General features: G+C 45.1%; 5 protein-coding genes and 2 long non-coding RNA genes across 8 annotated transcripts in view; 2 read left to right on the plus strand and 5 right to left on the minus strand.

The window, feature by feature from the left end:
• Positions 1-9,947: 9,947 nt before the first annotated feature.
• LOC140992197 (cyclin-dependent kinase 5 activator 1-like) lies at positions 9,948-14,555 on the minus strand. Its single transcript, XM_073462479.1, has 3 exons — positions 13,259-14,555; positions 12,440-12,577; positions 9,948-11,537 (listed from the first exon to the last, which is right to left on the minus strand). The coding sequence occupies exons 1-3, from the start codon at positions 13,685-13,687 to the stop codon at positions 11,076-11,078; spliced, it is 1,029 nt and encodes a 342-aa protein (XP_073318580.1). The 5' UTR covers positions 13,688-14,555; the 3' UTR covers positions 9,948-11,075.
• Positions 14,556-17,165: 2,610 nt separating this feature from the next.
• On the plus strand, positions 17,166-41,820 carry fmnl2b (formin-like 2b). Its single transcript, XM_073462708.1, has 28 exons — positions 17,166-17,282; positions 20,119-20,202; positions 20,767-20,847; positions 21,028-21,104; positions 23,929-24,012; positions 24,934-25,077; positions 25,154-25,280; positions 25,414-25,490; positions 27,043-27,136; positions 27,347-27,421; positions 27,637-27,747; positions 27,985-28,134; positions 28,263-28,364; positions 28,484-28,704; positions 29,438-29,541; positions 29,791-29,979; positions 32,764-32,784; positions 33,383-33,507; positions 33,918-34,120; positions 35,614-35,848; positions 36,131-36,199; positions 36,746-36,826; positions 36,951-37,080; positions 37,170-37,330; positions 39,923-40,024; positions 40,164-40,259; positions 40,441-40,564; positions 41,732-41,820. The coding sequence occupies exons 1-28, from the start codon at positions 17,166-17,168 to the stop codon at positions 41,818-41,820; spliced, it is 3,273 nt and encodes a 1,090-aa protein (XP_073318809.1).
• LOC140992398 (uncharacterized) lies at positions 23,078-28,678 on the minus strand. The gene is made up of 3 exons (XR_012178039.1): positions 28,519-28,678; positions 27,927-28,349; positions 23,078-27,134 (listed from the first exon to the last, which is right to left on the minus strand). It is a non-coding gene; the product is annotated as an uncharacterized lncRNA (long non-coding RNA).
• On the minus strand, positions 36,354-42,766 carry LOC140992399 (uncharacterized). 2 transcript variants are annotated; one of them, XR_012178040.1, is made up of 2 exons: positions 41,649-42,766; positions 36,354-40,105 (listed from the first exon to the last, which is right to left on the minus strand). It is a non-coding gene; the product is annotated as an uncharacterized lncRNA (long non-coding RNA). The 2 variants fall into 2 exon arrangements; XR_012178041.1 differs by having other exon boundaries at positions 41,645-42,766.
• A 2,201-nt stretch (positions 42,767-44,967) lies between these two features.
• rgn (regucalcin) lies at positions 44,968-49,241 on the minus strand. Its single transcript, XM_073462707.1, has 8 exons — positions 49,179-49,241; positions 47,435-47,616; positions 47,158-47,340; positions 46,974-47,074; positions 46,368-46,482; positions 46,126-46,257; positions 45,286-45,440; positions 44,968-45,184 (listed from the first exon to the last, which is right to left on the minus strand). Exons 2-8 carry the CDS (start codon positions 47,601-47,603, stop codon positions 45,134-45,136), a joined length of 906 nt encoding a protein of 301 aa, XP_073318808.1. The 5' UTR covers positions 47,604-47,616; positions 49,179-49,241; the 3' UTR covers positions 44,968-45,133.
• A 741-nt stretch (positions 49,242-49,982) lies between these two features.
• vps16 (VPS16 core subunit of CORVET and HOPS complexes) lies at positions 49,983-60,449 on the minus strand. Its single transcript, XM_073462319.1, has 24 exons — positions 60,207-60,449; positions 59,331-59,419; positions 58,764-58,855; positions 58,335-58,463; positions 57,579-57,723; positions 57,378-57,493; positions 57,166-57,288; positions 57,021-57,076; positions 56,716-56,805; positions 56,229-56,400; positions 55,976-56,107; positions 55,766-55,893; positions 55,538-55,573; positions 55,187-55,295; positions 54,971-55,105; positions 54,702-54,810; positions 54,530-54,627; positions 53,652-53,756; positions 53,457-53,534; positions 51,784-51,870; positions 51,507-51,589; positions 50,826-50,922; positions 50,632-50,735; positions 49,983-50,549 (listed from the first exon to the last, which is right to left on the minus strand). Exons 1-24 carry the CDS (start codon positions 60,254-60,256, stop codon positions 50,408-50,410), a joined length of 2,505 nt encoding a protein of 834 aa, XP_073318420.1. The 5' UTR covers positions 60,257-60,449; the 3' UTR covers positions 49,983-50,407.
• A 2,940-nt stretch (positions 60,450-63,389) lies between these two features.
• Positions 63,390-64,409, plus strand: part of cavin2b (caveolae associated protein 2b) — a 7,709-nt gene continuing 6,689 nt past the window's right edge. Inside the window, exon 1 of the mRNA XM_073462162.1 lies at positions 63,390-63,706. Coding sequence (XP_073318263.1) covers positions 63,470-63,706 — 237 coding nt within the window. The 5' untranslated portion in view covers positions 63,390-63,469. The remainder of the gene's footprint in view (positions 63,707-64,409) is intronic.

A 64,409-nucleotide genomic window follows, 5' to 3' on the forward strand; every position in this document is an offset into this window, starting at 1 on the left:
CCTACCAGCTCATTCCAGCAGGGGTCCTTCTTTCACCATTTGAGTCATCCTTCCTTACCTTAATACTGCTCTCCTCAGGCCTCACAGGCAAATCTGCAGGCAACCTAAAAACAACAACAAAAAAACAACACAAAAAAACAATACCCAATTGATCAAATACCTACCTGTCCTGAACACCAGGGCTGCAGTCAGGAGGCACCTACCAGCTAAATCCAGCAGGGGTCCTCCTTTCACCATTCTGGCTATTTTTCACCTTGATCCTGCTCTCCTCAGGCTTCACAGGCCAGTCTGCAGGCTCTCCTAAAAAACAAAAAAACAGAAAAAACAAATTGCACACTTCATGTGGTGGGACAACTGTTACTCATGTATATACTTACCTTTTTGTGTTTCACAGGCATTAAAGTACACATCTGCACTTATGCACAAACCGATGGTACCCTGACTTCCTAACCCCAAAACCCCGCTCTCACCTCTCACCACACATACACACACACACACACAAACACACACACACACACTACACAGATGTGGACAACAGCTGGTTCTTCCTTGTTGCCCGTGCACCCAAACCTCTTCAAGTAACTAAAACACAATCATCTCCTCCCCTAACCCTAACCCCTTATTAGATTCAAGTACCCCTACTGAAGTGCGTTTATCCCTATGCCCTCACCCCCCTAACCCTCTTTTCATAGGTATGTATAGACTCCAAATGACTTGAAACGTGCTCCTAAGCATGTTCTGGAGAACATTTTTTACAAAACACTTTGTCACATTTTCACTCGCTCCCATTAACTTGAATGGGAAAACTTCAAACGCTCATAACTCCGGAACCCAAGGTCAGAGACACTTGCAACCTTGATCCGTCGGATGGTTTGTGAGGGCGCTGAACACACCAGTCTTGGTACCGAGTCTCTACGACCTTCGTTCCCAAGATATCCAAACACCGCACCGGAAGTGAGGTAGCTCCGGAATGGAAGCTCGTACACACTCGGGGACCGTGTCAGCGCATTCGTTTGTTTGAGTGAAGACATACAACGACGTTCCGGTTAATTATTTATTTAGAATTGTATCATTAAGCAAGCATGATCATGGATCTTTCTCTGTTAAACAAATCACAGTCAGCGGATTGCTGTTACTCTGTAACCCGTCGCCCAGAAAAAGGATGCATATATTCACATTACAATAACAGTTATATTTTGCTGTTGAGGTGTTATAACTTCTCATTGGTCAAAAAGGTGAGGAGGCCGTGGTTTAGACTTGGCTCTCCTTTCGTTGGTGCACAGGCTGGTCCCAGCCTCTTGGCATCACGATTTCTCCAATCCGTGAAGACATCGCCCTGTGGAAAAACCCTGCCTCTTCCTGTTCTCTTCCTGTCTCATCCTGCACTGCTCTGCACTACTTTTGAATTTCTCTAAGTCACACTTGCTATCGGTCCACAGACAGATACCGCTCACCACAAGGTCATCATGTGTGGGGAACATTATTACAGAGACAAAGGCAGCTGTGTTCTCTCTCTCTCATCCTGGCTTGTTTCTCCAATGTCTTAACCCTTCATAACATGGGGTCAATGCTTGTATCACTCTCATTAATCAACAGGATAAGTACAGCTCTATGTGCAGCTCAAAAAAGGACATCATTAAGTAAAAAATTATTGTATCTCAACAACGGCACAGTTGGAACGCCCATGCACAACTATGGGGGGGTAGGACTTGGTTTCAACTCTCTACAACATTCCTATAAACACTTATTCAAAAAAGTATGATCCTCAAAAGTATAATCGTGGCTATTACCCCTTAACCTACAGAGAATGACACAGACTTTGTCGACCTTAATAAAGCCAGCAGTGCCCATTGATAGCACAATGACACTAATTGAAGCTAATGCTAAGAAGTTGGCTTGCACCACTATTGTAGGAGCCGTGTTTTATTTATAAACACCTATACCACCAAGGAAAGGACTAGTCACTACAACTATGTTCATCTTCAGACATGATTACACTGACATGATTGACAAAGAAATTCAGACCCTGATTGGCCTACCAAACCCTGACTGGAATCAGCCCTTTGAGATAGCCAAAAGCTGGGCCAGACGTAATCTAGGCAGACGACTGCTATCTGACACAGTGGACCGTGCGGAGGCCGTCCTCGTTGCCAGAATGACACACAGGGATCAATTTGACGCCCCTGAACCAACAGATGTTGAGACAGTGCCCCCACCCACTGACCAAGCACCTGACTCAGACGAGATTAACACGCTCGTGACTCAGACTCGCACCACAACACGGGGGAGGGAGACACTGACTCCTTTGACTACAGTTGCAGCGGCAACCCCACAAGTAAACAGACAGACTGTCATCACGGCTGAGATTCACCCACCACCACCCACGACAGAGTTGCGACAACAAACAACGATCTCCAAACCAACAACCAGAAGACCAGCACCTTCGCTCGTCTCCAGGAAAGCTGCATCCACAATGACTGACATCAGAGGAGGTTGGTGACTGGACCTACAGGTGGAGCAGGAGGGCATCTCACCCACCCCTCCTCCGCGTCCACATATTGACAGAGACATCCAGCAGACCGCATCGAAGGAGCAGAGGATGAAACGCACCCCGAGCTTCAGAGCTAGCAACCAGGAGAGACCCAACTCTCTCCAACCTGCTCCGCCGCCCCCCACCACATCAACGCCAGGAGGGTCGGTTACAATTGTGGACCTCAGGGAAACTGAGCTTTCCACTCTGCGGAGCAGCCCCCAGACTGCAGGCCGCAGTGCTCCAGGAGGGAAAGGCGATCTATCAGCAACAAGGATGGTCACCACCAAAATTCATGGTACAGAACAAAGACAGATTGATTTCACTACATCCACCACATCCACAACACCACTCAGACCAACACGCAGACCTATCAAACACATTAACACAACCAACAAGATGAAGGACTGGAACCTCAGCATCAGACAAAAATGACTCATTGTTGGTGACTCGAATGTGGCCAGATTCCCACCTTTTCAAATACACGACCTACAGATAGACAGTTTTCCTGGTGCCACCTTTAGACACGCAGAGGCAATATTAAGTAAGAACACTGTGGACACCTCTGTTGAGATTGTTGTACTGTCTTTCGGCCTGAATAACAGGGGCCAGAAAACCCGCCAGACTACTGTCAAACAAATGCAGGCGGCCATGAGAGTGGCGAAACAGAAATTCACACAGGCCATGATTTGGGTCCCACTAATTAACTTCTCCAGGTCCCTCCCACACCAGGAGCAGACTAACCTGCACGATCTCAACATGTACATCATAAATAACTATGACTTTATTCCAGAACTTCCCAGGACCCAGTTCTCCACGGAGAGGGACACCATACACTGGACCCACAACACGGCCTCCCGCATGCTGCAACATTGGGCCCAGCATCTAAAATGGAGGTGCCCGTGAACCTGCCCACACAGGAGGGCAGAACAAAGTTAACAAAACACAAGTTAACTCAGGAGGAATTCACTCTATTAAACAGAGGTTTGAATTTTATTCCTACTAAGGGTAGTAATAAAAATATCAATGAACAAACGGGATATGACTTACAACAATATCATAGGAAACTAAAACTAGCGGCGTATTTTGAACATAAAAAGGACTCTGATCCTCCACCATTTACTCCAAGATCAGAGTGGTCTCCCCCAGATGCACAGCTGCCACCTGAAATTCTCAAAATCATCAAAACTAACATCCACTACTTTCATCAGAAATTCAAAATTTGCAGAGTATAACCAAATCTGAATAAAAACAAAGTGGAAGCTCTCCAATCACTACGACAAAATAGGAATATTATTATAAAACCTGCGGATAAGGGCAGTGCAGCTGTCATCATGGACAGAGATGAATATTTGTGGGAAGGATACAGACAGTTGAGTCACCCAAATAATTATACTAAATTGGACAAACCTATTTACTTGCAAACCATCCCCCTGGTGGCAAAAATTGTGGGCAAATTACATGAAAAAAAGTTTATTAAATTTAAACAGAAGACCCACTTAATGGGCAAACAAGAACCTAGGCCAAGATTATTAGGGCCCGAGCAGGGAACCTGCGAGGTCCCTATTGTAATTGTAGTGATTATTAGGGCCCGAGCAGGGAACCTGCGAGGACCCTATTGTTTTTGTAGTGATTATTATTATTTTTTGTTATTTTTCTTCTTCCCAAATGATCGCATTTTTCACTGCCTGAACATACCCCAAAACTCATCAAACTTGGAATATATGTCACACCTGGTGAAAAATTTTATAATCTGTTGTCGTTGTGAATTTTCATCACTAGGTGGCGCTATAATCAAGGAAAGTGTGTTTTGGTTAATAACTCCCACATACTTTGTCGCACATTCAAAAACCTTATATCCACGCATTCAGTGAATTGTGCTGAATCTCCTGATATAGGCCACGCCCATTTCCGCCTACCGTTTTTTTTCGCTAGCTCGCGAAATGTTGAAAACCTACTTTTTCGAACTCCTCCCAGGCAATTTCACCAATTTGCACCAAACTTTGCCCACAGCATCTGGGGATGCTCCTGGCAAAAAGTTATTAAAAGAATTTTGATATGCCAAAGAATACTCAAGTTATTAAATAACAACTTCCTGCAGATTTCGTTCCAAACAGGAAGTGTTGCATATCTCCACATTGGTGTGTCCGAATGACGTGAAACTCAGGATACTACTTCCCCATGAACCCCTAAGGCTCTGTGCAAAATCTTGGCCCATGACAACTAGGTGGCGCTATTTAAATTGAAGTATTTTATATCTCGACAGTGGTTGGTCGGATTAACACACAACTTGGTACACTCATTGCCACTGGCCACCTGAGGAGAACTGATGAAGGTGTTACCGATCTGACACTAGATGGCGCTCTGGTGGCAGTTTCATTTTATAATTGGCACTGTGCCCACACCATAACACTTATGGATATGAAACTGATTGGGGTGGTATAGACTGGCCCCTGTAACTCACACACCAAAAATCACCAGCAGGTGGCGCTATTATCAAGAAAAAACATTTTCTGCTAATTACTCCCACATAATATGGTGCACATTGTTAAACATTGTATCTACATGTTCCCTGAATACAGCCGAACAGTGTGATGTAGGCCACGCCCACGTTCGCACTGAATTTCCATTTGCAAATTCGCCAAATGTCGCAAACCTACTTTTTCGAACTCCTCCCAGGCAATTTTTCCAATTTGCACCAAACTTTGCACGCAGCATCTCTGGACCCTCTTGACAAAAAGTTATTAAAAGAAATGTGCTAGTCCACAGAACGGCCAAAATATAAAACAACAATTTCCTGCGCATTGTGGTCAAACAGACATTCTTGTGTATCTTGATGAAATACAGTCCGATGAACACAAAACTTTTGCCAATTGTGTTTCATGGCACGATGAGCATTTCTACAAAATTTCGTGCAAATCGACCAATAGGTGGTGCTTTTATTGCTAAATGACGAAATTACAGCTTCACTGCCTTCACTTTCATTTCCTCAATGGAAGTTGTTGCAAGTACAAGCCCCGACAGCAGCATGTCACGACAGCAGCATGTCACGACGGCAGCATGTCACGACGGCAGCATGCCGCGACAGCAGCACGCCCCGACCCGCGTGGACTGCGAGGGCCCGTTCATCGCTGCTTGCAGCTTTAATTATTATTATTTTTTTTTTTTTTTTTCTTCTGACGAAATGATCGCATTTTTCACTGCCTGAACATACCCCAAAACTCATCAAACTTGGAATATAGATCAGACCTGGCGAAAAATTTTATAATCTGTTGTCATTGTGAATTTCCACCACTAGGTGGCGCTATAATCAAGGAAAGTGTGTTTTGGCTAATAACTCCCGCATACTTTGTCGCACATTCAAAAACCTTATATCCACGCGTTCAGTGATTTGTGCTGAATCTCCTGATATAGGCCACGCCCATTTCCGCCTACCGTTTTTTTTCGCTAGCTGGCGAAATGTCGAAAACCTACTTTTTCGAACTCCTCCCAGGCAATTTCACCGATTTGCACGAAACTTTGCACACAGCATCTGTGGACCCTTCTGACAAAAAGTTATTAAAAGAATTTTGATACACCAAAGAATATTCAAGTTATTAAATAACAACTTCCTGTGGAATCGGGTCACAACAGGAAGTGCTGCATATCTCCACATTGGTGCGTCCAAATGACGTGAAACTCAGGATACTACTTCCCCATGAGCCCCTAAGGCTCTGTGCAAAATCTTGGCCCATGACCAATAGGTGGCGCTATTTAAATTGAAGTATTTTATATCTCGACATCGGTTGGTCGGATTAACACAAAACTTGGTACACTGATTGCCAATGTCCTCCTGAGGTTAACTGATGAAGGTGTTACCGATCTGACACTAGGTGGCGCTCTGGTGGCAGTTTCATTTTATAATTGGCACTGTGCCCACACCATAACACTTATGGATATGAAACTGATTGGGGTGGTATAGACTGGCCCCTGTAACTCACACACCAAAAATGACCAGCAGGTGGCGCTATTATCAAGAAAAAACGTTTTTTGCTAATTACTCCCACATAATATGGTGCACATTGTTAAACATTATGTCTATATGTTCCCTGAATACAGCGGAACAGTGTGAGTAGGCCACGCCCACGTTCGCACTGAATTTCCATTTGCAAATTCGCCAAATGTCGCAAACCTACTTTTTCGAACTCCTCCCAGGAAATTTTTCCAATTTGCACCAAACTTTGCACGCAGCATCTCTGGACCCTCCTGACAAAAAGTTATTAAAAGAAATGTGCTAGTCCACAGAACGCCCAAAATATACAACAACAATTTCCTGCGCATTGTGGTCAAACAGACATTCTTGTGTATCTTGATGAAATACAGTCCGATGAACACAAAACTTTTGGCAATTGTGTTCCATGGCACGATGAGCATTTCTACAAAATTTCGTGCAAATCGACCAATAGGTGGCGCTTTTATTGCTAAATGACGAAATGACAGCTTCACTGCCTTCACTTTCATTTCCTCAATGGAAGTTGTTGCAAGTACAAGCCCCGACAGCAGCATGTCACGACGGCAGCATGTAACGACGGCAGCATGCCGCGACGGCAGCACGCCCCGACCCGCGTGGACTGCGAGGGCCCGTTCATCGCTGCTTGCAGCTTTAATTTTATATGCTTCCTAAAATTCATAAAGATCCTGACAAATGGAGCAAACCATATGAAATCCCACCGGGAAGGCTGATCGTCTCTGAATGCAGCAGCGAGACACATCATACGGCTGAGTACTTTGATTATTATTTAAATCCATTATCTATTAAACATGAAAGCTATATTAAGGACACCTATGACTTTGTGGAGAAAGTTAAAAAACTGCACGTACCTCTAAATTATTTCCTATTTACGGTGGATATTGATAGCTTGTATACTAATATTGATATTGCAGAGGGTATTCAGACAATAAAAAACATTTTTCTCAAAAATCCTGACTCTAAAAGGCCAGAAAAAAAGCTCTTAAAATTCTTAGATATCAATCTGACTCACAATGATTTCGAATTCAATGGAGAATATTTTCTCCAGATTAAAGGCACTGCGATGGGAAAGACATTTGCCCCCGCATATGCGAATATTTTTATGGCTGAGTGGGAACACTCAGCCTTACAAACCTGTTCCAAAAAACCCCTTTATTATTTCAGATTTCTTGATGACATCTGGGGAGTCTGGCCCCACAGCAGAACAGATTTTGATACCTTTTTGCATACACTTAATAATCATAATCCATCAATCAAATTCTAAGCTACGATTGACTCTAATTCAGTTGACTTTTGGGACACCTCCACTTATAAAAGTACAGACTTTGATAAAACATATCAATTGGACATCAACATTTTCTTTAAGGAGACAGACACACATGCCCTGCTCTTTAAAACGAGCTATCACCCAAAGCATACATATGCTGGTTTAGTGAAATCACAATTATTGAGATTCCATAGAGTGTGTACCAGAAAAGAGGATTTCAAACAAGCTACAAAAATATTTTCTCCACTTTGGTCACTAGGGGGTACTCTCGCTCCTTTCTTAGGAAATCCTTTAAGACTTTCCAGCAGGTGAAGCCCATTGAGGTCTCCTCTTTGCTCCCAGTAATAACAACATACTCTCCATCTAAACTAATTAGAGAGATTAAAAGCAACTTTTTGGATAATTTAAAAGGTACTCAGCTAATACAAGATCATAAAATCATTGCTGCATACAGGAAAAATAGGAATCTAAAGGAACATTTAGTTCACGCAAAAATAAAACCATTAGGAAACCCTCAGATCCAGACGACACGGGGAATTTTTTCAGCACTGCATCTGGGTGCGCAATCCACACAACCTAAATGTTTTTAAAACACAAACGGATGGACATGTCAGGTCCAAAAACTGTGTCTATCTATTTTTTTGCCAGGAGTGCGGTGTTCAATATGTTGGTGAAACAAAAAACACAATACTAACAAGGTTCACTCAACATAGATATAATATCTTAAGACAACGAGAGACACATACTCTTGTTGTACAACATTTTATCCAAGATAACTGGTCGAATCTCAGAGCCACACTCTTAGAATCCAATCCATGGTGGTCAACAGCACAGAGGAAGAGATGTGAAAGAATGTGGATAAGTTAGGAACATCCTTCAGGTCTGAATGAAAAATGTTATTATGAAAAATAACTGTGTCATATCAGAGATGATGGCCTGTGCATTAAATTTCACCGCCTTTGGCGGTGAAATTCAAGTTTTTGTCTCACCTAACCCTAACCCTAGCCCTCTGAGCAGTCGGAAAACATATCTTTTTTTCTCGCTCACACCCCGGGAACACTAAAGACCGGGCACCTCTGGGGTGGCACTCATCCCTATACCCCGTCTGTAAAAAGGAGAATTAGCTCTGGTTGAGTTCTGTGAGATGCTAATATACAGGTGCAGCTCTACAATGTTTAAGTTAAGTCACTAACGACACTGTTGACTGTGTCGTCTTTATAATGATGCACTTTCACAGTCTAATATTTCATTAGTTTGCTGACAAACTGAGACTTTGTCACAATGAAAATGTATCCTTTATAATCAAAGATGCAAAACAAAATACACCAAATCAATATATTCTGCTGGGATACATCTTTTCCTCTTTATATTGTCAATCCACATCATGTAAATGTATCCTCCTGTCAGAAACGTACCTGGGTGGACAGAATAGCTCTGAACATTGGCCACCAGATGGAGCCAAATGGATGCCGTCTACTGTAATGGCTGCATTCGTCGATTTCTTTAACAGTCTCCTCCAGGGTTACTCATTCTTTCTCTTTTACAATTTATTCTGATTTAGTTTTAATAATCTAAAAATTTTTCCCGTCTAGTTTGTACACTTCAACAAAAATCTTCTGTATTTGGTAAATTGTCTTTCTGAGCGAACCTGCAGTTTATCTTCAGTTGTTTTTTCTATGACATGATTAAAATTCACAGCCATGTTGGATGAAAAGTGGAAGAATCTTTTTCATTTGAAGGAAATGAAAGAGACAAACATTTGTTCATGACTGCTGTAAATAAAGTCAACACTTTCACCTGATTATCAGTCTCATGTTACAACAAAGTGGACAACATGAAATATCTGAATGCTTCCTCGCAGTAAACATGTTAAACTTTCCACCGTCTCAGCTTCACTTTTCAACACTTCAGACATAATTCATGACGTTGTTGAGTTTGTTCTGCACTGTGAAGACTCTCCTTTAAATACAGCTGCAGTGAGGACTTCCTGTTTGGTTTAAAAATCTAACACAGTAGAGGAAAGTAAAAGACAACAGAAGAAGGCAGAAGACCGTAGAGGACAGTAGAAAGCATCAGGCGAAAGTGACATTACAGGAAATAAGAGGCGACAGGCTCTCAGGTGACTCTCAGGTGTGGTTTATGTCGGCGGTTAGTCTGATAGAAAACAGTCGGTAGCTTCAGTTCAGACAGGATTTTACATTCAGAGCCTTCAGACAAGAAAACATCACAGTCACATCAGCTGATCAGGTCACATGACCTCCTGTTTTCATCATGGCTGCTCTGATCAATCTTTAAATCTGTCATGAGCTTGCAGCTGCTGCACTACATTCCCCACAATGCACCCTAACCATTACAGCCCACAGAAGGCTGCACACCTTTTCTTTTAGTGCCACCTGTTTCACATCACAAGTTCACGCTGTATGACATCACACCTTCACGAAGTATGACATCACACCTTCAGCTGTGGTCTCATCATGACATTAAAAGAACATGTGTGCAATCTGAACGCAGCCAATCAGCCGTCATCTCTCAGCAGCTCAGTCATGTGACAGATCTTCTGCTGTGCAAAGGATTGTGGGTCCGAAGAGCCAGAGAAACATGCTGGCATCATACTGACAAGTAGACCCCCATGTGTTTTGGCATCGGAAGTAAGTACTGGGATGTAGTACAGATACTGCGACCACGTCTACTGAAGTACTGCAGTTAGTACTGGGATGTAGTACAGATACTGCAACCACATCTACTGCAGTACTGCAGTTAGTACTGGGATGTAGTACAGATACTGCGACCACATCTACTGAAGTACTGCAGTAAGTACTAGGACATAATACAGACACTACGAACACTTCTACTGAAGTACTGCAGTTAGTACTGGGACGTAGTACAGATACTGCGACCATGTCTACTGAAGTACTGCAGTAAGTACTGGGACGTAGTACAGATACTGCGACCATGTCTACTGAAGTACTGCAGTAAGTACTGGGACGTAGTACAGACACTACTTTCAGCTCTCTTCAGCAATTAAACAAACTAAGGCGGGGATTGGATGTAAGGTTACCAAGGTAACGATGGTACAATCAAAAAGACTGTTGGTTTGATTGACAGCATGCAGGTGAAGTGAGTGCGTGTCCATGTTTCAGTCTGTGTTCAGCAGGAGGTCAGAGGTCGCTGTTTACATTCAGACCTCAGAGGGTCGGCGGCTGCTGGGTGAGTCTCATTAACAAACATTGTGTTCTCCTCTCTCTCTCTTTTCTTGGTTTCAGTCTCACTTAACGATCCAGGTCCTCCATGCGGTTTCCTCCATTGTTCTCTTTCTCCTCATCTTTCTTCTCATCTTTCTTCTCCTTCGGTTTCTGTCTCTCCTCCTCCTCTGTCTCCCTCTCTTTCTCCCTCTCTCTCTCCTCCCTCTCCCTCTCCCTGGCTCCGCCTTCGTTCTTCAGGTCCTGAAACACCTCGGTGAAGAAGTGAGGGTCAGCGTTGATCCGCAGCATGTCGCCGCTCAGACGCTCGATCAGCTCCAGTGCTCGTTCCCAGAATGCATCACGGCTGGACTCCACCAGGAAGGGTTTGAGGGGGTACGAGATCTCGTTGCCCAGGTAAGAGTAGCCCAGGTAGAGACAGGTGAGGAAGGTGGCGTGGAGCTCCTGCTCTGAGGACGTGTCTTCGTCCACGGCGTCCCGACACAGCAGGTACACAAAGACCAGACTGGCTGGACTGATGAAGCACTGGTCCTGCAAAGACACAGGACACAGAGTATTAGTACTACAGAGAGAAGAGTATTAACCTACAGAGAGAAGAGTATAAATACTACAGAAAGAAGAGTATTAGTACTCCAGAGAGAAGAGTATTAACCTACAGAGAGACGAGTATTAACACTACAGAAAGAAGAGTATTAACACTACAGAGAGAAGAGTATTAACACTACAGAAAGAAGAGTATTAGTACTCCAGAGAGAAGAGTATTAACCTACAGAGAGACGAGTATTAACACTACAGAGAGAAGAGTATTAACACTACAGAAAGAAGAGTATTAGTACTACAGAGAGACCAGTATTTACACTACAGAGAGAAGAGTATTAGTACACCAGAGAGATGAGTATTAACACTACAGAGAGAAGAGTATTAGTACACCAGATAGACCAGTATTTACACTACAGAGAGACGAGTATTAACACTACAGAAAGAAGAGTATTAACCTACAGAGAGAAGAGTATTAACCTACAGAGAGAAGAGTATTAACACTACAGAGAGAAGAGTATTAGTACTCCAGAGAGACCAGTATTTACACTACAGAGAGAAGAGTATTAGTACACCAGAGAGATGAGTATTAACACTACAGAGAGAAGAGTATTAGTACACCAGATAGACCAGTATTTACACTACAGAGAGACGAGTATTAACACTACAGAGATGAGTTTTAACACTACAGAGAGACGAGTATTAATACTCCAGAGAGAAAAGTATAAATACTCCAGAGAGACGAGTATTAGTACTACAGAGAGATGAGTAATAGTACTCCAGAGAGAAGAGTATTAGTACTACAAATACACAAAAGACCAAGCTGGCTGGATTGATGAAGCACTGGTCCTGCAGACAGGACATCCACACACACACACACACACACACACACTGACCTGCCAGCCCTGAACCAGAAGCGCTCTGTCGACATTTCTGAACCACAAGATGATCTGATTGGACGACAGCTCCTTCAGTTTGACACAACGACGAATCAGGAAGTCTGAAAGACAACGCAGAAGCTCACCTGTGGATGCCTAGAGGAGAGGGGACAAGGAGGGAGGAGACAAGGAGACAAGAAGGCAGGGGAAAGGGAGGGAGGACACAACACAGTCATCACAATAACATACATCAATATGAAACAACTGACACTACTGTAGCCCATAATAGTTGTTGTTTTTGTTGTTGTTGTTGTTGTCATAACCCAGCTGAACGTATGAGTCACTGCCTGCATCAACAATGTGACAAAGTTGAAAATGTCGATGTTGTTTTGTGTTACTTTGTGTTTAAAGTTATGAATGAACTCAAACATCACGTGTGAATTCTCTCTCTGATATTTGTGTTTGTGTCAGAAACATCAGAATGAACTGTGACATCATGTTTGTCATTAAAGGAGCAGTCTGTAGTTTTATAATGTCAAGAGAAAGATCTTCAAACAAACTCAATAATCAAACTGTGTTTGTTTTCATGACTGACCTTAAAGGACAACACAATTTATACGGTTTTACTTTGTTTATATGTGGCGGACCCTGCCAGCTTTCTACCTTCAGTGTTCCTGTGAGAACTGTTCAAAGTTGCTTTGTTAGCTCATTAATATTGTAAATGTGACACAGCCTCTTTAAACTAGCTGAGTTTAAAACTGTTTTTATTTTTTAAGTTCAATGATTTATGACTCTTCAAACATCTCACAGCTGATGTCTCCATCAAACCACACCGACCTGCACCACCACCCTCCGTGGTGAGATGATCAGGTCCGGCCTTCCCCGGTTCTCATTCTGGTTCTGGTTCTGGTCCGGCACGGTGGGGACGGGTACCGGGATGGGTCCGTGTCTGTGTCCGCCCTTCAGCGCTCTGTGGCGGCTGTCGGTAACCGCCTGCTCCCGCTGCACCTGCCCGGCCTCGGACACCGCTGGCTTCACCTTCTTCCCGCCCTTCCTCTTGGCTCGCGCGGCCACGAGGCGTTTCTTCCAGCTGAGCGCGTGCAGCAGCACCGGGTGCCTCTTCTTCTTCTTCTTCTTCTTCTCGTCCTTCTCCTCTTCCTCCTCACGAGCCTCCAGCGGCTTCTGCACCGCGAGCTCCCCGAGCTTCTCCGGCCCGCGAGCCGCAGCCTTCCGCGAGCCCGGAGACAGAGACAGCACCGTTCCCATGACGACAAGCGGACGGACCGGCGCGAGCCTCTCTGCAGCAGCGAAGGAGGAGCTGTCTGTCTGTCAGTCTGTCTGTCCCTAACCTGTCTGTCTGTCCGGTCCGACCGTTTACACGTTAGAAATAAAAACGTGCTTGCAGCTCCATCACTGCTGCAGCCTCCGTCCTCCAACCTGTCTGTAGTCCTGATGGATCAGTGTGTCCCCCTCTCTGTCTCCACCTGTCTCTGTCTCCACCTGTCTGTCTGTCTCTGTGACGCAGTCTGGGGGGCGGGGCTCCTGCAGAGACTCTGTCCATGGTACTGAAACGTTTAAAGCTGCAGTGGAGAAGATTAAAGGCTCATTATTATTATTATTATTATTATTATTATTATTATTATTGTTGTTGTTGTTGCTGTTGTTGTTGTTGCTGTTGTTGCTGCTGCTGCTGTTGTTGCTAGGGTTAGGTGTGACTCATTCATCTGTTCACACCTACAACATACAAAACACTTTTTAGTCCAACACCCCTTTTAAACACTGCCACCTACATTACCCACAGTGCACCCCCCCGTCTGACAGATTTATGCTGCCTACATTACCCACAGTGCACCTCTCCCTCTGTGGTATGTTATGCTAACAGCTCCCTTCTTTCTGATTCCACAGTCATCTTCAACTCCAACTTCAACTCTGACTCGAGTGACATCACTTGTGTCAGCTGATCCCACTTCAGACAGGACAGGATTTATAAACATGTAGAACTCAAGAACACCTGGGAACACCTGGGAACACCTGGAAACACCTGGGAAGACCTGGAAACACCTGGAAACACTTGGAAATAGCCACAGATTAACAGTCCAATTTTCTTTCTTTCATTTAATTTTTGACACTTTTAAGTGAGAAAAGACAGCCAATCAGTCACATGTGTCAGATAATTAATGATTAATAAATAATAATAATCATAAAACTAAACTGTGAAACCAAACAGACAGCTCGGCTTCAGACAGAAGAAGAGCCCCTATTATTATTATTATTATTATTATTATAATTATTATTATTATTATTAATATTATTGTATAATGTGACTCTCTACCTGTCTCTCTCTCTCTACCTGTCTCTCGCTCTCTACCTGTCTCTCGCTCTCTCTCTACCTGTCTCTCTCTCTACCTGTCTCTCTCTCTCTACCTGTCTCTCTCCCTCTACCTGTCTCTCTCTCTACCTGTCTCTCCCTCTACCTGTCTCTCTCTCTCTACCTGTCTCTCGCTCTCTACCTGTCTCTCGCTCTCTCTCTACCTGTCTCTCGCTCTCTCTCTACCTGTCTCTCTCTCTCTACCTGTCTCTCTCCCTCTACCTGTCTCTCTCTCTCTACCTGTCTCTCGCTCTCTACCTGTCTCTCGCTCTCTCTCTACCTGTCTCTCGCTCTCTCTCTACCTGTCTCTCTCTCTCTACCTGTCTCTCTCTCTCTACCTGTCTCTCGCTCTCTACCTGTCTCTCGCTCTCCCTCTACCTGTCTCTCTCTCTACCCGTCTCTCTCCCTCTACCTGTCTCTCTCTCATATGACAGTCTTGTAACTGTGCTGCTGTCCTGTCCTCTGTATTCTTTTAAATGGCTCGTTAATATCAACTATATTAATCAGGTCTTCTACAATGAGCAGCTTGGTGAATACATATAAGAGCTGTTTGCATGTTAGCATGTTAGCATGTGAACAGGTCGCTGTGTTTTCATTAAAAGTGACTCTTTAATCTAATAATATTTTTTATTATACCATGTCTGAACTCTGTGTGTTGATTTCACTCTCCATTCTCTGCTCATTATCGCTAAAGGTGCATTTTTATTTGTTATTTGATCAACCAATCACAGCTTTTTTTAAATGAGTCACACCTAGCAACATGGTCGACCCGCCTCCTGACTGAGATCAAAGGTTCTGTCTCTTCCTGCTCACACTTCAAATAAAACATCACACCTGAGCTACGACACCCTGCTGCCAGGTTAGAGTCCCAGTGAGGAGGCTCCTGGTCAGTGCTGGATCCAGACTGGTGTGAGGTGCTGGTTGGTACTGGTCCAGACTGGTGTGAGGTGCTGGTTGGTACTGGTCCAGACTGGTATGAGGTGCTTGTCTGTACTGGGTCCTGACTGGTAATGAGGTGCTCCCTAGGTTGGACAAGGAAAAGCGAGAAGAACCTTGGACGGGGTGGAGCATGGGTACCAGTTTAAGGCCTCAGATGGTTTTGGAGAGTGATTTCTTGCTGGGCCTCATGTCTGGTTCTGGTGGCTGGGGGGCTGAATAGACCAGTGTCTCTGGGCAGGGGGATTCAGCAGGACTATCAATACTGTGACACTGAGCCTTTGTTAATCTTGCTACATTACTTGCTATTTGTAATCAGATTACTGCTGATTGATGGATCTCTGATATTGTTGGCTGTTAATGATTGTCAAATAGAAATCTGCTTTTTTTTAATCAAGTCTGGAGCTACATGTCTGTTCAGTACCAACATGATGATGACATCCTGTATGTTTATCTATGAATTTAAATCTGTACTGATAAATGATCGTGTTAGGGTTACTTTGTCAGTCTGTTTTGTTTATGAGGAAAATAAAATATAACATATTGAATATCATGTTGGAAATGTTACAACTAAAAGTGGTTAAAATACTGTTGATAATAATAATATAATAATGATTATTATTATGATTATTATTATCATTGAATTACACGACTGAGGGCTGCGTGTGTTTTACAGCAGCTGATCCAGACTCAGATTATACTCACCTCTGTGTGTGTGTGTGTGTGTGTATGTGTGTGTGTGTGTGTGTGTGTGTGTGTGTGTGTGTGTGTGTGTGTGTGTGGGCGGAGCCTGTGGCAGCAGAAGGCTCATTGTCTGAGGAGGCAGAGGAAGAGAGAGGGAGGAGGGAGGGTCGAGCGAGGTAGACAAAGACTGCAGCTGTGAGAGAGCGAGAGAGAGAGAGAGACAAAGAGGAGGGAGGCTGACTCTCTCTTTCTTTCTTCATGTGGGGGAGGAGAGGGGGAGGATTAACCGGCTGATCTGCGACACGCGCTCACATACAACACACACACATTTCATATCAACACACACACGACACGGCATCAGAGCTTCATCTGGATCAGCATCATCATCATCATCAGCAGCAGCAGCAGCAGCATCAGCAGCATCAGCAGCGAGGACGAGAGACAAAGAGACACAGACAGAGAGAGAGACGGGAGGTGGAGCGAGACGATCTGCACTGTCTGACAAGACACAGACAGGAGGAGAGACAGACAGACAGGAGGGGAGAGAGAGACAGGAAGAGAGAAAGAGACAGACAGGCCTTGAGCAGCTCCACCGCCTGTCTGTGTTCAGTGTGTGATGGCCGACCACATGTTCCTGCTGCTGTGTGTCTGCTCAGTGTGTGTGTTGTTGTAGGTGGGTGTGTTCAGTGTGTGCGTGTTCACTGTGTGTGTTCAGTGTGTGTGTGTGTGTGTGTGTGTGTTCAGTGTGTGTGTAAGATGGGGAACGCAGAGAGCATGGAGAGCCAACTGGCAGTGATCCGGTCCAGAGCCGCCCCAGTTCGACTCCCGATGCCCGACCCAGCTGAGCTGGAGGAGAGGTTTTCCATCGCACTGGTAAATACACACACACACACACACACACACACACACACACACACACACACACGCACACATTAAGACAGAAGACATGTTGGAGTGTTACACAGTGTGATTTACAGGTTGATGGTGGTTAGCCTGTTAGCATGCTAACAGAGAGTCCAGCTCAGGCTGATGTGATGTCATCAGTTCTGCAGGTTTTTGGTCATAAACCAAAGTATTTGACAGATTAACATCATTATAATTATTATAGTTCATCCTGAGGGGAACATGAAGGCCTGAACCACGTGTATCACAATAAGTCACAGAGGTGTTGAGATGTTTCAGTTGGACGAATGATTAAAACTGTTCCAGATCTTCAGCCTCTGATTCCTCAGATTCAGTCAGCACGCTGTGTCTACACAGACCTTCATCAAATGAGTTTGTTTCTCATCTCTGAGGGTTAGGGGTTGGATCCAGCATGGTTGGGTTAGGGTTGGATCCAGCATGGTTGGGTCAGGGGCTGGATCCAGCATGGTTGGGGTTAGGAGTTGGATCCAGCATGGTTGGGTTAGGAGTTGGATCCAGCATGGTTGGGTTAGGGGCTGGATCCAGCATGGTTGGGTTAGGAGTTGGATCCAGCATGGTTGGGTTAGGGGCTGGATCCAGCATGGTTGGGTTAGGGGCTGGATCCAGCATGGTTGGGTTAGGGGTTGGATCCAGCATGGTTGGGGTTAGGAGTTGGATCCAGCATGGTTGGGTCAGGGGCTGGATCCAGCATGGTTGGGTTAGGGGTTGGATCCAGCATGGTTGGGTCAGGGGCTGGATCCAGCATGGTTGGGGTTAGGAGTTGGATCCAGCATGGTTGGGTCAGGGGCTGGATCCAGCATGGTTGGGTTAGGGGTTGGATCTATTGTGGTTGGGGTTTCATTTTAATTTCAATTTGTTCTGATCCAGAATGTGTTGGACATGCTTTCTTCCTGTGGTTTGGTTTGGTTTGGTGTTTGTTATCTTTAGTTCTGGTTCGGTTCTTAAACCTCAGAAAAGTCACATAAAGTTACACAGACTGACAGCTAAATGCTGATTTATGGTTGCACATAGGCTCTATGCAGAGTGAGCATTTATGCATGTAAGCCGGAGCACGATGCAACAATTCACCCAAATTCAGCACAGAGCAAACAGAAAGTCAGAAACCAAAACAACAACATAATATCTGGTTAATTTTCAAAATAAAAAACTCTGTGTTGACGCAGCACAAAAATCTAAAAAAATAGACAAATACAATCAATTCTTCTAATCCTTCGGTTGGGAACACTTTGTGTTGTTGTGTTTATAACACATAGCTATAACTGCGGTCGCACATGATTATGTACTTATCGTGGGAACTCCTCAGTCTCACAACACCAGCTATCCGGCAGTGCTGCACCATGCCGGACTCAGATCGCAGCCGGTGGGGGTTGCTGGACGACGGATAACAGAGCAAAACCATACGACAACCAACAGACATGCATCCAGTGGAATCTTAGAGTTAAGAGTTTGGACATCTGGCCTGTCCACTAGTTTTAGCCCTGAGACACTCTGGCAGTGAAAAGCTTTGAAGCAGGAGAAAAACCCTAACCCAAGAAGAACAGCAACAGCTGAAGTGGTAGATGTGTTTACTGGGAAACTACAGGTTACAATGCTGCAGCGTTGTGCACATTGCAATGGCACATTGCGTTAGCTAATCCAAGTTTGAAACGCGTAAGTCTGTTGTTGTTCTGACAAATGAAGATGGTGTGTAATACTCCCTTCAAACAACAGCTCAAACTGACTCTCACCAGAGTAGAAAGATAAGTGGGAGCAAGAGGACGAGTAGATCAGAGTCTAGTCTGAGAAACAAGTCCCTCACAGGTCCTCACGTCTCAGGTGAAGAGGCAGCTCCAGGATGCACAAATAAAAGGAAAAGATTCAGATGGACAACAGAACACAGACACTGGACAGACGAAGAATGGAAACAAGTGTTCTGGACAGACAAGTCTGAGTTTGGATCGCAGAGAAGAACATTTGTGAGACATATAACAAGTGATGGCTCCACCTGTCAGCCTGGTGGAGCAAATGTGATGGTCTGGCCTGTTTTGGTAAAGGTGGAGATGTGCTCAGGGCTGAAGGGATCTGGAATCAGGAAGGTTACCACTTCATTTTACAACACCGTGTCATAAACTGTGGACGGAGATCGACTGGAGCAAACTTTATCCTCCAACAAGAAAATGAGCCAAAGCTCCAAACCATGAAGAACTATTTACAGAAGGAGCAGTCAGCTGGTTTTGTGTCCAGCAGACAATCAAATCTGAACCTTTTAGAGCTGCTGTGAAGCACATTGACTGTATGATATGTAAGAAGTGCCCATCAAGCCAATCCAACCTGTGGGAGGAGCTACAGGAAGCATGGAGGGACATTTCCTCAGATCATCTCCACAAACTGACAGCCAGGATGGCAAAGTTCTGAGAGGCTGCAACCGCTGTAGATGACACAAACATACATTATTACAACATACATTATTATTCCAAGTAAAACCCATTATTTCTCACCTCAGTGTATTTTATTTTCATCTGAAAACTCATCTGATGGATTAAAGTGCGTTTTCATGGAAGACAGGATTTTGGGGGGGGGTTGTTTCATAGGGTTAGGTTCTTTATGCAAACAGGGTTAGGGTTCGGTTCTTTATGCAAACAGGGTTAGGGTTAGGTTCTTTAGGGGTTAGTGTAGGGTTCTTTACGGTTAGGGTTAGGTTCTTTATGAAAACAGACGTATATCCAACTGTTCCAGCGACACCACTGCACATTAAGGGTCATGAAGACTTTTCAAAGTGCTTAAAACTCACTAACCCGTCTTCCAGAATTCGATGAACCTGCCTCCTGACAAGGTGCGTCTGCTGCGTTCCTATGACAACGAGAAGAAGTGGGAGCTGATTTGTGATCAGGTGGGTGGTGTTAATAAGTTAATGAGTTTGAATCTGTTCCTACCTGAAGAACCAGGACGTCAACCAATTGAGACTCTGCAGGACAGATCAGAGACTTCAGGCTTTATTTTACTGTATTGTACTTACATATACAGTATATGCTTCTAATACTACAGGTACACTTTACTTTATATTCTGTCCTTTAAATATACTATGTACTGTATATATACTGTACCTCAGTATGTGTACTGTACCTCAGTATATGTGCTGTACCTCAGTATATGTACTGTACGTTACTTCAGTATATATATATAATTGAGTACATAAACTGTAGTATACCTCAGTCCAGGCTGAACAACCAGCCAGGCCACAAAAACCCAGGTTATCAGTCTGAGCCACTGTGTGGTAATCTGATTACTTCTAAATGTATTTGGTAATATGTAATATTTAAATCTGTTTGATTTAATGAGTGAATCATATTGTGACTAAACTGAACAGGAAGTTAATTTTACCAACAATGATTAAAACTGATCATCCAATCAAACTGTGTGTGTGTGTGTGTGTGTGTGTGTATGTGTGGTGCAGGAGAGGTTTCAGGTGAAGAACCCTCCACACACTTACATCCAGAAACTGAGAGGCTTCCTCGATCCAGCCGTCACTCGTAAGGTGAGCTATGATGTCACACTGAATTGATGACATCACACTGTTAGGGTTTGTTTTTCTAATGATTTAAACAGTGCAAGAAAACCTGCCTGACTCTCTACCTGTCTGTCTCCCTCTATGTGTCTGTCTCTCTACCTGTCTGTCTCCCTCTATGTGTCTGTCTCTCTACCTGTCTTTCTACAGAAGTTCAGAAGAAGAGTTCAGGAGTCGACTCAGATGCTCAGAGAGCTCGAGATTTCTCTTCGCACAAACCACATCGGGTATTTCTTCATCATCACCTTCATCATCATTATCACCATCATCTCCATCATTATCATCATCACCATCATTACATCATCAACATCATCATCATCTTCATCATTATCACCATCACCAACATTTTTATTATCATTATCTGTATGATTACCTGTCTCTCTCTCTCTCTCTCTGACCTGTCTGTCTCTCTCTCTCTCAAATTCAAATTCAAATTGTGTGTGTGTGTGTGTGTGTGTGTGTGTGTGTGTGTGTGTGTGTGTGTGTGTCTCAGGTGTGCATGGTGACACATATTGGGCAGCAGGTATGCCCTGTCTCCTTCTCCCAGGAGTATTTTAATGTTGAGAGGTGGTTCAGCTCTTTGAACTCTGAGATTACAGAGTTGAACTTGTTAAAATAAATGTTCCTGCTTTCGTTGAATGCTTTACATTGTAGGAGAAAGTGCATCTCTGTCTCAGCCTCACCTGTCCAGCAGTGACCACATGTTGTGTTGTCTTTTGGTTGCCGTGATTGTTTGTGTCTTCCTGTTTGGATGGTCAGTTTGTGGTCACTGAGCCTGTACTTGGTGAGCATCTGTCTCTGCTTCCTATCTCTGACAGTAGAGAGATGTTCTGCTCTTCATCGTCTCTTTTTAGGGCGAGATAACGTTCTGATCCACTTTGGCTTTTAGTTTCTTCTTTCCAATGTTCCCGGCAGGTTTCTTTACATTGTGTTATAATGTGCTTTCCTCTGATTGGTGTTTGGAGAGCAGTGTTGTTGTGAGGCTGGTCAGACTGTCTGAGAGGGGGCAGTCAGCCTCAGTACCAGCTGACATAGGGGCTCTTTTCTGGGCTCAGCTCTTGAGTTTGGAGGCTTTGGAGTGGAGGGCGTCTCTGGCTGATTTCAGCTGGTTAAAAGTTGAGCGTTCTCTGTTGAATGTTAATTATCAGTGGGTATCTGCCTCATTCTGCTCTACATGCATTTGTTGGTGTGTTTCTGTGTGTGTGTAAAATGTGTCTGCTGAACTCTGCATGTAAAGACTCTGCTGGATGTTTGTCCCAGCGGGTTCAGCTCTGATGACTGAGTGGACCCAGACTTCACTAGCGTACAGCGCAGTGGGCTGGATGACACTATCAAATATGTGAAGCCAGATTTTGACTGGAATTTGGAAATGATAAAATGTTCTCTTAATTGCATGTAGGGCTCTTCCAGCTGTTTCTTTTAGTGCGTTCACTGCCATGTTGAAACTCCTGATGCTGTAATGGTTTTACCAAGGTAGCTATAACTCATGCTGCGTTCAATGATGTGATTATTTATGGTAAATTGGTGTTTGTTCTCCTGACATCTGGGGTGTTTTTGAAAGATCATGACATTAGTTTTCTTCATATTTACTGCCAGGGCCCAGTTCTGACAGTACTTTCCTACTGTGTCCAGCTGCTGCTGTAGTCCTTGTTCAGTAGGAGACAGTAGAACAAGGTCATCAGCATAAAACAGAGACTTCACCTCTCTGTCCAGGAGGGAGAGGCCAGGAGCAGCACATGGATCCAGCTCACCAGCAAGTTCATTTATATACACGTTAAATAAAGTCGGACTTATATTGCAGCCCTGGCGTCTCCTCTTCTCTGGGTGAAGAGTTCAGTCTGTTTGTCTCCAGTTTTAACAGCTCACATATTTTACAAATACATTGATTTAACCAGATCGTACATTTTGCCCCCTATACCACAGTGTAGAGTGTGTATAGTACAGTGTACTCTCTGACCTGTCTGTCTCTCTCTGACCCATCTGTCTCTCTCTCTGACCTGTCTGTGTGTCTCTCTCTGACCTGTCTGTCTCTCGCTGACCCGTCTGTCTCTGTCTCTGACCTGTCTGTCTCTCTCTCTGACCTGTCTGTCTCTCTCTCTCTCTCTGACCTGTCTGTCTCGCTCTCTCTGATGTGTCTGTCTCTCTCTCTCTGACATGTCTGTCTCTCTCTCTCTGACCTGTCTGTCTCAATTCAATTCAATTCAATTCAAATTCGCTTTATTGGCATGAATGTTACAAGAACTATGTTGCCAAAGCATCAAGAATCAATGAACAAAACAAATACAAATCACAGAATCAAATATATACAAATAAAAGAAAAAAGAAAAAAAAAAGAAGAAAAAGTATATATACATTTATATAGTATACCCTGTGTGTGTGTGCGTTCGTGTGTTTCCCCAGTCTCATGGCAGAGTGTTACATATTGTGCAGCTAACTTGATAAATTGTGGATCTTCTCCCACACAGACTTTTAACAGTTCATCACATGTTTTTCCCTGATACGATGGATCTGCTGCAGTGATCTGCTGTAGGAAACCTCTCTCTCAGTTTGGTACAGGGGGCAGGAGAGGAGAAAATGGGCCTTAGTCTCTGTTTCTCCTGAAGAGCCGTGTAGTGTTTACAGACTTTTAATTCTCTGGGCTTCCACTCTTTCTTATGCCGACCTGTTTCAACCTGTAGTTGATGGTCTGATGATATCTGTTGATAGTCTCTCTCTCTCTGACCTGTCTGTCTCTCGCTGACCCGTCTGTCTCTGTCTCTGACCTGTCTGTCTCTCTCTCTCTCTCTCTGACCTGTCTGTCTCTCTCTCTGACATGTCTGTCTCTCTCTCTCTGACCTGTCTGTCTCTCTCTCTCTCTGACCTGTCTGTCTCTCTCTCTCTCTGACCTGTCTGTCTCTCTCTCTGACATGTCTGTCTCTCTCTCTCTGACCTGTCTGTCTCTCTCTCTCTCTGACCTGTCTGTCTCTCTCTCTGACCTGTCTGTCTCTCTCTCTCTCTCTGACCTGTCTGTCTCTCTCTCTCTCTCTGACCTGTCTGTCTCTCTTGGTGTAGGTGGGTCAGAGAGTTTTTGAACGAGGAGAATCGAGGTCTGGATGTTCTGGTCGAGTATTTGTCCTTCGCTCAGTACGCCGTCACGTAAGTCTGAATGATACAATAATAATAATATTAGAATATATGAGACATTAAATATGAACTAATATGTAATATGTTACTTTAAGTTCTCTCAGTTTGATGTGGGTTAGGGGTTAGGAAAGGGGGGGGACACAGGTGCGGACCCAGAGGTGTCTCAAAGTTATCCCAGAGGGATAACCACAAAATCGCAGTAGCGATAGATTGGAAAGGGGAGAAAAAACAACAAAACTGTATAGAGCCACTACAGGCTTCCTTAATGAAACAAAGCACTAAAATGATTAACCAGACCACCGCTGCCAAGCAGCTGACTCAAATCCAAAATTGTCCAGGAGACCCAGAAAACACGAAACGAAAGGCAAAGGCTGCCCGGGAGACCTTTGATAACCCAAAAGGCTGGAGTCACAACAAACTCTCCAGCACCCCAAGTTATACACTGGGAAACAGGCAATTGACATCAAATACACACAAAGTTCTGAGTAGGTGTTTATAGATACACCGACAACTTGAGAAGCCACAGGGAGAACCTCTCACTACCTCTGAAGGTGAGATAATGAGCCAGCACAGGGCACTGGAGACTCAGGGTATATGAAAACTCCCCACACCTGGGCTTAATCAAAGCCAATCAGTGCCACACACACCTGATTGCAGTGAGTTGATTCTCTCACCACTCTCACAGGGCCAAAGATTGAGTGCCCTCACAACATGTATGTTCACGTTGTGAGCTCATATAGTCTCACAGAACAGGGTCTCTCATCGTCAGCATGGATTGTGGTTGTGAAGACGGTCCTGAGACTTTCCCGCGTGGTTTCAGAAGTCTGTTGGTTGTTTTCTTCATGTTTATACTCTGAACAGTTTAAACTGATCCTGGATCTTTGTAAAGCTCAGAACTACAAACATTTAAAAACGCTGCGTGTGTGTGTTCAGGTTTGATGGCGAGCAGTCGGAGGCCGGGGGTGAGGTCTCGTCCATAGACTCTCCTTGGAGTCGGTCCATAGAGGATCTCCATGGCGACTGCAGCCTCCCCTCCCCATCGTCGTCTGTTCCCCGAGCAGCTCGACACTCCATCAGGTAACAAATGTGCAACAGGTGAAGTCGGCAGGTAGCGTCCGTCCGCTCGTCTGATTTTGTTTCTGTGTGTTTGTAGTTCGACTCTGGTGACTCGATCCAACACTCTGCCGAGTCGTCGCACTCTGAAGAATTCACGACTGGTCTGTAAGAAAGACGACGTTCACGTTTGTGTCATGTGTCTGAGAGCCATCATGAACTACCAGGTAACATCTGACACATACAGAAGGTTTAATATAGAGATGATGATGAAGATTCATTAACGCTCAGTCTGAGCCCATTCACACAGACCATGACGAAGGTGTGAGTGATCTTCATCTGTGTCCTCCTCTTCCTCAGTACGGATTCAACATGGTGATGTCACATCCTCACGCTGTCAATGAGATCGCCCTGAGTCTCAACAACAGGAACCCCAGGTCAGTACTGCACACATGTACTAATACTACTAATGAGTACTACAACAGGAACCCCAGGTCAGTACTGCACACATGTACTAATACTACTAATGAGTACTACAACAGGAATTCAGGTCAGTACTGCACACACGTACTAATACTATTAATGAGTACTACAACAGGAACCCCAGGTCAGTACTGCACACATGTACTAATACTACTAATGAGTACTACAACAGGAATTCAGGTCAGTACTGCACACATGTACTAATACTACTAATGAGTACTACAACAGGAACCCCAGGTCAGTACTGCACACATGTACTAATACTACTGATGAGAAATACAACAGGAACCCCAGGTCAGTACTGCACACATGTACTAATACTACTAATGAGTACTACAACAGGAACCCCAGGTCAGTACTGCACACATGTACTAATACTACTAATGAGTACTACAACAGGAATTCAGGTCAGTACTGCACACATGTACTAATACTACTAATGAGAACTACAACAGGAACCCCAGGTCAGTACTGCACACATGTACTAATACTACTAATGAGTACTACAACAGGAACCCCAGGTCAGTACTGCACACATGTACTAATACTACTGATGAGAAATACAACAGGAACCCCAGGTCAGTACTGCACACATGTACTAATACTACTAATGAGTACTACAACAGGAACCCCAGGTCAGTACTGCACACATGTACTAATACTACTGATGAGAAATACAACAGGAACCCCAGGTCAGTACTGCACACATGTACTAATCTGACCTGTCTCCCTCTCTGTCTCTGAACTGTCTCTCTCTCTGACCTGTCTCCCTCTCTGTCTCTGACCTGTCTCTCTCTCTGTCTCTGACCTGTCTCTCTCTCTCTGACCTGTCTCCCTCTCTCTCTCTGACCTGTCTCTCTCTCTGACCTGTCTCCCTCTCTCTCTCTGACCTGTCTCTCTCTCTGACCTGTCTCTCTCTCTGTCTCTGAACTGTCTATCTCTCTCTGACCTGTCTCTCTCTCTGTCTCTGAACTGTCTATCTCTCTCTGACTTGTCTCTCTCTCTGACCTGTCTCCCTCTCTGTCTCTGACCTGTCTCTCTCTCTGACCTGTCTCCCTCTCTGTCTCTGACCTGTCTCTATCTCTGACCTGTCTCCCTCTCTATCTCTGACCTGTCTCTCTCTGTATCTCTGACCTGTCTGTCTCTCTGACCTGTCTCCCTCTCTATCTCTGACCTGTCTCTCTCTGTGTCTCTGACCTGTCTGTCTCTCTGACCTGTCTCCCTCTCTGTCTCTGAACTGTCTTTTTTTTTCAATTTAAAAAGCTTTATTGGCATGACAAGGCAGTGCTTGTATTGCCAAAGCATATAACAATAAAATAATATAAAAAAAAAAAAAAAAAAAAACACCCAAAAGAAAATCATTTTGATCACAACATATTTACAGGAACAGAGTTTTGGAGCGGGGTTTGCTCCTATGTGGTGTTTCCGTGGTCGTCCCTCAGTCTGTGGCAGGAGGACACTTACTCAACTGTCTCTCTCTGTGTCTCTGACCTGTCTGTCTCTCAGGACGAAGGCTCTGGTGTTGGAGTTGTTGGCGGCTGTTTGTTTGGTCAGAGGAGGACATGAGATCATCCTGTCGGCCTTTGACAACTTCAAAACTGTAAACACACACACACACACACACACAATGATCCTATATTGATGACTATTGATCGAATATGAAAAGAGCTGCAGTTCATGAGGTTTCTACAACAGACAGTTAATAGGAACATTTTCTACCATTGTAGAGCTGATGAACATACATGAATGTATAGATTTATGTATCGTGTGCATTGATTGATTGATTGACTTATTGATTGATCTGTTGCAGGTGTGTTCAGAGTCGATGCGTTTTGAGAAGTTGATGGAACATTTTAAGAACGAAGATGACAACATCGACTTTTTGGTACGACGACTGAACTTGAATCAATATTTAGGCTTTTGATTAAAATATTAAAGTGTTCTTTCACATCACAGTCGTCAGTTACAGTCACTATATTTAACAGATATAACATGGACCTTTAATGAGGGTGACATCATCAGCAGGTTGATGACTCTGTGTGTGTGTGTGTGTGTGTGTGTGTGTGTGTGTGTGTGTGTGTGTGTGTGTGTGTGTGTCAGGTGGCATGTATGCAGTTCATTAACATCGTGGTTCACTCTGTGGAGGACATGAACTTCAGAGTCCATCTGCAGTACGACTTCACCAAACTCAACCTGGACGAACATCTTGAGGTAACACGGTCACATGGGCCACTCTCAGCCAATCACACGAGAGCAACAATCATTCTCTTACTCTGTACTGTACTGACAATCATCATCACATGACCCGCTCTCAGCCAATCACATGAGAGCTCATCATTAACAACAAGTATGTGGACAAAATACACAAATGATAAACTCCACCTGTCTACCTGCGTGTCTCCCGGCTTGTCTCTCGGTTAACTTGGATCTGTGCCTGTCTCACTGCAGAGGCTGAAGCACACAGAGAGCGACAGACTGCAGGTTCAGATTCAGGCGTACCTCGACAACGTGTTCGACGTCGGGACGCTGCTGGAGGACGCCGAGACCAAAACTGCTGCTCTGGAACGAGTGGAGGAGCTGGAGGAGAGCCTGAGCACGGTGAGACAGACAGACGTAGAGGCAGACAGGTGTACTAACACCTGCTGGATGATCAGTCAGACAGATTAGAAGAACACACAGACAGGTGTCATACTGACCTGTACCTGTCTGTCTCTCTCTGCCCATAGATGTCTGAACGCCTGCTGGACGTGGAGAACGAAGCGATGCTGAAGATCGTCGAACTGGAGAAACAACTGATGCAAACCAACAAGGAGCTGGACCACGTCCGGGTCAGAAACCACACCAACATTCAGTCATCATGGAGACAGAAAATGTTGTATTGTCTGTTTAACTCCTGTTCTCTGTACCGTCACATGTTCTGCTTCTAACACACCTGTCACCTTGGCAGGAGGTGTATGCGAGCGCTAACACTCAGGTACACACCTTGCGACGGATGGTTCGGGAGAAGGACCAAACGATCCGGCGTCAGAGTCGTCTGGAGCGTCAGGCTCAGGAGGCCCAGCAGGTTGGAGGACCTGGAGCTCCGCAACCCCAGAGAGGAGAAGGGGACGGGGGGGTGGCTGACTCCGCCTCCCCCTCACCTCCACCCTGTCCTAACCTGTCGCCCAGGTGAGAGACATGACTGTACACCTCTGCTGGGGAAGCCAACAGCAAACAGACACAGTTAAAGATGAGCTGGTGAGACAGATAAAGAGAGAGACAGGTGACACAAACACGACTGCAGGTGAATCATCACGTTGATCAACTAAAACATCTACACAACTGCATCATTAAAACCTGGAATGATAGTGGTGAACCATCATCTTCTAGGAAGAAATGTGGTCGGAAAGAAATCTTGAATGATCGCGATTGGAGATCACTTAAATGTTTGGTGAAATCAGATGGTGAAAAATGTGGTCTGATGAGTCCAGATTGACCCTGTTCAGAGTGATGTGCCCATCAGGGTAAGAACAGAGGCAGATGAAGTGATGCACTCATCATGCCTAGTGCCTACTGTACAAGCCTGTGGGGGCAGTGTTATGAGCTGAGGTTGAATTAGTTGGTCAGGTCAGCTGACTACCCGAATATACTGAATGACCAGGTTTTTCCATCGATGGATTTTTTCTTCCCCGATGGCACGGACATATTAATGTGCTAACAAATTACCTTCATATTAGTAAATAAACTAAAGAACCAATGACAGAGCCCTGATGTTAGCCACGACATCGTTATAAGATGACACTGTCAGCTGTCGTGTTTAAAGACAAGCCCTGCTGCCTGTTTCTGTCTGTTGGTGACAAAATTACCTCAAATCAACAAACAGCCAATGAGGGTCGATTGATTGCCTGATTTATTTCCACAGTCCTGAGACGGTAGCCTATCACACCATGGGACCAGGGATAGGCGAAGGTCCAGGGATGCCAGCCCCACCCCCTCCCCCTCCTCCCCCACCAATGCCAGGCACAGGTGAGTTTCAACTACACCTTCAGCACGGATTTATACTGAGTACACTCAAATACCACAAGTACACTCAAATACTACAAGTGCACTCAAATACTACAAGTGCACTCAAATACTACAAGTACACTCAAATACTACAAGTGCACTCAAATACTACAAGTACTCTTATATACTACAAGTACACTCAAATACTACAAGTACTCTGGATAAAACTTCCTGTTCAACACTAAACTTCTTCTTCTTTTGTCTTTAAAGTGTCCAACGGTACATTCCCTGCACCTCCTCCCCCTGCTCCTCCGCCTCCCCCTCCACCCCCTCCTCCCCCCTGTCGCACCAGTGAGCTGTCCTCCTCCGTCCCCATGCCCCCCCCTCCTCCTCCTGTAGCCCCCCCTCTCCCGGGGTCAGGGGGGTCGCCCACGGTCATCTTTAACTCAGGACTCGCAGGTGAGACTCAAGTTTAAAGCATTTTAATCATCACAGTTTAATGAACACACCTGAGTCGATTCCCAAGAGTGTCACGATTCTCCAAATCCTCCATTTGTTTTGTCTTTACATTTTAATGCCACGATCCGATTCACTTCCGATTAAAACATTTTTTTCAGCACCAACTGCTATGCCATCATTACACAGTCTTGATTTTTAAAGCTCAACAGATCATCTGTTTCTGTCCTGAAAGCTGGCACTTGACTGATTCTTCTTTAAAGAGGAAGGTGACATGGTGACATGATGGTGACATGGTGACATGATGACATGGTTGTGACATGGTGATATGATGACATGGTGATATGATGACATGGTTGTGACATGGTGACATGACGACATGGTGGTGACATGGTTGTGACATGGTGACATGGTGACATGGTGATATGATGACATGGTGGTGACATGGTAACATGGTGACATGGTGGTGACATGATGACATGGTGGTGACATGGTAACATGGTGACATGGTGGTGACAGTAACATGGTGACATGGTGGTGACAGTAACATGGTGACATGGTGGTTACAGTGACATGGTGACATGGTAGTGACAGTGACATGGTGACATGGTGGTGACATGGTGACATGGTGGTGACATGGTGACGTGATGATATGGTGGTGACAGTAACATGCTGACATGGTGGTGACAGTGACATGGTGGTGACATGGTGGTGACATGGTGGTGACATGGTTGTGACATGGTGACGTGATGATATGGTGGTGACAGTGACATGGTGACATGGTGGTGACAGTGACATGGTGGTGACATGGTGGTGACATGGTGGTGACATGGTTGTGACATGGTGACGTGATGATATGGTGGTGACAGTAACATGCTGACATGGTGGTGACAGTAACATGGTGACATGGTGGTTACAGTGACATGGTGACATGGTAGTGACAGTGACATGGTGACATGGTGGTGACATGGTGACATGATGGTGACATGGTGACATGGTGGTGACATGGTGACGTGATGATATGGTGGTGACAGTAACATGGTGACATGGTGGTGACAGTAACATGGTGACATGGTGGTTACAGTGACATGGTGATATGGTAGTGACAGTGACATGGTGACATGATGGTGACATGGTGACATGGTGGTGACATGGTGACGTGATGATATGGTGGTGACAGTAACATGCTGACATGGTGGTGACAGTGACATGGTGGTGACATGGTGGTGACATGGTTGTGACATGGTAAAATGGTGACATGGTGACATGGTGATATGATGACATGGTTGTGACATGGTGACATGGTGACATGATGACATAGTGGTGACATGGTTGTGACATGGTAACATGGTGATATGATGACATGGTTGTGACATGGTGACATGATGACATGGTGGTGACATGGTGGTGACATGGTTGTGACATGGTGACATGGTGATATGATGACATGGTGGTGACATGGTAACATGGTGACATGGTGGTGACATGATGACATGGTGGTGACATGGTAACATGGTGACATGGTGGTGACATGGTGACATGATGACATGGTGGTGACATGGTAACATGGTGACATGGTGGTGACATGGTGACGTGATGATATGGTGGTGACAGTAACATGGTGACATGGTGGTGACAGTAACATGCTGACATGGTGGTTACAGTGACATGGTGACATGGTAGTGACAGTGACATGGTGACATGATGGTGACATGGTGACATGGTGGTGACATGGTGACGTGATGATATGGTGGTGACAGTAACATGCTGACATGGTGGTGACAGTGACATGGTGGTGACATGGTGGTGACATGGTGACATGATGGTGACATGGTGGTGACAGTGACATGCTGACATGGTGGTGACATGGTGACATGATGATATGGTGGTGACATGGCGAAATGGTGGTGACAGTGACATGGTGACATAGTGACGTGGTGACATGGTGACATGATGATATGGTGGTGACATGGCGAAATGGTGGTGACAGTGACATGGTGGTGACAGTGACATGGTGATATGGTGGTGACAGTGACATGGTGACATGGTGGTGACATGGTGACATGGCGAAATGGTGGTGACAGTGACATGGTGACATGGTGGTGACATGGTGACATGATGATATGGTGGTGACGGTGACATGGTGACATGGTGTTGACAGTGACATGGTTGTGACATGGTAACATGGTGACATGGTGACATGGTGACATGGTGATATGATGACATGGTGGTGACATGGCGAAATGGTGGTGACAGTGACATGGTGACATGGTGACGTGGTGACGTGGTGACATGGTGACATGATGATATGGTGGTGACAGTGACATGGTGACATGGCGAAATGGTGGTGACAGTGACATGGTGGTGACAGTGACATGGAGACAGTCATTTGATACATCACCAATAATGTACATATGCACAGGAAGTCCATCTGGACAAAGTCTACTAATTCATATGGAAAGTAAAACAGTAACTTATTTCTCAAGTTAATTTGGAACAAACTGTTCAACGGTCACTAGATGGCAGACAAGTACTTTAACAGACTACATATGTTTATTTTGTCCTCTCAGAGTTGCCGTAATGTGGCAGATTTGATTCCGATGATCAAAACTGAAAGCTCATATCAATCGATTTTCTATTTTAAACTGAAATCGTGACATTGATCCACACCTTTCAGCTTACCAGAATTCAGAATTATCAGTCGTCATGCTAACAGTGAAATATAACCTGTTACAAACTGAGTTTTATGTTACTAACAAGCTTTTGTTCTCTCTTGTTTGCTGACAGAGGGTCCTCTCAAGTTATTCTGTACGTTTATTTATTATTCTTTACATTTTACAGCTTCCTCCATCATCTTCATCAATTAATGTTCATCATCATCATCATCATCATCTTCATTTTTTAATCATCCTCCACCATCATCTTGAGGTCTGACCATCAGTGTTCTGGTCCGACCATCAGAGCATCTTTCATATTCATTCTTCATCCCTCTGTCATCACTTCATCAGCTGGAAACTAGAAACTGAGCCCATCAGCCTCCAGCACAACCAGCTTTTGGCTGATTTGTCTCTTATTGTCACATGTTTGATCTCATTGGTCGAACTCTTTAAAGTGAAGGCAAAGACATAGAGTTCTCAGGGGATCAGTCAGGGTTAGGATTCTCAGGGGATGCAGTTTGTGGCGCCTTGGCTCAAGTTAAATTCGATTTAAAACTCCTTTATGGATAAAATATCTTTTAAAAGTCTTTAATAAAATGTTTAAAATATGCCACTTTGGTATTAGGAGTGGTTTTAGCAATGATCCCAGCCTCTCATCTCTTCAGGCTGAGGTCAGGCCTCAGTGTGAACACACCTGTAGACTTTTAAATCTGACAACCTGCTCACCTCTCTCTCTCTCTGCTGTACAGCGGTGAAGATAAAGAAGCCGATCCAGACCAAGTTCAGGTTGCCAGTGTTGAACTGGGTCGCCCTGAAGCCGAGTCAGATCAACGGGACAGTCTTCAATGACATTGATGACGAGTCCATTCTGCGGGTACAAAAAAGTCTTATTTGAATCCAACAATTCCATCAAGTCATCAGGATTCAGTGTTTTTTTCATAACAGAGATTATAGCAGGTTATTAACACAACAGTTAAAAACTAAACTGGGTTGAGAAAGATCCAGATGAGAGGAGAGAGCAGCTGCTGAAGAGAAGTCAAAATGTTAATATGTCTTCAACATGTAGCCTACAGATGAGGTGTGACCTTTCTTGTCCTGGATTTTACTTGTCTGGTAACACGATGGCTCAATACGGCCAAAGAGACGAGAGAGCCTATGAGGCATTACTCCAGGCTGAAAAATAAACTTGACCTCCTCTCTCTCCTCTCCTGAAAAGAGTGACCACCTGTCTGAGCAGCTGTTTGACTATATCTCTCTCTATATATATACCTGTCTGTCTCTCAGGACCTGGATGTGGAGGGCTTTGAGGAGCTGTTTAAGACAAAGGCTCAGGGTCCAGCAGTGGACTTGACTCTGTCCAGACAGAAACTTCCTCAGAAAGCTCCATCCAAAGTTTCTCTGCTGGAGGCGAACAGATCCAAAAATCTGGCCATCACTCTGAGGAAGGCTGGCCAGGGATCAGAGGTCATCTGCCGAGCCATTCACACGTAGGTTAAAGTCCACCAGTGTAACCAAAAACAGTAAGACAAGTACAATAACCTCCACTAGTTACTCTACAAGTAAGAACCAGTAACAGCAACACCAGTAAGACAATTCTCCAATAACCAGTACTGACAGTAACAGGACCATCAGACCATCAGATTACCATCTCGGCTCAGTCTGAAGGGTGTTTCTTGTTCTCATTATTCCATGAGCCGGGGGTAGGGTTGGGTTAGTCCTTCACACAGGGTTAGGGGTAGGGCTGGGTTGGTCCTTCACACAGGGTTAGGGGTAGGGTTGGGTTAGTCCTTCACACAGGGTTAGGGGTAGGGCTGGGTTAGTCCTTCACACAGGGTTAGGGGTAGGGCTGGGTTAGTCCTTCACACAGGGTTAGGGGTAGGGCTGGGTTGGTCCTTCACACAGGGTTAGGGGTAGGGCTGGGTTAGTCCTTCACACAGGGTTAGGGGTAGGGCTGGGTTAGTCCTTCACACAGGGTTAGGGGTAGGGCTGGGTTAGTCCTTCACACAGGGTTAGGGGTAGGGCTGGGTTAGTCCTTCACACAGGGTTAGGGGTAGGGCTGGGTTGGTCCTTCACACAGGGTTAGGGGTAGGGCTGGGTTGGTCCTTCACACAGGGTTAGGGGTAGGGTTGGGTTAGTCCTTCACACAGGGTTAGGGGTAGGGCTGGGTTGGTCCTTCACACAGGGTTAGGGGTAGGGTTGGGTTAGTCCCTCACACAGGGTTAGGGGTAGGGCTGGGTTAGTCCTTCACACAGGGTTAGGGGTAGGGCTGGGTTGGTCCTTCACACAGGGTTAGGGGTAGGGCTGGGTTGGTCCTTCACACAGGGTTAGGGGTAGGGTTGGGTTAGTCCTTCACACAGGGTTAGGGGTAGGGCTGGGTTAGTCCTTCACACAGGGTTAGGGGTAGGGCTGGGTTAGTCCTTCACACAGGGTTAGGGGTAGGGCTGGGTTAGTCCTTCACACAGGGTTAGGGGTACGGTTGGGTTAGTCCTTCACACAGGGTTAGGGGTAGGGCTGGGTTAGTCCTTCACACAGGGTTAGGGGTAGGGCTGGGTTGGTCCTTCACACAGGGTTAGGGGTAGGGCTGGGTTAGTCCTTCACACAGGGTTAGGGGTAGGGTTGGGTTAGTCCTTCACACAGGGTTAGGGGTAGGGCTGGGTTAGTCCTTCACACAGGGTTAGGGGTAGGGTTGGGTTAGTCCTTCACACAGGGTTAGGGGTAGGGCTGGGTTAGTCCTTCACACAGGGTTAGGGGTAGGGCTGGGTTAGTCCTTCACACAGGGTTAGGGGTAGGGTTGGGTTGGTCCTTCACACAGGGTTAGGGGTAGGGCTGGGTTAGTCCTTCACACAGGGTTAGGGGTACGGTTGGGTTAGTCCTTCACACAGGGTTAGGGGTAGGGCTGGGTTGGTCCTTCACACAGGGTTAGGGGTAGGGCTGGGTTAGTCCTTCAGACACCTGAACAGTGTGGTTTTGGTTTCTGTAGATTTGACCTTCGGACAGTTCGGGTGGACTTTGTGGAGTGTCTGATGCGTTTCCTGCCGACGGAGGCCGAGGTGAAGCTTCTACGGCAATATGAGAGGGACAGAAAACCTCTGGAGGCTCTCAGTGACGAAGACCGCTTCATGATGCAGTTCAGCCGCATCGAAAGACTCAACCAGCGCATGTCTATCATGACCTTCATGGGCAACTTCACCGACAACGTCCAGATGTTAACACCAGTAAGAAAGACAGACAGACAGACAGACAGGTGGAGAGAAAGACAGACGGAGAGACAGACAGACAGACAGGTGGAGAGAAAGACAGACGGAGAGACAGACAGACGGACAGGTGGAGAGAAAGACAGACGGAGAGACAGACAGACAGACAGTTGGAGAGACAGACAGATGGAGAGACAGACAGACAGATAGGTGGAGAGACTCACAGACAGACACTCGGGTAGACAGGTGGAGAGACAGACAAATAAATGTGACCTGTCTCACTGTGACTGTGTTTCCTTACAGCAACTCCACGCGATGATCGCTGCTTCAGTTTCTATAAAATCATCTCAGAAGCTCAAGAAGATCCTCGAGGTCTGTCTGTGTTTGTTTGTTTGTTTGTGTAAATATCCAATGTGTGTATGTTTGTGTATAAATATCCAGTGTGTATGTTTGTTCATTACTTGTTATACACAGTGTGTGTATTTATACATAATCCTCTATATGTATAAACACATCTACATTCAAATTCAAATTCAAAGGGGCTTTATTGGCATGAAAGTTTAACAACAATGTTGCCAAAGTATCTGTCCATAACACAACAAATAACAACACAAAACACAACACCAAGATTGATTTACATAAATTATATATACAGTATATACAGTGTGTGTGTGTGTGCGTGTGCGTGTGTCGGTCATTCACTGTCCCTCAGGTTGTGGCATGTTGACACATGTTGGGCAGCAGGTTGCCCTGTCTCCTTCTCCCAGGAGTATTTTTAATTTTGATATGTCGTTTAGCTCTTTGAACTCTGAGATTACCGAATTGAATTTATTAAAATAAATGTTCCTGGTTTCGTTGAATGCTTTACATTGTAGGAGATGATGTCTACATACATGATGTCTTGTTCTGATGTTGTAGATCATCTTGGCTCTAGGGAACTACATGAACAGCAGTAAGAGGGGAGCTGTGTACGGATTCAAGCTGCAGAGTTTAGACTTGGTAACACACACACACACACACACACACACACACACACACACACACACACACACACACACACAATGACCTCCTCTGATTGGTCAGAAACATATGAGATCATGACACACGGTGTGTTTGTGTTCAGCTGCTGGAGACGAAGTCGACCGACCGGACACAGACGTTACTTCATTACATCGCCAACGTGGTGAGAGAGAAATATCCTGTAGTGTCTCTGTTCTACAACGAGCTGCACTACGTCGACAAGGCTGCTGCAGGTGAGTCTGTCAACCAATCAGAAGTCTGCATACTCATCAGACTGTGGGATGCTCACCTGTGTGTTTCACCTGTGTCTCACCGTGTGCAGTGAGTCTGGAGAACGTGTTGTGTGACGTGAAGGAGCTGCAGCGCGGCATGGAGCTCACCTGGAGAGAGTTCAGCGTCCAACACAACAGCACACTCAAAGACTTCATCAGCAGGCACGAATCACGACTCAGCAAGCTGCAGGAGGACGCACGCATTGCCCAGGTGACATCATACACACACCTGATCACACCTGACCAGGTGACATCATACACACACCTGATCACACCTGACCAGGTGACATCATACACACACCTGATTACACCTGACCAGGTGACATCATACACACACCTGATCACACTGTAAGGACCACACTGTAAAGACTGCACACTGTAAAGACTGCACTATAAAGACCACACAGTAAAGACTACACACTGTAAAGACCACACTGTAAAGACTACACTGTAAAGACCACACTGTAAAGACCACATGTAAAGACTACACACTGTAAAGACTACACACTGTAAAGACCACACTGTAAAGACTACACACAGTAAAGACCACACTGTAAAGACCACATGTAAAGACTACACACAGTAAAGACCACACTGTAAAGACCACATGTAAAGACTACACACAGTAAAGACCACACTGTAAAGACTACACTGTAAAGACCACACTGTAAGGACTACACAGTAAAGACCACACTGTAAAGACTACACACAGTAAAGACCACACTGTAAAGACTACACACAGTAAAGACCACACTGTAAAGACCACACTGTAAAGACTACACACAGTAAAGACCACACTGTAAAGACCACACTGTAAAGACTACACACAGTAAAGACCACACTGTAAAGACTACACTGTAAAGACCACACTGTAAAGACTACACTGTAAAGACCACACTGTAAAGACTACACTGTAAAGACCACACTGTAAAGACTACACTGTAAAGACTACACTGTAAAGACTACACACTGTAAAGACCACACTGTAAAGACCACACAGTAAAGACCACACAGTAAAGACCACACTGTAAAGACTACACACAGTAAAGACCACACTGTAAAGACTACACACAGTAAAGACCACACCGTAAAGACCACACTGTAAAGACTACACTGTAAAGACCACACTGTAAAGACTACACTGTAAAGACTACACTGTAAAGACTACACTGTAAAGACCACACACTGTAAAGACCACACTGTAAAGACCACACTGTAAAGACCACACTGTAAAGACTACACTGTAAAGACCACACTGTAAAGACCACACTGTAAAGACTACACACAGTAAAGACCACACTGTAAAGACTACACACTGTAAAGACTACACACAGTAAAGACCACACTGTAAAGACTACACACAGTAAAGACCACACTGTAAAGACTACACACAGTAAAGACTACACTGTAAAGACTACACTGTAAAGACCACACTGTAAAGACCACACTGTAAAGACTACACAGTAAAGACCACACTGTAAAGACTACACACAGTAAAGACCACACTGTAAAGACTACACACTGTAAAGACTACACACAGTAAAGACCACACTGTAAAGACTACACACAGTAAAGACCACACTGTAAAGACCACACTGTAAAGACTACACTGTAAAGACTACACACTGTAAAGACCACACTGTAAAGACCACACACTGTAAAGACCACACAGTAAAGACCACACTGTAAAGACTACACTGTAAAGACTACACTGTAAAGACTACACTGTAAAGACCACACTGTAAAGACCACACAGTAAAGACTACACACAGTAAAGACCACACTGTAAAGACCACATGTAAAGACTACACACAGTAAAGACCACACTGTAAAGACCACACTGTAAGGACTACACAGTAAAGACCACACTGTAAAGACTACACACAGTAAAGACCACACTGTAAAGACTACACACAGTAAAGACCACACTGTAAAGACTACACACAGTAAAGACTACACACAGTAAAGACCACACTGTAAAGACTACACACTGTAAAGACCACACTGTAAAGACTACACACAGTAAAGACCACACTGTAAAGACCACACTGTAAGGACTACACTGTAAAGACCACACTGTAAGGACTACACTGTAAACACCATACTGTAAGGACCACACTAAAAGACCACACAGTAAAGACCACACATTATAAAGACTTCACACAGTAAAGACCACATTGTAAGGACTACACTGTAAACACCATACTGTAAGGACCACACTATAAAGACCACACTGTAAAGACTACATACAGTAAAGACCACACTGTAAAGACTACACACTGTAAAGACTACACACAGTAAAGACCACACTGTAAAGACTACACACAGTAAAGACCACACAGTAAAGACCACACTGTAAAGACTACACACAGTAAAGACCACACAGTAAAGACCACACTGTAAAGACTACACACAGTAAAGACCACACTGTAAAGACCACATGTAAAGACTACACACAGTAAAGACCACACTGTAAAGACTACACTGTAAAGACCACACTGTAAGGACTACACAGTAAAGACCACACTGTAAAGACTACACACAGTAAAGACCACACTGTAAAGACCACATGTAAAGACTACACACAGTAAAGACCACACTGTAAGGACTACACTGTAAACACCATACTGTGAGGACCACACTAAAAGACCACACAGTAAAGACCACACATTATAAAGACTTCACACAGTAAAGACCACATTGTAAGGACTACACTGTAAACACCATACTGTAAGGACCACACTATAAAGACCACACAGTGTGAAAACTAAGTGTTGATCAATTTTGTTGGGGCTCATTTTAGGACGCGTTTGAAGACGTGGTGAAATTCTTTGGGGAGAGCTCGAAGACGATGCCGCCGTCTGTCTTCTTCCCCATCTTTGTTCGTTTCATTAAAGCGTACAGGGTGAGTAACCCTGCCTCCTCTGGAGGTGGCGTGGTCGATGAATCTCAATCTCCTCCCACGTCGTTCATGTTGAGACGAAGCCTAAAACAATACAATAAGAAGTCATGTATTTAAAGTGTGTTAAATTCTGTACATTCAGCTGGCGGAGGAGGAGAATGAGCAGAGGAGGCGTCAGGAGCAGATGTTACTGGAGAAACTAGAGCAGGAGGAGCAACAGGAGGAGGAGGAGACCAAGGTGACACTGACCTCTGACCTTCAGGGTTCATAGCTCCTGGGGTTCATTTACTGATGGATCTATTTGTTCTCTAGCTGAGCTGTCAAAAGTCTCAGTCGAGGTTTTAATGAGCTTAGTTTAAGTTTAAAGTGGAAGATTGAAATACTGATGACTCACAACATGACTCCCCTCCTCCTCCCAGTCTCCCTCCCACAGGGGGAAGAGGCAGCAGCAGGAGCTGATCACTGAGCTCAGACGACGACAAGGAAAAGACAGCCGCCATGTTTACGAAGGGAAGGACGGCGCCATAGAGGACATCATCACAGGTAAACACACGGTCACGGGTAAACACACGGTCACAGTAAACACACGGTCACAGTAAACACACGGTCACAGTAAACACACGGTCACAGTAAACACGGTCACAGTAAAGACACGGTCGCAGTAAAGACACGGTCGCAGTAAACACACGGTCGCAGTAAACACACGGTCACAGTAAACACGGTCACAGTAAACACACGGTCACAGTAAACACGGTCACAGTAAACACGGTCACAGTAAACACACGGTCACAGTAAACACAGTCACAGTAAACACACGGTCACGGGTAAACACACAGTCACAGTAAACACACGGTCACAGTAAACACACGGTCACGGGTAAACACACGGTCACAGTAAACACAGTCGCAGTAAACACACGGTCACAGTAAAGACACAGTCATAGTAAACACGGTCACAGTAAACACACGGTCACAGTAAACACGGTCACAGTAAACACGGTCGCAGTAAAGACACGGTCGCAGTAAAGACACGGTCGCAGTAAAGACACGGTCGCAGTAAAGACACGGTCGCAGTAAACACACGGTCACAGTAAACACGGTCACAGTAAACACACGGTCACAGTAAACACAGTCACAGTAAACACACGGTCACGGGTAAACACACAGTCACAGTAAACACACGGTCACGGGTAAACACACGGTCACAGTAAACACACGGTCACAGTAAACACACGGTCACAGTAAACACGGTCACAGTAAACACACGGTCACAGTAAAGACACAGTCATAGTAAACACGGTCACAGTAAACACACGGTCACAGTAAACACACAGTCATAGTAAACACGGTCACAGTAAACACGGTCACAGTAAACACGGTCACAGTAAAGACACGGTCGCAGTAAAGACACGGTCGCAGTAAAGACACGGTCGCAGTAAACACACGGTCACAGTAAACACGGTCACAGTAAACACGGTCACAGTAAACACACGGTCACAGTAAACACACAGTCACAGTAAACACACGGTCACAGTAAACACACGGTCACGGGTAAACACACGGTCACAGGTAAACACAGTCATAACAGCACACATGAGGATATAATCCACAAAATAAAACATACTGACACACTGATCCCTGTCTGTAGTACAGCCCTCAGGTGTTTCCTGTCTGCCGTCTGATTGGCTGTTTTGTTTTTCTTCACCTGTAGCTCTGAAGACCGTCCCTTTCACGGCCCGATCAGCCAAACGCAGCTCTCGCTTCTTCTGTGACCCCGCCCACTCTGAGGAGCACTACTGAGAGAGAGAGAGAGAGAGAGAGAGTTTATATGTCAGCATGTTTGAGGACGATGACGCGTCTCCTTCAGCTGGCCACGCCCACTTCTAATCGATGGGACCAATCAGCACTTTGAACATTTCTAATCTGTTGATGTGAACTGATGACATCATGTTTTCTATGTTATTTTATTGGTCAGTTTGTGCACAGACCTGGTACCTAGACACCACCTGACCTTTGACCTTTGACCTCTGACCTCTGGCTTTTTGTTTTCACATCTGTTTCCTGTCAGTAGCATTATGTTCCACTCAGGCCTGACTGTTGTCAAACCAAACTTCATTCAAAAAATTGGCATTTTAATATGTCTCTTCTGATGAAGCTGCTGGAGCAGTAACAGGCTGATCTGGTGTCCGTCTGGTTAGATTCAGATTGACCAATCACAAGACAAGAAACACTCTTCTTGAACTTTTGATCGTATCACATGGTCTTCCTCAGCAGAAGATGTAGTTTAATTGAACGGTAGCTGTTCAAATTTCCAAATTTTCAAGCACTTTAAGAGCTTCTTTTCCATGTAGGCTTAAAATTCATCTTGACTGCACATGATTTCTAAAGTAAATAAAGTTCCTCTTCCTTCACTTGAAAGAGAATAAAGGAGGACATTAAGGAGATTCTGCACATTGTTAGAAAGATGACACTGTGGAGCAGAGTCCTGTTCCAGACTGTATCATAAGATGGTGGACAGAACCACCGTGATGTCACCCGTCGCCATCTTTGTTTGTTGCAGCCAGAGGTGACTGGGGAGCTGGGGAGGAAGTCCTGATTGGATCTGGCTGAGAACCTGAGGACACGTTGCCGTGGTGATGACTAAATTCTCCCAGTTATGTTCTGTTTTACTGTAAATGAACAGAAACCAGAGACTGAGACAATGAACTCATCAAGAAATTGATGTTTCTCATAAGCTTCCATACAATCAGACTTCTGTTTGGAACCAGTGGAGTCCCTGCTGGACGTTAGACAAAATGCAGGTTTAAGACACACTGTGGATATTGTTCATATCAAATATTCAACATGGACACAAACCCCTCATGAGTTCATTATCAAACGCTGAAAGTCACATGAAAAAACTTTGTACAAAGTTCTGGGTCAGTTCACGGTGAAGAAACTGTACCTCTCCCCAGTAAAAACCAGACCCAAAGTCCTGGTTTAGGTCAGCAGGTCTGTGGTTCTGTGGTTGTTCTGGGTTCCTCTGGTCTGTTTCTTGTACAGGGTTCTTCTCCTTTCACAATATTGTGTTCTACTGTATTTATTAGCCTTACCAGAGCTGGAGATAAAGAGTCTGGCACCTGTCTGAAGAGCTACCTTTAAATTCAGTGCATTACAAACAGGAAACAGTGTTAGCAGAAAGCACTACACCGTCAGAACCACCTTTACAGACAAACCCTGCTTATCTGACACCCAGACTCACCCTTCGACTTCCTGAGACCAAACCTCCCTCTGAAGTCTTGCTGTTAGCCTGTTAGCTAGCACCAGAGCTGACCTGCTGTTACCTTGTTAGCTGGCACCAGAGCAGACCTGGTGTTAGCACCAGACCCACCCTGCTATTATCCTGTTAGCTTGTACCATAGCCGTGTTGCTGTTAGCTGGCACCAGAACTGACCTGCTGTTAGCACAAGAGCCATCCTGCTGTTAGCCCGTTAGCTAGCACCAGGGCCACAGCATCACAAAGACCGGCTTCAGTCTGGAACGTGTTCGATCAGGTAACATGATGTCAGTGTGTGAAAGCAGACAGGTGGAACTTGTTTTAAAATGTGTCACCTGATGCGGCGCTGTAGCAGACGTCAGCATGTTGCATCACTGACGGTTCAGAGTCTGAACTGATTTACCCCTCCCCTCCAGTCAAAACGAGACAAAAACAAGACAAAAAAGTGAAACAGCACAACGTTTTCTACGTGTACATACATTTTCTATAAAGCTGTGTAGCGTTGCTCGTACTGTTTGTGTTTGTTGGTTGTTGGTGGTGATTCTGCACTTGATGGTGTAAATAAAACGCACCGTGTCCACATGATGCTGCCGTCTCTCTTCAGTACGATGGCTCTCAGTTTGATGCTGCACTCAGTGTTACAAAGAACAAACACAACCAGAGAACGTCTCCTGTTTTACATTCGATCAATACGATTCTGGAAACTGGTCGAACAACACCGAGCTTCTCATGAGGCCATCCAACCCCGAACCCACTGAACAACTGCTTCAACAACAAAACCTGCAAGAAAACACCTGCGTCACCCCAACTTCTACTCTGTATCCAAAACAGGCAGGGAACAGGCAGGAAACAGGCGGGAGACCATCAGGAAACAGGCAGGAGACCATCAGGATACAGGCAGGAAACAGGCGGGAGACCATCAGGATACAGGCAGGATACAGGGAGGAAACCATCAGGATACAGGCAGGAAACCATCAGGAAACAGGTGGGAGACCATCAGGATACAGGCAGGAAACCATCAGGATACAGGCAGGAGACCATCAGGAAACAGGCAGGAGACAGGCGGGAGACCATCAGGATACAGGCAGGATACAGGCAGGAAACCATCAGGATACAGGCAGGAGACCATCAGGAAACAGGTGGGAGACCATCAGGAAACAGGCAGGAAACCATCAGGATACAGGCAGGAAACCATCAGGAAACAGGTGGGAGACCATCAGGATACAGGCAGGAAACCATCAGGATACAGGCAGGAGACCATCAGGAAACAGGCAGGAGACAGGCGGGAGACCATCAGGATACAGGCAGGAAACCATCAGGAAACAGGTGGGAGACCATCAGGAAACAGGCAGGAAACCATCAGGATACAGGCAGGAAACCATCAGGAAACAGGTGGGAGACCATCAGGATACAGGCAGGAAACCATCAGGATACAGGCAGGAGACAGGCGGGAGACCATCAGGATACAGGCAGGAAACCATCAGGATACAGGCAGGAGACCATCAGGAAACAGGCAGGAGACAGGCGGGAGACCATCAGGATACAGGCGGGAGACCATCAGGAAACAGGCAGAAAACCATCAGGAAACAGGTAGAAAACAGGCAGGAAACAGGTGCGAGACCATCAGGAAACAGGTAGAAAACAGGCAGGAAACAGGTGCGAGACCATCAGGAAACAGGCAGGAAACAGTCTACTCATCATTTTTTTTATTTTTAGTTATGAACTACAAATGTTGTTATGGAACAGAACCGGTATTATTAATAATATTATTGATCCAGTTCAATAACTATTGATTGCCAACAGTTTGTGACAGTGAGGTGATCTGTGCTGTGATTGGCTGTTTGAGTCTACTGAAGATCATCCAGAGAACGAGTTTGAAGGACGACCTTTGACCCCGAGTCCTGTCACCTGTAGACACACACACACACGCACACACACATGGTATCAGCAGGTGTGTGACACTAAACACAGGTGAGTCAGTGAATGAAGGGTGGACAGGTGAGTCTGACCCTGAAGATGTCTCCGGCCAGCGGCTGCAGTCTCCTCTCTGATTGGTCGAGGCCTAGACTGGCTGAGGTCACATAGAGGTCAGAGTAGTCCGGACCGCCAAAACAACACGAGGTGGTCTTCATCACCGGCAGAGGGACCGTCTGCAGCCGCACACCTGAACACAGCAGGTGCTATTCATCTTCATCACTATCATCATCACCATCACCACCATCATCATCATTATCACCATCATCTTCACCATCATCACCACCATCACCATCATCTTCATCATCATCATCATCACCATCATCACCATCATCATCATCATCTTCATCATCATCATCATTATCATTATCTTCACCATCATCATCTTCATCATCACCACCATCATCATCATTATCATTATCATCATCTTCACCATCATCACTACCATCACCATCATCTTCATCATCATCATCATCATCATCATCTTCATCATCATCACCACCATCTTCATCATCATCATCATCATCATTATCATCATCTTCACCATCATCACCATCACCACCATCATCATCATCAACACCACCATCTTCATCTTCATTATCATCATCTTCATCAGTATCACCATCATCTTCATCATCTTCATCACCATCATCATCATTATCATCATCTTCATCATTATCACCATCATTATCATCATCATCATCACCATCATCATCTTCACCACCATCATCATCATCATCTTCACCATCATCATCATCATCTTAATCACCATCACCACCATCTCCATCATCACCATCATCATCTTCATCATCACTACCACCATCTTCATCATCACCATCATCATCTTCATCATCATTTTAACCAGTATAACTAACCAGTAGCAGGGTCGATGTTGATGACTCGTCCTCCGTTGTAACACGCCACCCAGAGACGACCTTCAATATCAAGTGTCATTCCGTCTGGAAGCCCCTCCCCCTCCTCCATACGGTACACAACACGACGGTTACCTAGGCAACACACACAGGTGGATTACTGTACTGTACTGTACTGTACCTCTGCGTACTGCAGTAGAAATACACAGTTTCACATATGTACTGCAGTGTAAGTACACAGTTACCGATCCATCCTGTGTTTGAGTCGTAATCGAAGGCGTCAACAGTCAAAGACAAACTGTCAATGTAGTAAAATGTCCTCTGATCCAGAGACCAGTCCAACCCGTTAGATATGTCCACCTGAGAGTGAGACAGGCACAGAGAGAAAGACATGTCAGAGACCAGTCCAACCCGTTAGATATGTCCACCTGAGAGTGAGACAGGCACAGAGAGAAAGACATGTCAGAGACCAGTCCAACCCGTTAGATATGTCCACCTGAGAGTGAGACAGGCACAGAGAGAAAGACATGTCAGAGACCAGTCCAACCCGTTAGATATGTCCACCTGAGAGTGAGACAGGCACAGAGAGAAAGACATGTCAGAGACCAGTCCAACCCGTTAGATATGTCCACCTGAGAGTGAGACAGGCACAGAGAGAAAGACATGTCAGAGACCAGTCCAACCCGTTAGATATGTCCACCTGAGAGTGAGACAGGCACAGAGAGAAAGACATGTCAGAGACCAGTCCAACCTGTTGGATATGTCCACCTGAGAGTGAGACAGGTACAGACAGTCTGAGAGACAGACAGACAGCTACAGACAAGTACAGACAGACAGGCAGGTGACTTTACCTGGTCCAGGTGTTTGGTCACGGTGAGGTCGGAGGTCACAGAGAACAGAGATCCTTGTTGTCTCTGATTCTCAGCAGGTCTCACCTCCTTCCCCATCGTACCTGGGACACCACAAACTGTTACCATGGCAACACTTCCTCAGATAGACAGGTAAACAAACAGGTAGACAGGTAACCATACTTACCTGCCAGCAGGCGACCAAAAGGATCGACCTTCCCATCGTTCAGGCGGTTGTTCGGTTTGTCCTCATCAACTTCCGCCAATGATGACATTGTCTGAGTTGACCAATCAACAGCCACAACGCTTCTACCCACACCTGCAACATAACCACCTGACCTGCGAGGAACTGCAAAGCCCACCGTGTCAGCTGGGGGACAGGCAAGCAGACAGGTGAGACAGGTGAGACAGGCAGTTGGGATTAACACATAACTCAGATGTGTCCTGCATGCTGATTAGTCTACCTGTCTCAACAGACTGGATCTGATTGGTGGTTGAACTCCACCGGTGGATTTTCTGCCCGACGATGTCGACAAACAGCAGCGTCTGGTCTGACTCCTCCCACACTGGCCCTTCGCCGACCAGAGCGCCTACCTTCAGCACACTGTCTACCTTCACTGATGACATCATCATCTGTCTGCAATCACTGAACAGAAGCCAATTACTCACTCTGTTACCACGGAAACAACAGGAACAACAGGGACATGTAGTACTGTTACATGTTACACACAGTAACGTGTAACAGTACTACATGTTGTAGTCTAATGTGTAACAGTACTACATGTTGTAGTCTAACGTGTAACAGTACTACATGTTGTAGTCTAACGTGTAACAGTAACATGTACATGTTGTAGCCTCACATGTAACAGTACTACATGTTGTAGTCTAACGTGTAACAGTACTACATGTTGTAGTCTCACGTGTAACAGTACTACATGTTGTAGTCTAACGTGTAACAGTACTACATGTTGTAGTCTAACGTGTAACAGTACTACATGTTGTAGTCTAACGTGTAACAGTACTACATGTTGTAGTCTCACATGTAACAGTACTACATGTTGTAGTCTCACATGTAACAGTACTACAACATGTAGTACTGTTACATGTTACACACAGTAACGTGTAACAGTACTACATGTTGTAGTCTAACGTGTAACAGTACTACATGTTGTAGTCTAACGTGTAACAGTACTACATGTTGTAGTCTAACGTGTAACAGTACTACATGTTGTAGTCTAACGTGTAACAGTACTACATGTTGTAATCTAACGTGTAACAGTACTACATGTTGTAGTCTAACGTGTAACAGTACTACATGTTGTAGTCTAACGTGTAACAGTACTACATGTTGTAGTCTAACGTGTAACAGTACTACATGTTGTAATCTAACGTGTAACAGTACTACATGTTGTAATATAACGTGTAACAGTACTACACGTTGTAGTCTAACGTGTAACAGTACTACACGTTGTAGTCTAACGTGTAACAGTACTACATGTTGTAGTCTAACGTGTAACAGTACTACATGTTGTAGTCTAACGTGTAACAGTACTACATGTTGTAGTCTAACGTGTAACAGTACTACATGTTGTAGTCTAACGTGTAACAGTACTACATGTTGTAGTCTAACGTGTAACAGTACTACATGTTGTAGTCTCACATGTAACAGTACTACATGTTGTAGTATGTTGTAACTTGAATACTTGTGTGAATACTTGTACCAGCACTGGATGATGTCGCAGTATTTTGACAGTTTACACACTTTGAACTCAACCAGGTCACTTAATGTGTCACTAAACTGTTTATGCTGATTTGGCACTTTTCTGTCGCCAGACTCCTTTAAAAACTCGTCACTTTTTTGCTGCCTTGCTTATCGACATTTCACAGATGTACTGGAATGTAACTACAGAGCTTGTATGAATGTTAATGCTTTGTTACTTTTTTCGGCTTGTTAATAAATCACATAACAAAACTTCATCTGAGTAAAATTCAAACTTTGAGATCACGTGATGCAGCTCCGGTGTCTGACGGCTGAGACGGAGCAGTACATGTTCGTACTTCGGTGGGATTTGCTGACCTGAAGTCATTTAGAAAATAATATCACCTCCTCAACATTTTCATTTCTACAGCAGTGACTGACGTTTGAATGAAGTACAGACTCTTCAGTCCAACCACGACACTATTATATGGAGTAAGTTTAAAACCTACCCGCAGTCACGCACCGCCCGCAGGACCCCGCTCCGATGTCTTCTGCTCAAGTTGTTGAACTTTTGAACGGATCAACTTCCTCGTGTTGTTTTGCCCCAGCTGAGAACCTGAAAGCTCCGCCCCCCCAAAAAATCCGGTCGACCCGACTCAACGCCCCCCACCAGATGGTGTGATTAATAGTCGATAACAGATATTGATTAGGTGATTCCACTGATCTAACGGATCAGAAAGATGTTTTTTATTTTTTATATTCTTTATCATGAAAATAAAACTGAAACATGTTTTAATGGCTTTAAGCAGGTTTTTCCTCCTTCAGTCACAAACGAGTCAAATCATTTAAGAAGTTTCACAAGATGATTTTATCCATTTTAATAATAATGAAATTAAAATAATCTAAATAAGATAAATTGAGGTTGTTTGTCGCCTCCGTGTGGTCGACATGAACAGTTGTCTGATTTAAATGATCATCTGATTTCTTCACATTTCAAATGAACTTCAAAGGGTTTTTAAATGTTGCATATTTTAATCACACCTAATGATTACAGTATTGATTAATATATTGATCCTGGAGGAGGCCTGACAGAATATTTTCTAGAAACACATCAAATATATCGACTGATTTCACGTCACCAGATCATAAAAATTATACCATTAAAGTGAAATAACTTTAAACGTCAGGATTGAGTCAGACCGCTCCGGCTGAGCTCCGGCTCTGTTTCACTGTCAACACAACATTTTTATTTGAAAGGGAAGTCACAGAGAGAAGACAGGAAACAAGGGAACCTCATGAACATCACTGCCACATGAGGGCGACATAAAGTCCAGTCACTGAAGGACCGGACAGTTTTTATTCACAGAAACACAGAAGAAAACATGTTGAAATTCAGCTGAGTAATCAACAATCACATCATTAATGACCACAGATCAATAACATGATCAGCTCAGTTAGGTCTGATATCAAAGCACATGAAGGAGAAACAATTCAGGCTCTGGTTGCTATGGCAACACCTGCTCTGAGGATCAATCAGCATTGTATCAGTACATACACACTGAATGGAGGATCACTTTTTGGCAGCGGAGGCACTGCTGTCTCTGTACATGCACTCTGAATGGAGGAGCACTTTTTGGCAGCGGAGGCTCTGCTGTCTCTGTACATGCACTCTGAATGGAGGATCACTTTTTGGCAGCGGAGGCTCTGCTGTCTCTGTACATGCACTCTGAATGGAGGATCACTTTTTGGCAGTTGACACTCTGGCTCGGTTCAGCCTGTCAATCAACAGGCGGTCGGAGGCGGAGCATCTGGAGAGGACCACCCCAATCTCTGTTTCGTTCTTGCGTTCGATTGCAGCGTCCGCCGCCCCCTCAAGGTCACTGAGGTGAAGAGAAGAAGAAGAGTCAGCTGAGTGGTTAGGCGTAACCTGTCTGATGACATCACAGGTGTTGTGAGTCTTACCTGACGGCCAGGTGAGCTTTGACCTTCTGCTCAGGTGTTACCTTGGAAACGTACTTCTTGGCTTCGTACTTGTTGTGACTCTTCATGCAAACTTCAACAAATGCCTGAAGAAGAGACATTGCTAAGAATCATGGGTAATTGTTTAATCTTCACTTATAATGACAGGTTGGTGAGGGGGCGGGGCTTCTTCTTACCAGGTAGCCAATAGGAGATTTTTTACTCTTTGCAAACTTCTCCAATTCCTCCCACTCCTCTTTCTCTGCCAGAGACTTCAGCTTCAACCACCAATACCTGCACAGGTGAGACAGGCAGAGACACAGGTGAGACGGACAGAGACACAGGTGAGACAGACAGAGACACACAGGTGAGACGGACAGAGACACAGGTGAGACGGACAGAGACACACAGGTGAGACAGACAGAGACACACAGGTGAGACGGACAGAGACACACAGGTGAGACGGACAGAGACACAGGTGAGACAGGCAGAGACACAGGTGAGACAGACAGAGACACACAGGTGAGACAGACAGAGACACACAGGTGAGACAGGCAGAGACACAGGTGAGACAGACAGAGACACAGGTGAGACAGGCAGAGACACAGGTGAGACAGACAGAGACACAGGTGAGACGGACAGAGACACACAGGTGAGACAGGCTGAGACACAGGTGAGACAGGCTGAGACACAGGTGAGACAGACAGAGACACAGGTGAGACAGGCAGAGACACAGGTGAGACAGACAGAGAGACACAGGTGAGACAGACAGAGACACAGGTGAGACAAGCAGAGACACACAGGTGAGACAGACTCAGTTTGTGAACGTTTCTTTTGAAAGCATGTGTTCAGCCAATCAGGGCAGAGAGATGTCTCACCTTTTATCAGGAACTCTGAAGTCTCTGTAAAGTTGTTCTGTTTGTTTGTGGAGTCCTAACGCCAGCAGAGCCTCCATGGTAGCCTGCAGACAGGAAGTGACATCACAACCTGAAATAACACCTCTTTTTACACTAGTAAAAGTACTCGATTACAGTGGAACATACTTATATGAATTGCAGTCCCAGAAGCCCCGCCCCTTCATGGACCTGCAGAGTTCCAGTAGTCCCACCCCTTCACATACCTGCAGAGTCCCAGTAGCCCCGCCCCTCCATGTACCTGTAGAGACAGTCCCAGTAGCCCCGCCCCTTTCTCATCATCCAGTTTTCGTTGGAATCGTAGCAGACGCATCTCATCCTCTGTGGCCTGAAGACAAAATATTTAAATAAACATGAGAACAGATTCCACCAGGTGAGACTACGAGACAACGTAGTGGACCTGAACACCTGTTTTACAAAACATACACAGTATATACAGTATAGGAGCTGAATGTGGTTGGTTGTGTTCTGAGGTTTCTGGTGTAATTCACTCAGTGTGTGTGGGGGGTCGCTGTGCTGTCACCTGGGGAGCTCAGGTGCATATAGGTGGCATTGTTCACTCTCTTTGTCAGGTTTTTGACCCGGAAGGGCAAATGGTTTTCGACCGCTGTGACGCGGAGGCGCTCTTTATGACGCTGTTTTGTTTGTTTGTTTTCTTTGTTTTTGGACAATGCACAGCAATAAACCCACTGTGTCGCAACTCAAGGAACAGCGTGGACATTCATTCAATGCGGTATGAGAGCGTTGGCCAAGGCGAGGCGTGTCAACCAGGTTATTCTGGAGTTAGAAACCTCAGTAGCTCTAGTATCAGACTGAGCTCCTTTAATACACAGTATATACCGTATATACTGTGTATATACGGTATATACTGTATATACTGTGTATATACCGTATATACTGTATATACTGTGTATATACTGTATATACTGTGTATATACCGTATATACTGTATATACTGTGTATATACTGTATATACTGTGTATATACCGTATATACACAGTATATACAGTATATACTGTGTATATATGGTATATACAGTATATACTGTGTATATACGGTATAAACTGTATATACTGTGTATATACTGTATATACAGTGTATATACTGTATATACAGTTTATACTGTATATACTGTGTATATACTGTACTGTATATGCTTCGAAGGCTGCAGAACCTCTTTCCAGAACCAGCAGCGAGAACAGTCCATGGTGGGGTGGGAGGTGTCTCTGCTGATGTTATGAGCCCTGGTCAGGCAGCGTTTCTGTGCAATGACTTGGATGGGAGGTCCTCGCCACCCTCTGCAGGGACTTCCAGTCAGAGGCACTGCAGGCTCCTGACCAGCAGGGAGGCAGCTGGTCAGTATGCTCTCTATAGTGCCTCTGTAGAAGGTGGTCAGAATTGGAGGGGGGAGGTGTGCTCTCTTCATCCGGCGCAGAAAGTGCATGTGCTGCTGAGCTCTCTTTAGAGGAGCTCCGGTGTGGTGGGACCAGGTCAGAGTGTCTGTTATCTCTATCTCTATATCTGTATCTCTTATCTGCTGCTGACTCTCTCTACTGCTGTGTCGTCGATGAGGAGTGGTGTGTGACTGGGCTGGTTCCTCCTGAAGTCGACGATGATCTCCTTGGTTTTGTCGACGTTCAGGGCGAGGTTGTTGATTTTGCAGCAGTCCACCAGGTGTTTCACCTCCTCTCTGTAGGCCGTGTCGTTCATCACTGATAAGGCCCACTAGTGTTGTGTCATTGGGAGCCGGTGCTGAGGGAGATGACACTGGAGGCGTTGTTGCCTACCCGCACATACTGGGGTCTGTTTGAGTTTGTATATATACACAGTATATACTGTATATACAGTATATGTATGTAAATATGTATAAGATGATTTAATAATGGGGAGTGATGGTGGGACTGAGATCTTTACCTTTGCAGCGAACTCATTCTTCGCCTTGTTGTATTCATCAACAGCACTCTGCAGGAGAGACAGACGGCTCTCTAACCTCTGCAGAGAGACAGACAAACAGTCAGAGACAGACAGAGACAGACAGACTGAGACCAGCAGAGTCCAGGTGAACAGGTAAACAGGGGAACAGGTGAACAGGTGAACTCCGTTGGTTACCTTTTCTCTGTAACTGGCAGTCACGTAGTAGTTGGCGAGCTCCTGGTGATCATCGTCCTGGTTATAAAGATCCTTCAGTGTGTCCTGTTCCTGCAGTTTACAGAACTGACACACACACACACACACACACACCAATCAGATTACACTGAGTAGAGCGTATACCTCCGCCCTACAATCCCTTTTAATCCAGTAACAGTCCTGAATCACTCTAAAGTGTCCACCACCCATAACTGCTGACACATCATTTAAGCTGATCTTGTTAAGACTTGAATATTTTGTCAAACGTTCAGCTGCTGAGTGTAGCTGAGTTTACTCTCCCTACAGATCTGCACCAGAACCCATCTCATCTCTTTCGAGTCATTCTTCTTAATGACAGATCCGCTTGAACTGTTACGTCCAGAGTCTGCACACTGCTGGTAGCTGCAGGTTTATGATACCGTGCAGCAGCTGAAGAGAGACTTCCCTCTAAGAAGCATTTAAATCTGCAACATCCAGATTTGTATTCGCACAACAAACTGTGCTCACTCAGAGATACCAGCAACTTAAATGCACCAAGATCCAATATCCCATCCAGTTCCTTCCAGATCCATGCAGATCTTTTCAGATCCATCAAGATCCATCCAGATCCTTGCATTATTTACAGAGAAATTAACCAAAACGTAGAAAAAACTGATCTATTCTGGGCTGAGACCCATCCTGCATCCAAGTGTGGTGGAAATCTGCTCAGTACTTTTTGTGTAATCCTGCCAACCAACAAACCAACATCAGTGAAATCACAACCTCGTTGGTGGAGGTCATAGATCAGATTAAGGTGAAAATGAAGAGTACCTGTCTGTGGAGGCTGAGGAGGAGGAGGGTAGAGATGAAGATGAGAGTACCTGTCTGTACAGGCTGAGTGCAACCGGTTGGTTCCTCAGCGTCATGAAGAAATCTCCTCGGTTCATCTCGTTCTTCAGGTAAGTCACCACGGTGTAAACTGAAACACAGAAAACCATCAGTGTGACATCATCGACCTGTCTGACAGGTGGTGGGTGGGGCTAGCAGACTCACCCAGGTCAGTGTCTCCACTCTCCACAGCTTTACTGAGGGCTAACTGGCTCCTCTTCATCTTCAAGAGCAGAGGAACCTGTTCTCCAGACCGAGCCTCGAAATCCAACAGCTGACACAGAAACACAAAACCACGAGAAAACATTCAGAGCCGTGTCCACGCGTCAGATAACCATATACACACGTGTGTTACATATACACACATAAGCAATGTTACATAGGGAACGACAGACACACATGTGTATGTTGCGATGACAGACAGGTTGAGTTACCTTGATGGCGAGCTCAGTACGCCCACACTCATAAGCTTTGGCTGCGATGTGTGAGTAAGAAACACCAGGTGAGTCTCCCACCTTCACACACACGGCTCGGGCTATAGCCTCGTCTGATAGGTCCTTCTGCTGCACCTGGACACGCCCACAAACACATCAAACTGAGCAGTGCAGGTAAATTAGACTGAGACAGGTAGGTCAGGTGAGACAGGTTACCTTGCATGATGCCCAGTGTTTGAGGACTCTGCTTACTCCCTGATAATCTGGAATCTTCAGGTAACGACAGATTTCTATCGCCAATGGATAAAACTGTCGATACACCAACCTGAGAGACAGACAGGTACAGAGGCAGGCAGGTGAGAGAGGCCGACAGGTGAGAGAGGCCGACAGGTGAGAGAGGCAGACAGGTACAGAGAAGCAGACAGGTACAGACACACAGACAGGTGAGAGAGGCAGACAGGTACAGACACACAGACAGGTGAGAGAGGCAGGCAGGTACAGAGAGGCAGACAGGTGCGAGAGGCAGACAGGTGCAGACACACAGACAGGTTTGATGAGCTGACTGACCTGTCGATCAGAACCTGCAGAGTCATCTGTTTGAATCTGAGGTCAGGTGTCAAGGAGTTTGTCACCATGGTAACAGATTGTACTAAATATGTTTGTGACTGATCTGATATCCATTTGGTCGGTAGTCAAACATCAGATGATGACATCACAGTCTCTGTTCATTAACCATCAATCACTACAGGCCAGTGTACACTACATTTCCCATGATGCAACTGGGTGGGAGGATACTGAGTGTGTGTGAGCGGCAGCCCCACACTGCTCTCTCTGACGGCGTTCAGCACTCGCAGTTCTCTGCAGGTTGACACAAACAGGTCGGGACTGAAGTCCGTCAGGAAACACTTCCCGAACGAAGCCGCCTGGTGGACGAAACACAACATTACACCACAGAACACACAGAACTCTGATACAGAAACAACTGTGTGTTCAGTGTGTTCTCACCCTCAGCAGGGACTTCTGGGTGTTGGTGTCATATTCGTGTCCAGCTGCCTCGACACACTGTCTGACTGCCTCTCCCAGCATGCTTTGCTCCTTGATCTCCCTCAGGTACTCATCGGCCTTCTGACTGGACTTCTACATAAAGACAAGGACAGAAATCAGCCAATCAGAGAGCAAACAGACAGAGGGGTGTTTATTCAGACAGACAGGTGATTAGTCAGACAGACAGGTGTTGAGACAGAGGTTAGGTTCCTACCTCATACTCCCTGTGGGCCTCCAGCAGCAGAGCTCCGGGAGCCATGGAGGCGATCTTGAAGATGTCCTGACAGACCAGAGGAACCTCTTGAAGCAGCTCCTGATTGGTCGAGCTGATGATTCGAACTCCGTCCAGCTCTCCAACCAGAACACAGTGATCCTCTATTGGGAACCTGATGTCAAGGGTCAAGGGTCAAACAGGGGTAGAACATTACCTGATGAGAGAACGACTCAAAAGGAGAGGACTCCTGAAACAAATTCTTCAACCTAATTCTAGTTCAACCTGTTCTGGAGGATCCAAAACAAGTTTCTGCAGCACCTACATGAGCATCAGGAGATCCCTAAACAGCTCCTGGACAACCCCAACGATCTTCAGAAGAACTTTAGCAACGCTAGAGAGCCTCTGAAGCTTCAGGAGAACCCTAACACACCAGCCTGAACTGGTTCAAGGTTCCACTCTGAACTGGTGTGAACTGGTTTAAGGATACTGGATGGTGTCGTTACAGACTCCGGCCACCATGAGCAGTCTGTCCCACATCAACACCACAGACGGTTGCTGACTCTTCGGTCTACGACACCTGAACAGGTAAAGAGGATCAGACAGGTTAGTGAACAGACAGGTAGGAAGTAAAGAGAGAGAGAGACAGGCAGATAGAGAGACATAAAGGCAAACAGGAAGCTATGAAGACAGACAGGTTAACAGAGAGTAGATAGACAGACAGGCAGGTAGATGGGTAAATTACAGACAAAGAGAGACAGACAGGTAGACATGCAGGTAGATAGGTGCACATACCAGACCATCTGCTTGGGAGGCGTTGACCTTTTAGTGTCGACTTCACTCAGTTTGTCCTGCAGAAAGAGAATCACCCATCAATCATCCAGAGACACCACCCCCTCAGATTAGATCTAACAGCTAATTGGACAGAGGAGCAGCTCACCTGGAGTTGGGAGGAGCCTGTCCACAGGTATCCAGTGTCAGTGAAAAGAGCCAGGTACTTATAGCTGAAAGACACCGACATGTGGACAATACTGCCAGCCTGAGGACTGAAACCTGGAGGACACTGGAGACAGACAGGCATTGTTAGAAACCTGTCTGAATACCTGTCTCTCTCTCCCTCTGTCTACCTGTATGTCTCTTTAACTGTCTCACCACAGCAGTGCAGGACGTGTTGTCCAGGATGAAGAGTTCAGGTCCGCTGGACAGGAGGACTTTAGTCTGTCTGTCCTGAGTGAGGACGACCCAACAGGACGGCTTCCCCTGCAGACCTGAGGACAGACAGACAGGTGAGACAGACAGACAGGTCTGACACTTTAAATCACATGCTGAAAACGGAGGGGAGACAGTTGTTACCTGGGACTTCAGGTAATCTCCGCAGCTTCAGGTCATCGATGTTAGTTGCCAAGGTGAAGCGGGAGGAGCCAGTTACTATGGCAACACCTGTTCCATAAGGAGAGTGGAACACTTTGGCTTCCAACACCTGACTCTGGACCACTTCCTGTAACAGACAACAAGAACACCTCCTGACTCTGGACCACTTCCTGTAACAAACAACAAGAACACCTCCTGACTCTGGACCACTTCCTGTAACAAACAACAAGAACACCTCCTGACTCTGGACCACTTCCTGTAACAAACAACAAGAACACCTCCTGACTCTGGACCACTTCCTGTAACAAACAACAAGAACACCTCCTGACTCTGGACCACTTCCTGTAACAAACAACAAGAACACCTCCTGACTCTGGACCACTTCCTGTAACAGACAACAAGAACACCTCCTGACTCTGGACCACTTCCTGTAACAAACAACAAGAACACCTCCTGACTCTGGACCACTTCCTGTAACAAACAACAAGAACACCTCCTGACTCTGGACCACTTCCTGTAACAAACAACAAGAACACCTCCTGACTCTGGACCACTTCCTGTAACAAACAACAAGAACACCTCCTGACTCTGGACCACTTCCTGTAACAAACAACAAGAACACCTCCTGACTCTGGACCACTTCCTGTAACAAACAACAACCATCACTTATCAGACTAGTTAACAGACTAGTTTTGAGGATTGTAACAAACTAGTTATAAGTGAAGTTAACAGACTGACCTGTCCCATACTGAAGTGTCTCTTGAAGGATCCGAACAGATCGTAGATCAGAACCGATCCGTCCTCCTGAATACACAACAGCTCATCACTGACCGTCCAACCCAACTGGACCACAGGACCACTCTTCCACTGACAGACAGACGGGTAGAGAGATACAGACAGACAGGTAGAGGGAGAAGCAGACTGTTAGAGACTGTCCAGAATTATTACATTATTACACGTGACTTTACCACACACACACACTCATAAAACAATACACAACTACACAGTACCACAGAGTGTACACGGAGTAGTAGTACACATTAGAAGGGACAGTATTCACTGCAAACTACTGCAGTATGTCAACATACTGCTGATCCTGAACATTAAAGTAATACATACAATGGAACTACAACAGTCTGATTAGTTAATAACAAGGTGAATATTTACTGGGAAGCTGGTGATGGAGACTCCAGATGCAGAATAAATCTCCAACTGAGGACGAGAACTGGGAGAACGTCTGTGAGGTTCTCTGAGGAGAGCTGACAGACAGATGGGTTGACAGAGAGACAGACAGGTGGACAGAGAGACAGACAGGTGGACAGAGAGACAGACAGGTGGACAGAGAGACAGGCAGGTGTACAGAGAGACAGACAGGTGGACAGAGAGACAGACAGGTGGACAGAGAGACAGGCAGGTGTACAGCGAGACAGACAGGTGTACAGAGAGATGGATAGGTGGACAGAGAGACAGACAGGTGGACGGAGAGACAGACAGGTGGACGGAGAGACAGACAGGTGTACAGAGAGATGGATAGGTGTACAGAGAGACAGACAGGTGTACGGAGAGACAGAATGTTTGAAGTGTTTAAGTAACAAAGTCTGTGTTAAATATGAAAACACTGCAAACTGTAAAACTGATTAAAATGCAAATGGAGTCTGGCTTTGAGGCACATAGTCTACAGTGTGTGTGTGTGTGTGTGTGTGTGTGTGTGTGTGTGTGTGTGTGTGTGTGTACCTATAGGTCCTCCATAAGGAGCTGCAGCCACCAAACTGTCTCTCAGTCCTTCCCTCAAGCTCCAACACATCTCATACAGTTCTGTTTTCCTGCGCGCGCACGCACACACACACACACACACACACACACACACACACACACACACAATGACAAATGCTCAGCTCACATCAGTTGCAGTTGGACTCCGGACATACATTCACTCCGGAACCTCTTCATACGGGCTCGATGATGTTAGTGGGAACAATTATACTGAGTTCTGCTGAGAACACATCGATTATGATTGATGATGTGTAATTCATTTATTTTACAAAATATTTGAATAGAAAATAGTTGCATTTTGTCGGTAGCTTCGAGGTCATGTGACCCACTAACTCAAAGTCAACGCTGAATGTTTTGTATGAGTTGAATGAGGTTCATCTCAGTCCGGTTCTCCTCTACCAGCCTCTATTGAAAATTCTGTCATTTTAACGCTGCTATGTTTCTCTGTGAAATTAGCAACACATGGTAACCTGATTAAACTCGGATTCTGATTGGTCAGAGTCTTCTGCTCAATTCGTCACAGAAAAAATTTAACTCAAATCATCAGCTGTGTGTAATCAAACATGATGACGTTAACATACCTGCCTGCTAACACACACTGAAACTACATTTGCAGTTAGCCTGAAGCTAACGTGAGCAGTGTCACATGATCGGCGGGATAAGATGCTAACAGCCAGCTAAAATACTGTAACGTTTGCTCTGTTTACACTTTAAACACTCTCCAGACCTGTCGGCAGATTCAATGCTAACAGCTAACATGTAGCCTGTTAACAGCTGCAGGGACAGCTAACGTCAGCCATGGATGCTGTCTGACCGATACAACACAGATTAACTGACCGATAAAAGGCTTCTCCCAGCGGGTTCCAGTTGGCGGTGATGAACGCCATGTTGATTCACTGTTAGCTTTAGCTTAGCTTTAGCTTAGCTTTAGCTTTAGGGCTGCCTTCAGCTTCAGCTCAGTCAGCTGATCACTTAATAACAGCAGCGTCTTCTTCTTCTTCTTCTGCTGCTGCTGCTCCTGCTTCTTCTTCTTCTTCTTCTTCTGCTGCTGCTCCTGCTGCTTCTGCTTCTTCTTCTTCTTCTTCTTGTATGCAGCAGTCACAGCCACTGATGCCACCTGGCGGCTGTTTATTTATTTATTTATTTATTTATTTATAACAGACGAAACACAAATACAATTTAAATTCAAGAACAACACAGAGCTACAGCCGAGAGACACTGATGTCAAACTTCACCATCATTAATACAAACTACCTACTGAAATCTACTGTAAACACAACAGGTCAGTTTGTTATCAGACTAGTTACCAGACTAGTTTTCAGACTAGTTACCAGACTAGTTTTCAGACTAGTTACCAGACTAGTTTTCAGACTAGTTACCAGACTAGTTTTCAGACTAGTTATCAGACTAGTTATCAGAGTAGTTCACAGACTAGTTATCAGACTAGTTCACAGACTAGTTATCAGAGTAGTTTACAGACTAGTTATCATACTAGTTCACAGACTAGTTCACAGACTAGTTATCAGAGTAGTTTACAGACTAGTTATCATACTAGTTCACAGACTAGTTATCAGAGTAGTTTACAGACTAGTTATCAGACTAGTTCACAGACTAGTTATCAGAGTAGTTTACAGACTAGTTATCAGACTAGTTCACAGACTAGTTATCAGAGTAGTTTACAGACTAGTTATCAGACTAGTTACCAGACTAGTTATCATACTAGTTCACAGACTAGTTACCAGACTAGTTCACAGACTAGTTATCAGAGTAGTTTACAGACTAGTTATCAGACTAGGGTTAGGAGTCAGGAACAAATGTTTTAAAAATAAAGTATTTATGTTTATGTCTTTAAACCTCATGATGTTGTTGGGTTGACTGTGTCTCATGGCCTTCCTCAGAGGACGGAGTTTAAATGTCTTTTACTTACTGCAGTCTGTTGCTCTTCTCACGTTCTCACAGACTGTCAGGAGGAATTCCTGACGTTCCCAAATAACACCAGGAAGCCCCCCCCCCCACTAATGAGTGTATTGTTTGTATGAATCCATGATGTGAGCGTCTCTTCCCGTTTCCACCTCATGACTCTCTGACCCACCACAGAACGGCTCTCTGTGCTCTGCTGCACACTCAGCATGAAGAACTGTTCCATATATTTCAAGATCTGTTAAAAAACATAAACCCAGAGTCACATGATCCATCATCATCCTCATCATTGACCACATTACTGAGCATGTTTGGGTTCTATCATTAGAACGTGGTCTCACTGAAGGAGAACGTTTTATTGGAACTCCAACATGTCTGATGATAAATTATAACACAATGTAAAGAAACCTGCCTGGAACATTGGAAAGAAGAAACTAAAAGCCAAAGTGGATCAGAACGTTATCTCGCCCTAAAAAGAGACGATGAAGAGCAGAACATCTCTCTGCTGTCAGAGATAGGAAGCAGAGACAGATGCTCACCAAGTACAGGCTCAGTGACCACAAACTGACCATCCAAACAGGAAGACACAAACAATCACGGCAACCAAAAGACAACACAACATGTGGTCACTGCTGGACAGGTGAGGCTGAGACAGAGATGCACTTTCTCCTACAATGTAAAGCATTCAACGAAAGCAGGAACATTTATTTTAACAAGTTCAACTCTGTAATCTCAGAGTTCAAAGAGCTGAACCACCTCTCAACATTAAAATACTCCTGGGAGAAGGAGACAGGGCATACCTGCTGCCCAATATGTGTCACCATGCACACCTGAGACACACACACACACACACACACACACACACACACACACGCACACACACACACACAGAGGCACACACACACACAGACACACACACACACACTGTATATACTGTATATATAATTAATGTAAATCAATCTTGGTGTTGTGTTTGTGTTCTTATTTGTTGTGTTCTGTCCGAGTGTTGGACAAGTTGTGTTTTGATGCTTTGGCAACATTGTTGTTAAACTTTCATGCCAATAAAGCTCCTTTGAATTTGAATTTGAATTTGAGAGAGAAAGAGAGACATCACACAAAGAAAGGAAGAGAGAGAGACAGACAGTGAATGACCGACACACACACACACACACACAAACACACAAACACACACACACAAGATATACTGTATATATAATTAATATAAATCAATCTTAATGTTGTGTTAATGTTCATATTATTGTTTGTTGTGTTCTGTCCGAGTGTTTGGACCAATAAAGCCCCTTTGAATTGAATTGAATTCAATTGAGAGAGAGAGAGACATTCACACAAAGAGAGGAAGAGAGCGAGAGAGAGAGAGAAAGGGCGAGAGACATTACTCAAAGAGAGAGAGAGCGAGAGAGAGAGAGAAAGGGCGAGAGACATTACTCAAAGAGAGAGAGAGCGAGAGACATTCACACAAAGACAGGAAGACAGAGAGAGAGAGGGCGATCGAGGTTTCCTTCCAGATGACTTCACCTGACAAACATGAGAGAGAGAGAGACTGCCAGTGAACCTCTCTCTCTCTCTCTCCACACACACAAACACAGTCGCCATGGTAACAGAGCCCGCCCTCTGGGTGTGGTAGAGAGACCCTAGCCACAGAGAGAGAGAGAGAGAGTTAACCCTTTCAGTGTCTCTGCAACTTTTTGTGATTTTTAAATGTGATCAAACTTTATTTCTGTGAAATCATTGTTTCATTCCATGTTTATTTTATTATATTTACTGCTGTGTGTATTTTTTAATGTAACTTTTGATTTGTGTCCTTTATTTTGACGTTATTGTGATTTCCTCTAATCTGAGGCAGACGGTAAAATAAATAAATCTTTATTTAAAGTCTTCATATTAACAGTGTGTCCGTGTTGTTAAAGGTGCAGTCCGTCTGTATTCAATCTCACTGACAGACAGCTGGGAGTGAAGGAGTTAAAGGTGTGGACGTTTCCTCAGTTGGAAAGTTTTCCTCTGAGCCAACCAATCAGAACACAGTACACACACACACACACACACACACAGACACACAGACACACAGTGGGCGGGTGAAGGAGAGTTTCCACAGTTTTTCTGCAGCAGAGAAACTTTCGTCTGTTTCTGACTTTTAGTTGATGTGAGAGGACAGAGTCGTCATGGTGACCACTGAGACCCACCAGAGCCAGGACCTACTGGTCCCCCCCCAGATCCAGGAGCAGCTGGAGCAGCTGGAGCAGCAGGAGGAGAACCAGGCTTCTGCCTTGTCCCCCCTGGCAGGATTCGACGCTGAGACGATGAGTCAGGGTCCCGTCAATGCCATCACGGTCCTCACGCTGCTCGACAAACTGGTCAACATGTTGGACGCTGTTCAGGAAAACCAGAACAAGATGGAGGTGAGCCAGGGGCGGGGCCACACCTTGACATCAGGTCTGAGTGTGTCCAGTACAGACACCAGTACAGGCACCAGTACAGGAAACAGTACAGACACTAGTACAGACACCAGTACAGACACCAGTACAGGAACCAGTACAGGCACCAGTACAGGAACCAGTACAGACACCAGTACAGGAAACAGTACAGGCACCAGTACAGGAACCAGTACAGACACCAGTACAGGAAACAGTACAGGCACCAGTACAGGAACCAGTACAGGCACCAGTACAGGAAACAGTACAGGAAACAGTACAGGCACTAGTACAGACACCAGTACAGGAAACACTACAGACACTAGTACAGGAACCAGTACAGGAACCAGTACAGGTACTAGTACAGACACCAGTATAGAATATCTGTCTAAACCAAACTCCACTTAAAAAACTGATGATTTAACCACAACTGTAACTGCTAACATTTTGTTTCATGCTACACGTCCAGTCCGTCTGGCTCTCTGACTCTCTTTATCTTCTCTCTCTGGCCTCAGCTTCTCTCGACAAACATCTAATTTGTCCGACGTTCAGACATCACATGACTCTCAGCAACACTCGGCCGCAGGTTAAATGAGCTGTTAGCAGATGTGTAACTCTGCTGTGACTGTAGATTCCTCACATGTTTGTCATGTTCAGATGCTTCAGCTGAAACTCTGCTGACACAGTTTAA

This window comes from Pagrus major, chromosome 24 (genome assembly GCF_040436345.1).
Source record: "Pagrus major chromosome 24, Pma_NU_1.0".
Lineage (NCBI taxonomy): Eukaryota > Metazoa > Chordata > Actinopteri > Spariformes > Sparidae > Pagrus > Pagrus major.

What these genes read in the sequence shown, in the direction of transcription:
- LOC140992197 (XM_073462479.1), bottom strand. Translation starts at nt 13,687, where the DNA reads ATGGGAACGGTGCTGTCTCTGTCTCCGGGCTCGCGGAAGGCTGCGGCT. An exon ending in CACGGAGGGTGGTGGTGCAG is followed by an intron (nt 12,578 to 13,258) that starts GTCGGTGTGGTT and finishes CCTCTCCTCTAG; the next exon opens with GCATCCACAGGTGAGCTTCT. An exon ending in TTCTGGTTCAGGGCTGGCAG is followed by an intron (nt 11,538 to 12,439) that starts GTCAGTGTGTGT and finishes GTGTCTTTGCAG; the next exon opens with GACCAGTGCTTCATCAGTCC.
- fmnl2b (XM_073462708.1), top strand. Translation starts at nt 17,166, where the DNA reads ATGGGGAACGCAGAGAGCATGGAGAGCCAACTGGCAGTGATCCGGTCC. An exon ending in GCAGCTCGACACTCCATCAG is followed by an intron (nt 25,078 to 25,153) that starts GTAACAAATGTG and finishes GTGTGTTTGTAG; the next exon opens with TTCGACTCTGGTGACTCGAT. An exon ending in AGCTGCAGAGTTTAGACTTG is followed by an intron (nt 36,827 to 36,950) that starts GTAACACACACA and finishes GTTTGTGTTCAG; the next exon opens with CTGCTGGAGACGAAGTCGAC.
- vps16 (XM_073462319.1), bottom strand. Translation starts at nt 60,256, where the DNA reads ATGGCGTTCATCACCGCCAACTGGAACCCGCTGGGAGAAGCCTTTTAT. An exon ending in TCCTTATGGAGGACCTATAG is followed by an intron (nt 58,856 to 59,330) that starts GTACACACACAC and finishes TCTGTCTGTCAG; the next exon opens with CTCTCCTCAGAGAACCTCAC. An exon ending in GAGTGGAGACACTGACCTGG is followed by an intron (nt 54,628 to 54,701) that starts GTGAGTCTGCTA and finishes TCTGTGTTTCAG; the next exon opens with TTTACACCGTGGTGACTTAC.
- rgn (XM_073462707.1), bottom strand. Translation starts at nt 47,603, where the DNA reads ATGATGATGTCATCAGTGAAGGTAGACAGTGTGCTGAAGGTAGGCGCT. An exon ending in TTTTGGTCGCCTGCTGGCAG is followed by an intron (nt 47,075 to 47,157) that starts GTAAGTATGGTT and finishes GTGGTGTCCCAG; the next exon opens with GTACGATGGGGAAGGAGGTG. An exon ending in TGACCAAACACCTGGACCAG is followed by an intron (nt 46,483 to 46,973) that starts GTAAAGTCACCT and finishes TCTCACTCTCAG; the next exon opens with GTGGACATATCTAACGGGTT.